Source organism: Anomaloglossus baeobatrachus, chromosome 6 (assembly GCF_048569485.1).
Source record: "Anomaloglossus baeobatrachus isolate aAnoBae1 chromosome 6, aAnoBae1.hap1, whole genome shotgun sequence".
Taxonomy (NCBI): Eukaryota; Metazoa; Chordata; class Amphibia; order Anura; family Aromobatidae; genus Anomaloglossus; species Anomaloglossus baeobatrachus.
In genome coordinates, this window is record NC_134358.1 from 168,985,439 (window position 1) to 169,057,527 (window position 72,089).

The following is a 72,089-nucleotide window of genomic DNA, read 5'->3' on the forward strand; positions in this document are numbered from 1 at the left end:
AATAAATTATTATTATTACTGCAATGCCCTGCTCATGAGGTAAGGAACATAGTTGATCAGGAGAGCTATATACTAGGCATTTGATTTTATAGTTGCCCTGCTGAACGACTACCAAACATGAGAATCCGTTATACGCCACAAGAAAACACATCTAAATAGCGAGCTCTGTTGTTTAGTATTCATTCAGCTGGATAACTGTACTTAAAGGGGTATTCCATCTCCAAGATCCTATCCCCAATATATAGTAGGTGGAATAGCAATAATATCAGCAAATACCAATATTTGGAAATGTAGAACAGTTCTCCTGATTAGACATGCCCTTACCTCATGAACAGGGCATTGCAGCTTTGGTAGAAACCGTTACGACATGGACTCTGCTGCTGTGGACCCGGGGAGAGTGGGTGCAGATTCATTGCACCCACACTCCTCACATGGAGGGTCTGCACTCCTAGAAAATGGGGGATACGTTCCCGTTTTTTCCTTACAATAAATTTGTGAAAGAGGGAATGTTTTGGGGAGTTTTCTTTCAAATAAATTTGTTTTGTCGATTTTTTTTGTTAGTACTGACAGTTTGTGATGTCAGGTATCTGACAGATGCCATGACATCACAAACTGCTGGGCTTGATGTCAGCTGACTTTACAACTAGTATCAACCCCATTTATTACCCCGTTTGCCACTGCACCAGGGCACGGGATGAGCTGGGGTGAAGCGCCAGGATTGGCGCATCTAGTGGATGAGCCACGTCTGGGGTGCCTGTGGCCTGCTATTTTTAGGCTGTGAAGGCCCAATAACTATGGACCTTCCCACCCTGAGAATACCAGACCACAGCTGTCCGCTTTACCTTGGCTGGTGATCCAATTTGGGGGGGACCCTACTTTTTTTTTGTAATTATTATTATTTATAAAATAATTATAAAAAAAGAGCCTGGGGTGACCTCCACATTGGATCCCCAACCACGGTAAAGCTGCCAGCTGTGGTTTTCAGGCTACAGCCGTCTGCTTTACCCTAGCTGGCTATCAAAAATGGGGAGACCCAACATCATTTTTTTTTAACTATTTTTTAAATAAAAAAAATTAATGGGCTTCCCTGTATTTTGATTGCCAGCCAAGGTAACGCCAGGCAGATGGGGGTGGCAACCCATAGCTGTCTGCTTTATCTGCACTGAGAATCAAAAATACCGCGGAGCGCTACGTCATTTTTTTTAAAGATTTATTTTTACAGCACTGTCATGTCAGGCAATCAAAATACAGGGAAGCCATTTTTGTTTTTAGTTATTTAATAAATAATTAAAAAAAATATATATGGGCTCCGGCTGCATTTTTTGTATTGCTAGCTAAGGGTAATCCAAGCAGCTACTGGCTGCTAACCCCACTGCTTGGTGTTACCTTCACTGGCAATGGAAAATCCAGGGAAGCATTTTTTATTTTTTTTGCCAAAAAACTACAAAAAAAATGACGTGGGCTTCGCCATATTTTTGTATGCTAGCCAGGTACAGCTGGCATGTACGGGCTGCCCGTAACCCCCAGCTGACTATTTGTACCCGGCTGGGAACTAAAAATATAGGGAAGCCCTTTTTATAATTAATTCATGAATTTTATGAAATAATTAAAAAAAAAAAAAAAAACGACGTAGGCTTCGCCCCATTTTTGTGTCCAGTCGGGTACAACTAGGCAGCTGGGGATTGGAATCCACAGCACAGGTTAGCCCGAGGTTTCTGGGCCCCTCTGCTGTGAATTGCAGTCCGCAGCCGCGCCAGAAAATGGCGCTCTCATAGAAGCGCCATCATCTGGCACTGTATCCAACTCTTCCAACAGCCCTGGAGCCGGGTGGCTTGTTGGGTAATCATGAGTTAATACTGGCTTTGTTTTACTAGCCAGTATTAAGCCAGAGATTCTTAATGTCAGGCTCCATCAGACAGCACAGCTGCTTGGGGGAAGACGCTGTGCTCTGTGCAGAAATCACTCTGTCAGAGTGACCACAGGCTCCCGGCTGTAAGCGGTGTCACGGGTTGCCATAGCAACGCTGCTCCGATCACGTGATTCCGGTGCCGCTGCGTGCTGGTAGCGGGACGTCCCCGTCACCGCTACCAAGCGCGTTGCTATGGCAACGGTGATCTCCGTGATTGACCGGCTGTGTCAGCCGGTCAGGAGCCGGCTTCTGCGGACGCTGGTAACTACGGTAAACATCGGGTAACCAAGAAGCCGTTTCCTTGGTTACCCGATGTTTACCGTGGTTACCAGCGTCTGCCGCTCTCACGCTGCCAGTGCCAGCCCCCTGCACACATAGCCAGACTACACATCGGGTTAAATTAACCCGATGTGTACTCTGGCTAGGAGTGCAGGGAGCCAGCGCTAAGCGGTGTGTGCTGGTAACCAAGGTAAATATCGGGTTGGTTAAACGATATTTACCTTAGTTACCAAGCGCAGCATCGCTTCCACGCGTGCTTCTGGCTGGTGGCTGTGGTCACTGGTTGCTGGTGAGATCTGCCTGTGTGACAGCTCACCAGAAACCCATGTAGCGACGCTCCAGCGATCCCTGCCAGGTCAGGTTGCTGGTGGGATCGCTGGAGTGTCGCTTAGTGTGACGGTACCTTAAGGGAACTGGGAAGCAGAGCGGGGAGTCGAGCTAGAGCACCGTGTAACAGAGCGATGCAATGACAGGTCCTACATGACGCGTCATAGTCATGTGACCAGTCTGTTGCCAATGAGATAACAGGCACGTGACTGGTCACATGGCTATTTTTCACGTCACGATAGGTCCTGCATCACTGCTGGCAGTGCTAGTTACAGGGAGGATTCAGCGATCATCGGATGGAATAGCAGCAGGAGACAGAGTGCAGGAGGGATTGCGGGGACCGGTAAGTGTTATGGCAATGTTTATTAACTGTATGTGTACATTTATAATGTGTTTTTATGTGTTTGTGATTGCCTCCTATTGTTTCCTATGTGGTTCGAGTTCGGTTCGTCGAACGTTTGCCGAACCGAACTCGAACAAGACCTTCGTTCGGCGAACCGAACTCGAGCCGAACCACGGCCGGTTCGCTCATCTCTAGTCTTGAGCAAAATCTGATACCAGGTCTCTTCTACACATTCTGAATGTTGATGCATACTAGATGACTCATTTGGGTATGAATGCAGCTTTCTCTTCCACTGTACCCACAAGTTTTCAATTGAGGTCTAGGGACTGTCAAGGCCAATCCAGCACCTCTTTTTCATTATCATTGAACCATTTCTTCACCAATCTCGATGTATGCCTTTAGACATTGTCCTGATGAAACTCTATATGGTATACCCATAGTACTCAAGCGTGCGGAGTAAGTAATTTTATATTTTATAAGATACTCACATATACAGTGCTGGCCAAAAGTATTGGCACCCCTGCAATTCTGTCAGATAATACTCAGTTTCTTCTTGAAAATGATTGCAATCACATATTCTTTGGTATTATTATCTTCATTTATTTTGCTTGCAATGAAAAAACACAAAAGAGAATGAAACAAAAATCAAATCATTCATCATTTCACACAAAACTCCAAAAATGGCCCAGACAAAAGTATTGGCACCCATAGCCTAATACTTGGCTGCACAACCAAGCCAAATAACTGCGACCAACCGCTTCCCCCGTAACCATCAATGAGTTTCTTACAATGCTCTGCTGAAATTTTAGACCATTCTTTTTTGGCAAACTGCTCCAGGTCCTTGAGATTTGAAGGGTGCCTTCTCCAAACTACCATTTTGAGATCTCTCCACAGGTGTTCTATGGTATTCATTTCTGGACTCATTGCTGGCCACTTTAGTAGTCTCCAGTGCTTTCTATCAAACCATTTCTAGTGCTTTTTGAAGTGTGTTTTGGGTCATTGTCCTGCTGGAAGACCCATGACCTCTGAGGAAGACCTAGCTTTCTCACACTGGGCCCTACATTATGCTGCAGAATTTGTTGGTAGTCTTCAGACTTCATAATGCCATGCACACGGCCAAGCAGTCCAGTGCCAGAGACAGCAAAGCAACCCCAAAACATCAGGGAACCTCTGCCATGTTTGACTGTAGGGACTGTGTTCTTTTCTTTGAATGCCTCTTTTTTTTTCCTGTAAACTCTATGTTGATGGTTCTTCCCAAAAAGCTCTACTTTTGTCTCATCTGACCAGAGAATATTCTTCCAAAACGTTTTAGGCTTTCTCAGGTAAGTTTTGGCAAACTCCAGCCTGGCTTTTTTATGTCTCGGGGTAAGAAGTGGTGTCTTCCTGGGTATCCTACCATACAGTCCCTTTTCATTCAGATGCCGACAAATGGTATGGATTGAAACTGTTGTACCCTCGGACTGCAGGGCAGCTTGAACTTGTTTGGATGTTAGTTGAGGGTCTTTATCCACCAGCCGCACAATCTTGCATTGAAATCTCCCATCAATTTTTCTTTTCCTTCTACATCTAGGGAGGTTAGCCACAGTGCAACGGGCTTTAAACTTCTTGATGACACTGCGCACCGTAGACACAGGAACTTTCAGGTCTTTGGAGATGGACTTGTAGCCCTGAGATTGCTCATGCTTCCTCACAATTCGTATTCTCAAGTCCTCAGACAGTTCTTTGGTCTTTTTTCTTTTTGCCATGCTCAATGTGGTACCCACAAGGACACAGGACAGAGGTTGAGTCAACTTTAATCCATGTCAACTGGCTGCAAGTGTGATTTAGTTATTGCCAACACCTGTTAGGTGCCACAGGTAAGTTACAGGTGCTGTTAAGTACACAAATTAGAGAAGCATCACATGGTTTTTCAAACAGTGCCAATACTTTTGTCCACCCCCTTTTTTAGGTTTGGTGTGGAATTATATCCAATTTGGCTTTATGAGATTTTTTTTTTTCATTGAAGACAAATTAAATGAAGATAATAATACCAAAAAATTTGTGATTGCAATCATTTTCAGGAAGAAACTGAGTATTCTCTGACAGAATTGCAGGGGTGCCAATACTTTTGGCCAGCACTGTAGCTCTGCATTGAGATCAACATTGATTCTAGTATCCAATGCCTTTAGCTGTGAAACAACCCCTTATCAGACTTCCTCCACTTTCTTGAAAGTTCCTTCAGTTTCTGGATCTGTTAATCCCTTTTGCCTTTGTTTCTTCTAAACCCATTTGCACCTATTAAAGCTTAGTCTATTAACTTTTGTCTCATCTCTCCAAATCACCTGTTTCCAATCTCCTGCTGTCCACTTTTCATACTTTTTTACAAACTAAAACCAATGCTTGTTATGATGATATTGACATTGAGGTTTATTCACCATTCCAGAATTGAATAACGTGTTTTGTGTGGTATTTGCAGGGTCGTATGTGATCTCACAATTATGAAGCCTATGAGTCACCTCTACTGTGGTGTTTATTGCACCATAAATGATAAACCTTGTGATCAGCTGACTTTTTGACTGATATTTTACCTGGACATCCACCTTTTGGCTTTTGAATGGATGGATGAACTTAATTTTGTATAATTTATTAAATTTTAAGGGGTTTACAATAACAGGGGAGAGGGTAATTGAAGTATTTAAAATGCATTCTTAAAAATATTGTTGAAATAACAAAGAAGGGGAAGAGGAAGGGAAGAAAGGGTAGGCTAAAAGTGGATGGGAAGGGGTATTGGAGGGGAAGTGGGAATGGAAGGAGTTAGGGAATATAAAGGGGGAGGAGAAAGGGAAGGAGGAAGTCGTTGAGGTAATTCATTAAGTTTCAAAGTCAAGCAAGATTATAAACTCATATTCATTTAGCACAGTATATAAACACATTCGGAAATAACATATTACATTTATATTAATTAGATAATGTCAAGGAACTAATTCAAAACAAGGTTTGGCATGTATTTCTGGGACCAAAGAGACCATCTTATTTTATATCTTTGATAGTTTTTTTCTTTTAACGCAATATTATACTCATATAAATTATGAGCTGAAACCCTGTCCGTAACTTCTGAAATAGATGGGATTCTTTCTTCTCTCCAGTTGGCTGCTAATAAATTCTTAATAACTAAGAAAATGTGACAGACAATGTATCTATACTTTTTTTCATATTCTTCTAACCCTATGGAAAGAATAACCAATTCTGGAGTAAGATTTATATCTTTTGTAGTCAATTGCTTTAAGATGTCTCTGACTTTCTTCCATAAGGGTTTAAGTAAACTGCAACCTCTCCAACATAGTGGTGAGTTTTCAGCAGAAAACTTGCACAACTTTAGAGGGGTATAGTACCATCTGGAATACACTTTATAATATGTCTCCTGAAGAGTAGCACAGGTTGCAGTTGCATAAGTTGTTTCCAGAGCTTGTTTCCATGTACTTATAGGAAATTCCTTCTGCAAATCTTTCTCCCAATTATTTAGGTTTAGCTTTTTCTCAAATTCATAATCTTCATTTAGCAAGAAATATATATTACTGGTTTTCCAAATAATTTGGTTTAATGGATTATTCAATAAATTTATTAGGGGTTTAGAAAGCTGAAATCTAGGTTTTTTGTTTGTAAGAAAATTTTCTATACGGTACCAAATTTTTTTCTCTTTATTTGGGATGTTGAATTTACTTTGTATGTTTTTGAAGGGCAAGATTTTGTTATTTTCTATTAGGTCGAGAAAATTGTTTATGTTGTATTGTTTCCATTTTATTATGTTCATTTTGGGAGTCAGAATTTGTATTGTTTCAATTGGGCAACATTTAATATCCTCCAAAGGTACATTATCTTTCATCAATGTTTTTAATACGGATTTCCATGCCCATAGTTCTGCTTTACTTGTTTGAAATTTAGTTAATGTTTTTTGTGTGTTTAAAAGTTGGGCCAAAATGATATCTGATTTGGGAATGTTTCGATTATAATGTTTTTCTATATGTACCCAACTATTTTTAAATTCGGTAATTAGACTATTTTGGGTCTGTTTAATGAGACTAGTTAAATAATAAGCGTAAATATTCGGTAAACCTAGGCCTCCATTCCTCTTATGTTTACATAAAATGTTTTGGGAAATTCTAGGTTTCTTATTTTGCCAGATGAATAGTGATAACTGAGATTGTAGTTTCTGGATCCAGTGCTTAGGAATTGTTGTTGTTAAACATCGGAATAGGTATAGAATTTTCGGCAAAATAATAGATTTATATGATATGACCTTTCCCATCCATGAAACTTCAGTCATCTTTAAATTTTTCAATTAATTTTGGATGTTGTTTAATAATGGGGTAATGTTCATAGATACAATTTTTTGGTTGGGTTTGTAATGTATATACCTAAATATTTCAATTTTTCAGTTTCCCACTTGAAGGCAAATTCCTTCTGAATACAATCTTTTAAATCAGGGTCTATGTTATAACCCAAAATTTGGGACTTAGAATAATTGATTTTATAATATGATACGGCTGAGAAATCATCCAGAATATTAATTGTATTTCTAAGTGACTCTAGTGGGTCGGTTATACTAAGAATTACATCGTCAGCATATAGTGTGATTTTATACTGTTTGTGATTTGTGGAAATACCTTTTATATTTTCTCTTACTCTAATTTTTTAAGCTAGGGATTCCATCATTAAGGCAAATAATAAAGGAGAGAGTATGCAGCCCTGTCTGGTTCCATTGCTTATAGAAAAATTACTAGAGAGGAAGTTATTGACGTAGATTTTTTCAGTGGGTTGGGAATAAATTTCTAATATTAATTTTAATATCTGACCATTAAATCCAAATTTTTTCAAGGTTGCTATCATGTAACCCCAATGGATCCTATCGAAAGCCTTCTCTGCATCCAATGAAAGGAGCAGAGAAGGCTCCTGATTTTTCTCAACCAGATCCACAAGGTTCAAAATTTTACGCGTCGCATCAGATGACTGCCTGTCTTTAATAAACCCCACCTGATCCAAGTGGATCAAATTAGGGAGAATTTTCTGAAGCCGGTTTGCAATAAGCTTAGAGATTAACTTCATATCTGTGTCAATCAAGGATATCGGCCTATAATTTGACATGTCTAGAGGATCACCTTTATTTTTTGGGATAATAGTAATATTAGCTGTAAGCATCTCTTTTGGGATATGTCCTTCTGTAGATAAGTAGTTAATTAATCTGGTCAGATATGGGGATAATATATCTCCAAATGTTTTATAATATTCATTATTTAGCCCGTCGGGACCTGGTGATTTCTCTAATTTAAGCTGTTTGATGACTAATAATACTTCTTCTTTTGTATATAGCTTATTTAAAGATTTTAAATCATTATTTGAAATTTTGGGAAGGTCAATTTTATCTAGAAAATCCTTTATTGATTTTTCAGTGGGTTGTATTAGGTTATCGTTATCTTTCAAGTTATATAAATCGTGGTAGTATCTGGCGAAGGAATTTGCAATATCTTTAGGATGTTTACAAAGGATATTGTCTTTATTTTTAATTGCTGGTATTCTACTTTTAACTCTTTGTTGCCTAATTCTTTTCATCATTAATTTTGTGGGTCTATTATTAGAATGGTAAAAATTTGTTTTGTTTATTAACGTCACTTTGTTGTGCTCTTGGGTTAGTAAAGAATTTAGTTCTATTCTCAGATTCAGAATGTGGGAGTGATTTGCATCTGATGGGTTTATTATTTGTATGTGTTCAGCTTCCCTAATTTTGTCTGAAATTTCTTTGAATTTCTTCAATTTTTGCTTTTTATCTTTACTGTTAATTTGTATCATTATCCCTCTTATGACCGCTTTATGTGCGTTCCAAAGAGAGCTAATTGAGATGTCGTTTGTGTCATTTTCCTTGAAATAATTTTTAAGGGCTTCTTCAATTACTGCAGTATGTTTTGGGTTTCTAAGCAAATACGAATTGCACCTCCATATTCTATCACTATTATCTAATTTTCCAGAACCCATCTGAAAATTTACAGGGGAATGGTCAGACCAGGTTCTTTCACCTATGCTTACAGATTTAAATTTATTTATTGTAAATAATGTAGTTAGAACCAAGTCTATTCTTGAAAAAGTCTTATGGGAGTCAGAATAATACTCTCTTGAACTCGTATTCAAGCACCTGAACATATCAAACAATTCTTCGTCTTCAAGCCAATTATCTAATGCAGGTAAAAGATATCTTGTTTTAGATGTTGAATCTAGCACGCCATTTGGTACCATATTAAAATCACCAAAAAGAATCAAATCCCCCTTCTGAACTTCTCTGACAATAGTCATCAACTTATTAAGGAAGTGTATCTGGCCTCTATTTGGTGCATATACATTAACAAATGTATATATTGTGTTGTTGATTTTGCACACTATTATGCAATACCTACCTGCATTATCAGATACCTTAGTAATAAGTTCAAAGGTTACAGAATCTCTAATTAGAATAGCCACTCCAGCCTTTTTTTTTCATTTAAGGAAGTATATTTGTGGGGAAAACGTCTATGGTTGAATGAAGGCGGTTTGGACTTTTTAAATTGTGTCTCTTGGAGACCTATAACATCCGCCTTTTATTCATTCAGGAATTTCCACACCGCAAATCTCTTCCTTGGACTGTTTAGTCCCCTGACATTATATGTCAAGAGATTAAGTGTCATTAGCAATAGTATTGAAAAAGATGGTTATTCAGAATGTTGTGTGGGGTAACCAAAGATTAGATTCGTATAAACATATAACTTGACTATTATTTTTGTTCCTGTATGGAAAGAAAAAGGTTAAACACAAGTAATACAAACAAGAAAAACATAACTGTATAACATAAGTCCCAAAGCCTTCCTGGAGGATCTTGATATGGAAATGAAATGAAACCCATTTCAAGAATCACTCCTAATGGGAGTAAAGTTCAACAGCCAATGTCTTGCTCCAACCTCTTTTATGAGTGGATATCCAAATCCAGTGATAATGAAGTGTTCTTCAAATCCAGGTGGTGGACCATAAATATTGTCCAACTAAATTGATGAGCCTAGAGAAGAAATAATAAATCAAGTTGTAACGAGTCCAAGATCCTTCAGCATCTTCTCGCCTTCTTTCGCAGAGATGATAGACAAAGTCTTTCCTTGATGATGGATTAGGATCTTTGTAGGAAATCCCCATCTATAGGATATGTTGTTCTGTCTAAGTAGTTGAGTGATACTATTGAGACTTTTCCTCTGTAGAATGGTTTCTTTAGATAAATCCGAAATTTTTTTTAAATTCTTGTAGGGTGAAGGAAGACTCTTTTAAAGTCTTAGGTATTCAAATAGTTTCTCTTTCGTTTTATAGAAATGTATCCTGAGAATGGTATCCCTCGGAGTGTCTTGTGATAAATTTTGGACTAGGTAGCCTATGAGCCCTATCTACAGTCAAATCCAATTTTGACATGTTAGGCAAGGTTGTTTTCAGTAGTTTCTGGATATATTGCAAAAGTTCGTTATTTTTGACATTTTCAGGAATGCCTCTAACCTTAAAATTATTCCTGCGATTCCTGTCTTTTTGGTCAGTTAGTTTTTGTTTCAAAATTCTGATTTCTTCTTTCATTTTCAATTGCTCTATAGCGACCACTTTGGTATCTTTATTCAATGAATCGACTTCAGTTTCTGTTTTTTTTAATTCTTGTGGACATAGAATTGAAAGTTGATCTCATTTCGTTGAACCGTTGATCTAAGTCCGACTGAATTGACATTCTGAAATTAGAAAGTGAGTCCGAAATGAAATTTTGGAGTGAGAGTATATCTTGTGGTAAAATAACATTTTCTTTTACAGCTCCTAAGTCCATCGGTGAGGTATCAGGTGGGTTATTTTCGACATCCAAGCGTGCTCTTTGTTTATCTGGACTGTTGAGTGAAGAAGAAAGTTCATTTCCAGAATCTGAATCTGAATCCATGGCCCAAGCATCCCAGTCAGCATCTCTGTTTTTTGACGCATCCTTTTCTTTTTGTCTTGAGCCTCTTTTCTTCCCTTGTTGGCGTTTGTCTTTAATTATTTTGGGAATTGCTCCAGAGCTTGGATTCCCAGGTGAAATATTTGTTGTGTTAGTTGGTGCCTCTTTGGTGTTTGTTGATGTAGTCGAAGTATTTTCCTCTTTTCCTTTTCTGTTATCTTTTTGAGACATTTTGTTTCAGGAATATTAATTTTATATAGTAGGAGATTAAGGGATTAATTATAGTTTTTAAACTTGGTGTATAACTAGTTTGCCTAATCTATTATATCTCTTTGATGTCTAGAGAGCTTTACTATCCATTACCACTGTCAGCAATCCCGCAATGATTTAGTCTCAATAACTTTTTTGTGCCAGCTTTATTTTTCTTGAACGATGTCTGGAATTATGCAGGGGAGAGTCCTCTCTCCCTTGAGTATTGAGATTAGTTGGAACACACTTAGTTTAGGCTGTCAGATGTTCAGAAGTGACTGACATGCAAGGGTTTAAATTAAAGTTGCACTGGTATTCACCTATGCAGTTTACACAGGCAATAATAATAACAATAATCATAATAATTACGTTGTACCAGCTTAATTCTTCATAGGGTATGCCTAGAATCATTCAGTAAAGGGCTCTCTTTCTGCCAAGTGTCAAAACAAGTCAGACCAGGTTTTAGTATTACGGTCAGAAGTGTCACAACTGAGGCTATAGAAGATCTCTGATATGTAAACTGCATATAAGTCTGTCAGGCTGGCTACAGTTGTTTGCACCACTGATTTCAGCCGCCGATTTATCCTGTGAATTTGGACAGATATTATCAATTATGGTCTTAATATATTTATTAGGGTCTCTTCTTATCAAGTGTAGTTCGTTTTAATCAGAACAATTTCTCCAAAAAGCTGTCAAGAATGCTTTCTGTCAGGGCAGTTATCCTGTCATAGATCAGAGTTAAACAGGGTTCATAGGCAGCACTGACAGGAATTCAACACTGGCAATTTCAGCTTTAAATAATTCTCTTGTACCAAGTCAGAATTGCCCCAAAAAGATCTTAAATTGTAGGTGGGGATGTTTCTTACTCCTTTGAGGGCAAATTTAGTCGAAGTAAATTTCCTGAATAGCTGTAACTTATGTTTTCTGAGGTGTCCCCATGACAACTAGATGGCTCCCTCACCACATAAAGGCAGTTTGCTGTCTCCTCAGAGGGATGTTATTCAGCAGTGTGAGGAGATTATCCATTAATTGTGGGATAATTTAGATTATTGATAAAAGCAGATAAAGAATATTAAATTATTTTGTGAGAAATTATCTTCTCTAGTGTTTAGTAGTAGAATAATTGTCGTGTCACAGAGGCACCTCCATGCGCCACTTACAGCTTAAGGAGACCTGGGTTACAACTATTTTGATGTGAAATCTGTCAAATTTAGTCTCTAAAGGCTCCTCATGTCTTCCTGAAGCTTTTATACTTCTTTTTTACCAGAAATGGATGAGTTTTATCTTCTTCAACGTTGCTTTTGAGGTTGGAGATACAGCAGCAATTAAAAGATACGTCCTGTGTCGTCCATCATTAGGCCACGCCCCCGGATGAACTTTATTTTGTTTTCTTACAAATGTCAAGGCACTCACATGATGCAGTTTGGCAATTTTCTTGGCTGAGAGAACGCTGTTGGTGAGCTGGATAATGCTGTTTTTCTTTTCTTGGAAAATCATCTTCATGGCTGCTCCTTGATTTGAATCTATGACCTCTAATTAGGAATCCACCAAATAGCACATTGAACTATTAGGGTTGTAATTTTTAGCATATAGGAAGAGAAAATATCATTCACCATGGGCTGATGCCAATGATTAACTTGGCTGCACCATATGTCAATTGACTGTCATCTATATCGTTCTACTGCCAAAAGGATTGATGGTCTACACTTTGTTGGACATCTTCACCCTTTCCATCATGTCTTCTATATTGTTCTTTACTCTCTAACCATGCTGCTCTTGCACAGTAGTACCATCAACACAACATTTGGCTGCTCGCTGTATTTCATAGCGCTTATCTGTATTGCTGCTGCCAGAGCTACTGTTGAATGGCCTCCTACTGCCAAGCACTTAGTTGCCCACCCTGCTTAATGCTCTACTGCTGTTCTGATTCTATCCACTGCACAACCACACCAGTTATTTATCCACTGTGTTTCATTGTTCTTGACTGTACTAATGATGGTTAGAAATGTACTGCCATGTGTTTCTATCTTCAAGAAAAAGCTCTGAAAATATGCCTAATTTTTTAAAAAGCTTGATGGCAACAAGCCAGAACTTCTTGAAATTTAAATTAGTGCCACTGTTTGCCTCCAGAAATATGAAGATACTTTTTTGGACAGCGTGATAAAAAGCCTTTTCATTGTGTAATGATTTTGTGATTACCAAAAAAGTTGCAGAACAAAAGAAAAGGATTATTTTTTCACTTCTGGTTGAGATGTCAACAGTTTTTCACAGTCAAAACTATTTTACATGAAAGTACAAAGCTCTTGGGGTAGCGTGCAGTTAAAGACAGTACCGCTCACCTGAAATAGTTGTGCAAATCTCAACTATTATAGACGCATGAATATAAAATATACAGTGTGTCCACCCATATCCTGTCCACTGCCATTAACTTGAGAACGGCGGCAGCTAAAGGCATAGAAGTGGTGTCTAGGTATAGTAAAGTAGCCATGCGCTATGCAATGAAACCATCTATAGCGCCACTTGGTGGAAAACAACGGAGTTAGCATTTTTATCTCAAAAACGGAACGAGATAGAGAAAAAAAGGGAATTACAAAGTTGTAGGGCATCATCAATTCAATACGAATCGACACCTTGCATACAGAAATACTATGATTAAAATGTGTACAACTCACAAGGCTGCGGCCGTGAAGCGATACCTCATGGAGACCTACCTACAAGTCATTGGGTATGGTGGCTGCGTGGAATGGCCTGCACGCTCACCTGACTTGTCCCCATTGGACTTCTTTCTGTGAGGTCACATCAAACAGCAGTTATATTCGACCCCTCCACCAACATTGCAGGACCTATGACGACGTATCACAGATGCCTGTGCAAACGTGTCACCTACCATATTGCCCAACGTGCAGCAAGATACAGTATGCTGTCCAGAGTCCAGATGTGCATTGCAGCTGATGGTGGCCACTTTGAGCATCAAAGTTAAATGAGCGCCATATGCGTTACCAGCATTCAATGTTTTGGGGGGGTCATGGGTTTCATATCATAGCATTTCTGTATGCAAGGTGTCGATTCGTATTGAATTGACGATGCCCTAAAATTTTTTAATTCCCTTTTTTTCTCTGTCTCGTTCCGTTTTCGAGATAAAAATGCTAACTCTATTGTTTTCCACCAGGTGGCATTATAGGTGGCTTCATTGCATAGCGCATGGCTACATTACTATACCTAGACACCACTTCTATGCCTATAGCTGCCGCCGCTATATATAGAGTATCCAATTGCAGCAGTCCCCATAGCAGATAATAGGATCAGTTGTGGAATTAAAGGGTTAACATTATGCAGATGTATATACCCATCTGTGATTAATCCTTAAAGAAGGAGCTTTCCTGCTCCAAAACATGTAGAATGAATAAATCACTTTTGATCTTCAATGAACCTTTGAAGATTTTGTTCCTGCACAGAAGTGTGCTGTTAACCCTTTCATTTCCACAACTGATCCTTATAGAGTGTTTATAGACATTAGTAGGCCTAAAAAGTCTGGTACTGCTTACCTCTAGTTACTATCTGTTCTCCCCTAGTAAGATAGGTTGAAGTCATTTGGGCATTAAAAAGGCAGTGTTTTCATTACAGAGCTGAAAATGTTTCCAAATGACTACGAGTGAAGACCACAGTGATATATACATATTTTTGAGGCAATAAGAGGCTTTTTAATCATGTGATTCTCACAAATATATCAATCAAATTTTGGAGGGAAATTTGGCGAGGAAGGCAAATCACGATTTAAAAAGATCTGCTCATCTTTACTGAGACTCCATGGACGAAAGGTTTAAGAATATTATTGATAGGTAGGGCATCTATATTGATCACTGATATATTTTTATTAATGTGAGAGATATAGCTTTATACATTTTGTGTTGTTGGATTATTATCCTTTCTTTAATAAATTAAAATAAACAATTGAGTTGGGGACATTTTCATTTTTCATTTAGCTGCATAATAATTCTGCACAGTAATACAGTACTTTCTCAATAATAAGGCACATATGGATATTCTCTGAAGAAAGACAAAACTTTACTTTACATTTTAAATATTCAGGTTTAAGGTTTATTAACCTTTTGGATTAACTGATATCCCTGTAAATGTTTAATAATAAAATTAATCATCAAAAATACTGAATGCCTGATAATTGTTCACACAATGTATATCTTTCAGTAAATAATGTTTCTGCAGATTACAAAATCCCTTTAAATATTTTTGAGGAATTTATTTTGCAATCCGTGACTACCTGCCACTCATTTATTTCTTTAGCTAATTTTATTTCTTTTTTACAGATTCTATTGAGCTGTTTGACATTTTTAAAGGTGAAAGACACCTCAGATTTATATATTATAAATACTCCTTTTTATGTCATCCATAGTATTTTTAAAAGTAGGTGTAAGAAATATAAGATTTAATTTTCCATCATTAAAACTTTTTGCATAGGAATAATTTTATTGTTTGATTAACCACTATTGATTTAACCCCTCCATAAATACATAAATATATATAATTGTACATGCTAGGGATTGCATGTGTGGCGTGTCTATACGCAGTAAATGCAGACTGTGTTACATAACCAGCATCTACCACTAACAGCACTGGTCAGAATTAAGCTTGTTCACTGCTATTAACCCCTTAGATGCCACTGCCAATTTTTTACAGCAGAATTTAAAGAGTACCTATCAACAAGAATTACCCTTGCCTTTTTATTTGAATATATCAGTGGTAAAAAAATAAACTAAATTTTAAGTCCTTAATAAATAAGTGAGAAATAAGCAAATTTTTTGCTATTACAACTATCAGTAAAAAGTCACCACCATTTCACAACATATCGGTATGGTCTCCCTGCTTAGAGCAAAAACCATTTTCAGTGCTGAGGTGTAAATGTGTGCACTGCTCCTGATGACATACTGTTACTTTATTACAAGACTTTTCCATGCCAGTCTGCAGCTTCACTCTCATCAGTGTCAAACTGGTTTTGTCATGTACCAAGCATTGGGAGCACATTCAGACCTACTGATGTCTGAAGCACAACAAAAAACATCCAACAACTACACCACAAACAAGGAACACAATAACAGTGGCGGGTCCTGGCACTAGTGAAAGTGTAGATGGACATTTCCTGCCTATACCTGGAGTTGTACCCTGCACTTCTAGCCAGACCCTATACAGCCTCCACATCTGTCACCGAGCAGGAATACCTGCAGCTCTAAAAAATCATTACTGTAGTTCTAGCTAAGGATTGGGGCTCACTAGGCCCACTGCTGCACTAATACAACAAGAGGGTAGGAGAGACAAATGGGAATACAACCAAAAATGGAGAAGATCCAACTTCAGGATGAATCCTCAACAGCTCCTTCACCAAAGGGGGCCAGCATACAAACGGCTTTGTATAATCAGCAAGGCTTGCTGGGAAACCTAGCTATTTAAACACAGGTGACCTTAACTGCAGGAGAGCTGCTGGCAGAAAAACTGGCATTAACTAGTAATATAGAGATGAGGGGTTCCAGTCAAAAAACAGTCATACTCTACAAAAAACAGGGAGCCGACCGTGACAGATTTGCTCTGATGGGGTGACAAAGCACCTCTCAGAGGAAAGATCATTATGATAGTGATAATGAAGCTGCTGAGAGGCAGGGAAAACTTTAAATATATTTATTGCTGTTGCAAGACGGTGATGATCTGGCTTCTAGTAAGTTACAGGAAAGTCCCCAGTTGTTAAATGTATGACAACACTTCCTGGTCTCTCTATTCATTAAGCAGATCTCCCAAGTTATCGTGGAATCTCTGCCTAGTGATGAGAGAGACCAGGAAGTGTTATCATAAGTGCATCTCCTGCCAACCTCATGGCAATGTATTAGAAGACCGTTACTGCACTTCACCAGTGATAAGTATATTACAATTGTCCCTCCTTGTGTGTCTAATAATGTAGCAGTATGGACATGTGGGTAGCATGCTTTCAGTCTCTCTACCTGTGTAATTGCACTAGAACATGCATAAGGATCAGTGAAAAGCTATCCAGTCCATAAAATGGCAGGGTTCTTCAATTGAAAAATCAGTACAAAAAACAAAGATTTAAAATGGTTACCAACTTTCAAAGCAGTCAACATCTATATAAAAGAAGTAAACACAAACATATCATTCTATTTTTGTTTTTTAATAAAAGTGCAATTTTGATGATTGATTCTCTTTAAATTATGCAGTTGACATTGGGCGTGCAGGCCCCAGATTCCATTGCCCTCCTGTGATAATTGGGGGTTTTGATCAGTTACAATGACAATCAGGGGTTGCTGAAAGGACCTTGGCTGCCATCTTTGTACTTTGGTCAAGCCCAGTCACAAGCTGAGCTTCTTAGAAGACCTACAGGTCATTGAATACTGAAATACTGTGGTATTTGTGAACCAAATTGGCTATCCTGGAAAAATTTAAAAGTCTACTGAATTAATGCTATTTCGTATAAATAGCCATTAAACTTCGGTCCTTGCTTAACAGAATGGACCTTGAGTTTGATATTTTTAGTGTTCACAACCTAACCCCATCAACTCTTTTTTGTTTTTCCATCAATATTGCTATATGAGGACTTGTTTTTTTTGGGGACAAATTGTACCTTTGAAAGAAATCAATAGATTTACCAAATTTGTACTAGAAAACGGTAACAAATTTCAAGTGTGGAGAAATTGCAAAAAAAGTGCAATTGCACAATTATTTTGGGGGGTATTTTATTTACTGTGTTAAGTATATGGTAAAATTGATGTGTTAGTATGATGTCGCATGTTGGTATGAGTTCGTAGATACCAAACATGTATACTTCTACTTTTATTTAGGGGGTGAAAAAATTCAGAATTTCTTCCAAAAAAAGAGTATCGTTTGTGTTGCCATATTTTGAGATCCGTAGCGTTCTAATTTTTTTTTTATCTGGCTCAATGATGGCTTATTTTTTGCATCTTGAGCTGATGTTTTTAATACCATTTTTGTGCAGATGCGATGTTTTTATAGCCTGTTATTTTTGGCACACATAAACAAAAAAAAAAAAATTGAAAAACTATGCACACCCTCAATTGTTCTGCTTATGGCTGGCAACATGTAGGTGGAGCCACAAACTGCCCAATTACTGACTTCCATTGAGGTTTGGATCAAGTCGGGGGTCAAAAACTAAACTTTAAGGTTCTAATGTACCTGGTGAACCAAACTACCAAAGGTTCTCTCATCTTTAGTTCTCCATATTCATGAGCTCTGTTTAAACGTACCCTACCACTGATTGTCAGCTTTCTGCCTTTGCACAGTGTAGACACAAAGTTGTCAATCATTTGTGTGATCAGGGTTATACAGAGCTCATCATTTAGAAGTGGCCTTGAGAGAGCATGCGTTCACACAAAATGGCGTTGTTATGGAGGGGCCGATTGAATATAAAAATAATAGGAAATCAATCATTACCCCACGTCTGCCGGGCAGGTGTTAAAGCCACTAAGAACAGGAGGACAAATTATAGCAACTTAGGAAACCACAGCGGAAATGAAGGAGATGTTGTAAGGCACACTCCTACATGTAGCGTGTCCCTGTTAACCTCACAGGGGCACTAGTAATGGTCACGTGTGTAGGAACATATCTAAACCAAAGGAAACGCAACAGATATTGGTCACGTGCGTACAGTAGCACGTCAGATTGTGAAGGCCACCCAGTTAGCGTCACTGGGTACCCAGGGCTGGCACACACACATTCACACAAGTCTGCCACTGACACTGCAGACTGGGCGTGTGCGTAGGAGGCACGTCTTGTCCGGAAGGACCCTAAACCCTCACCGTGCCGAGACACAGCTTGTACCCAGATATGAATACCTGGTAGGAGCACCTGCCCTAAATTCAAAATCAGTCCAACATACAAACCCAAGTCTGCCACAAGCACTGTAGACTACAATGGCGCTGGAACCCACTCACTCTAACAGCCGGCAGTACAGCTGATGCTGTCAGCATGTATAATGACACTCGCGCGCCGATGGGCGGAGCTGCAGACCTTTTATAGCCGCCACCCTGGACCAGACCACATGGCATGTGATAATGGCGTCGGCTGCAACCATACAGGAGCTGCCACGTCATTGCAGACGTCATGATGACTAATCAGCGGCTGCCACTTCATCGCTGATGTCCCAGATGACCAATCAGTAGCTGCCTTGTCATCAATGACATCACACACATGCTCAGTATGGCTGTATGAACACTTAGGCTCAGGATGGTGCACAACTCTAGCCACCTGATGCCTCAAGCGACGGCCAGGTGGCACTGCAGAGTTAACCGACCCCGATTGTTGGAATCAATAACCAGACTGGTTCGAGGCACCACTGAACCCTGAATTGTAAAAGGCATTGGCCAACTGGGATAGCATTTGGCTGGCACAGCTCATTTATTTGCTTTTATAAAGGATAAGCACTATACTTTTATACTCAGTGACACTGTTTTCTATTTTTAGACTATTTTCATCAAAATCCTTATCTATTTAGTGACATAATCAAAACTAGGTTCTAATATACTTGCATTAAAACTTGAATGAAATATTCCCTACTGTCTCTAACTACATTATCTAACTGCTCAAATAAATTAGATCCATAAATTTTATTTTACAAAAGGCCAATTAAGCACAAAACCATGTGTGAAAAAAGGACAAATAAGCAACTCCATAGAATAAATAGAAAGTACAGGACACTTGGAGTTAGATGCTTTATAAAAAGTTTTTTGCAAAACATATATATTTATAGCAAATCAATAATTCTAAGCAAAAAGAAGAAAAGACCAGGACAGGAAAGTCAATCTCAAAAATACAAATTATCAGAAAAACTACATATAAATCTGTAGTTGTCTGTGATGTATACACCCTATGCTAGTATAGATTTAAATCACAGACTAATATTTGCATATGTTGTAGCCATTCTGAAAAATCTTAAAGATATACATATATTTATATATATATATATATATATATACCAGAAGGTGGCCCGATTCTACGCATCGGGTATACTAGAATTTACGTATTGTGTAGTTCATGTATGATTTTTGTTATATATATATATATATATATATATATATATATAGATGTTGTTGTGTGTAGTTACCAAGTGTTTGTGTAGGGGCTGTACATGTTCTGGGTGTTGTCTGGGTGTGATGGGGGTGAGAGCGGTGTTGTTTGTGTGTTGCGTTGTTTGTGGAGCGCTGTGTGTCTGTAGCGTTGTGTGTGTGTTGCGCGGTTTGTGTGTGTGTGGTGTGTTTTGGGGGGAGGTATGTTTTGTGCAATGTGTGTGTTGTGCGGTATGTGCGTATATTTGTGTGTGCAGCGTTGTCTGTGTGTGGGTGTCTGTGTAGGGCAGTTGTTTGTGGTTCCCAGTGTGTGTGTGTGGTGTGTTGTGTGTGTGTGTGTTGGGGGGAGGTGTGCACTTCCCATCGTGCTCCATCCCCTATGCAGCGCACTCCCCATCGTGCTCCATCCCCCATGCAGCGCACTCCCCATCGTGCTCCATCCCCTATGCTGCGCACCCCCCATCGTGCTCCATCTCCCATCCTGCGCACTCCCAAACGTGCTCCATCCGCCATGCAGCGCACTCCCCATCGTGCTCCATCCCCCATGCTGCGCACTCCCAAACGTGCTCTATCTGCCATGCTGCGCACTCCCCATCGTGCTCCATCCCCCATGCTGCGCACTCCCAAACGTGCTCCATCCGCCATGCTGCGCACTCCCAAACATGCTCCATCCGCCATGCTGCGCACTCCCAAACGTGATCCATCCGCCATGCTGCGCACTCCCAAACGTGCTCCATCCGCCATGCTGCGCCAGCCTCTCTACCCACAGCATCAGCCTCTCTGCCCGCAGCATCAGCCTCTCTCCTCCCAGCATCAGCCTCTCTGCCCGCAGCATCAGCCTCTCTGTCCCCAGCATCAGCCTCTCTCATCCCAGCATCAGCCTCTCTGTCCCCAGCATCAGCCTCTCTGTCCCAAGCATCAGCCTCTTTCCCCGCAGCATCAGCCTCTCTGTCCCCAGCATCAGCCTCTCTGTCCCCAGCATCAGCCTCTTTGTCCCCAGCATCAGCCTCTCTCATCCCAGAATCAGCCTCTCTGTCCCCAGCATCAGCCTCTCTCATCCCAGCATCAGCCTCTCTGTCCCCAGCATCAGCCTCTCTGATCCCAGCATCAGCCTCTCTGTCCCCAGCATGAGCCTCTCTGTCCCCAGCATCAGCCTCTCTGTCCCCAGCATCAGCCTCTCCCTCCCAGCCTTCTCCAGGATCAGCCTCTCTCATCCCAGCATCAGCCTCTCTGTCCCCAGCATCAGCCTCTCTGTCCCCAGCATCAGCCTCTCTGTCCCCAGCATCAGCCTCTCTGTCCCCAGCATCAGCCTCTCTCATCCCAGCATCAGCCTCTCTGTCCCCAGCATCAGCCTCCCCATCCCAGCCTTCCCCAGGATCAGCTTCTCTCCTCCCAGCCTCCTCCAGCACGCCATGCTCCTCTGCCGACACTCACAGATCCGATCGCATACACTCACACACACCCGATCGCATACACTCACACACACCCGATCGCATACACTCACACACACCCGATCGCATACACTCACACACACACACATTGACGATATTGCACATACGCGCTCATACTCACAACATCCGGAGATACCACATGCTTCTGGCCATGTGATCCTCCGGCAGGTCCTGGAAGGTCACAACAGCACAGTATCGAGGCCGAGAAGCAAGCGATATCGCCGGATGCTGTGAGTGTGTGGATGCGATGTGATGTGTGTGTGAGGTGTGTGTGAGGTGTGTGTGAGAGTGAGTGTGATCTAATGTGTGTGTATGTTTGTGTATGTGCTGTTATGTGTGTGCGTGTGGATCTTCCGCCGCTGCAGGACCTTGATGTGCTGGTAACTATGCTAGCATGGTTACCAACGTATCCCGTCCCCCGCTCGCACGGGAGCCCACACCAGCATACGGCGGCAAGGCCAGCAATGTGAGGGTCAGTGTCAGCTGGGTTGGCGGCGTAAGCTGATGTGGGCTCCCATTGGGGGGGAGTACAGTACTCACCTGGGAGTCGTGACTCCGTGACCATGTCAGTTCGGGGAATGCGCGGGGGGGCGGGGCCAGAGCTAGCGTGCATTGCGTGAGGGGGGCGGGGCGTGGCTTGGCCGAGTTGCCAATGCCTTCAGGGTGCCGGGGCGAGAGGCCAATCTGTGGGGGGGCGGAGCCTGGGCGAGCGGCTGGCCAATCCGTGTGGGGGCGCAGCCTGGGCGAGCGGCCAATCCGTGTGGGGGGCGGGGCCATGGCGAGCCCAGCGGCCAATCAGCTTTGTGTCACCGTAAGGACACAATGTCACCGGAAGGACACAATTTTGGAGCATGACAGACAGACAGACAGACAGACAGAATAAGGCAATTATATATATAGATATATATAAAAATAGGGTAAGTGCCGGGACTGTCAAATCTAATGGATGCGACAATCCCGGGCGGATGCCAGCTGCTATTTTTAGGCAGGGGGGTCAAATAACCCTGGGTCTCCACAGCCTGAGAATACCAGTCTACAGCGGTTAGGCTTTATCTTGGCTGGGTGTCAAAATTGGGGGTGACCGCATGCCATTTTTTAAAATTATTTATTTCAATAATTAAAAAAAAAAGCCGAATGCAGTTTCTCTTATTTTGTTTTGATACACAGCCAAAATAAGCACTAGGTGCTTTATTTGCGCTGGTATCAATAGATGGAGGAACATACGCCAATTTTATTTATTTATTTATTTTATACCATGGTAGACCTGCAGATGGTCTGTGATTGCAACAAATCACAGATGCTATCTGGGGATGGAGTTTGACCGAAGCCAATCAGAGATTATAGTGGGTGGGGAAAGCTGTGAATATGGATGAGGGATAATCAGAGGCTCCTGAAGTACAGTCATGGGAGCAGTGACAGTCGCAAGAGCTGTTATAGCCATATTGGAGACTCGGTAAGTATGTCCTCCTATTTATTTTCTTTCATTTACAGCCCCCTACACCATTTTACAATACATACGTTTGGCCTCCCACTGAGATCATTGAGTTCAATATGTTCTCCGAACTGTTCGGTGAACACCTGTTGGCTCAGTAACCGACGAACAGAACTTTGAAAGGTTTGCTTATCTCTTTTTTTCTCTGGCTTGTTTCTCTCTCTTTGTCACTTTTTAATATCTATAGAGGGATCTGAACTTATACAGTGCCCCCTGGTTTACATCCATGGAGTGGCTACTGCTCAATAGAGTAGGCTGGCAAAGGATAGTCAGAATGTGGAGTCAGTACTAAAAGATCAATATTATACAGCAGTATGGTAATTTAACACAAGTCAAGTTCAATGAATGAAATAATAGGCTAATTCAGAACAGCGCAACAGGAGAGGAGGAGAGCAAGTATCACCTATAAGTGGCAACTACAAACAGATTTCTAAGGGTTTAAATAGTGTGTAGCCATGCCCAAGACTTAGCAGGGAGCCAATGAGAAAACTATTTTCAAGAAATTACCAAGTAGACTAAGCAGGGAGCTAATGAGACAATAATGTTCAAGAAATTACCCCGAAGCTCCCTGCCTGGACAGCACCATAAGTTTTAGAATGCTAAGCAAAACTGAATCAGTGTTGCCCTGTGTCACCCATAATAAAGGTGTGGCACTCTTTACAGTAACACCAATGTTATAGATTTAAAAAGTTGTGTTTGTGAAAATCCTATAAATTAGAGTAAAATAGTAATAATTTTATTTTATAAAATCTAAAAACTGCTTGTGCTCTACTGAAAAAAATAGCACGACTTAACCACCAATATAATCTCATCAAACTGCATCAGTGATTAGTGCTTAACATAGACATGAATATTTTATAATATCATGTCCTCAAGATTTCTGACTTATAAAAAAGATGACTGGATTTAGAATGAACAATTTATTATGTCCCAATTTTTAAATAATCTAAGAGAAAAATGTTCTTATTTATCATTACAATGATTATCCATGTTTCTTTTTGTTTCTTGTTTGTAAATCATGTCACTTTTTAATACCAAGGCCCAGTATGAACTAAAATTGATTAAAAATAGCAATCCAAATAAATCTATTCATGACAATTATAATTTAATTTGATAACTAATTTATTCAACTCGTATCAAAATAGATATGTCTCTAGAAATGATTTGTATTTTATTTTAAATATCAATATAGTCTAAAAATAAAAACAGCATTACATACTGTACTAAAGAAAAAATCTCCAGCTTGCCTCTCTCCAAGCAGGGCAAAGACAATGCACTTTGGTGCTGTAGACAGCTTTTGCAATGTATGACCCACCACCCTCAATTTTACCCTCAAACTTTGATTATTCATAATAATCAATACCCCAAGTCACTGATTTACAAGTAGACTGAGAGATGCTGACATGTGTGAGATCACTAACTCTCACATAGACAGTTAGGGATAGGCTTACACTCATCACATTATTGTAACAGTATGGAATGGAGGTAACAGGAATAAGGGCACCTGGACTGACCCTCAGGCTAGGGAAACCCTAGCTATCTCTAATCCCAGAATTACCTCTGAAGGTGAGGACATCAGGGCCGCCACCCTGGTCCTGCTCCTAACCATCCCTGATTTAGTTCCCCCACCCCAGGGGTGGACCGGGATCAAAGTGGTAGCCATACAGAAAGTAAACAGTTAACTAAAACTCAATCACACTGCACCCAAACAGAGAGGTATATGACACAAATGGTAAAGGGGGAAAACCAAGCAGGGAAGAAACACAAGACTAGGAGTAGATTCACAACAACAGCAAGCATACAGAAACACTTGCACCAACAGCTGCGAATGACTCCCTCACTCCATGGCAGGACTTGGTAGAAGGAAATTGTATCCACCACAAGGATAAGGTCGCTGATGGGCCTTTTTAAGGAAGAGGGGAGTGGCCACAAATGGCTATAGCTGAGCTCCAATAAAGCAACTTGCAGAAGGGAAAACTGACATTAACCCTTGCTGCGCCAACAAAAAGCAAAGTACATCTAATATTGGCCTCCAGAGGAGGGAGAAAGGTCAAATAATAGAGCCGCGTTGAACAAGGAAGGGAAAGATTCCGCACAATCAATCAGGGGCACACCAGTAGTATAATATATAAAAGAAAACACCTTTATTTATTGCACAAGAAAGACATCTTAAAACTTATTTAAAAACATACATGGAGACAAAAACACCCACTGAGCGGGACCGAAACCCCAATGTCATAATAGTGCAGCTAGGATACCAGGGGTAGAATCAAAGCAACACCAGATGCCCTGACAAGTCAATCCAGCCACAATAGCAAGGATGTGGATGATAATTGCTGCACCCTAAAGGTATATAAACACCCAACGTTTATAATACAAAGTATGTGCTGTATTGACCTGTTCTGTTGGGGTGTCCTATTAATCCTATTTTCTTTTCCACTGAAGTCAATTAAAAAATTAATATACATCTAGAGACATTGTTTTCTAAGAATCTAGCAATATCCAAAGATACTCAAAGGCAACACAATATTCCTATCCAAAGGACTGTTATAATTTGTTATCAAATACTGTAGATCTCAATTTTGTATCTATACGAGGTTGCCTACAACTGCCCTAAATTACTACAGTCCCCAAAAAGTCCAAAGCACACCTCTTAAATAGACACACACCATGTAGCTGCATAAATTAACCACCTATGACATACTCTTAAATAGATAAATACCTCTAAAGAAATCCCCTAAATATGGATCCCCAATGTCTCTAAACAAATTAACACCCCAGTGTCCTTAAAGAAATGCCTACCTCAAAGCAGATCCCCCTAATAAATGCAGAACCCAAGACCAAACCACTTAAACAATTACAGACCCTATTCCATAGACCCTAAAGAAATATTAGATCTTTAATCATGCAAACTAAATATGCCCACCCACCCATGAGAGACCACATGCCATTAATAGGACTGGGTTGATGCTCCTTTATAAAAGCTTCATCATATCTTTGCCCATGTATTCTTTAGATGGAGATTGGGAGCTGAAATGGAGCAATGAAGGCTATAATAGAAGTCTACCATCTTCAATGATTAGTCCTGTTTTTGTGTTGAATACAATCATAGCTAGAGAATCATCTGGAAAACAAGTGGGCAATGCCATAAAGAGGCCTTCACGAGCAAACATCCCACTGTACTTCTCACCAGGATTATAATGTGATATGGCACAATGTATGATAGTGGGATCCCTCAGTTCTTCATTCCAAGAATATTATCAGCTTGGTGTTGCATTAATTTGGTCAAGAAACTAGTGGTACAGCCAATTTTCCAAAGTGTCTCAGGAGCCATTTTTCATCATGACGGTCAACCTGCTTGAGCAGCTGTGTAGCCTAAATGTAACCACTACAGTCTTGTAGAAATCCTACCAAGTTAAAATGTATTTAATTCTGGTCTTTTTTGACTCTCAGTTGGGATTTAGTCAAAGATATGGGCGGCATGGTGGCTCAGTGGTTAGCACTACAGCCTTGCAGCGCTGGGGTCCTGGGTTCGAATCCCACCAAGGACACTATCTGCAAAGAGTTTGTTTGTTCTCCCTGAGTTTGCGTGGGTTTCCTCTGGGTTCTTCAGTTTCCTCCCACACTCCAAAGACATACTGATGATGATGGACTCTAGATTGTGAGCCCCAATGGGGACAGTGTTCCTGATATATGTAAAGCACTGCATAATATGTTAGCGCTATATAAAAATAAAGATTTTTTTTTTATTTAAGATTTATTACCTGTATTGCATCCATCAGTAGGAAAAGCGTTTTTCTGCAACCAGTTATACAGCCAGTAACAATATCATGATACATTGCAGGAGGGGATGTATTTTCTGGAAAATAGAACCATAGGACAAGATAGGTTATTTTGTTTAATGTTACAAAGAAAAATGTTAACTGAAAATTCTCACAAAAAATGTAATGTTAATTGTAGTGTCCTACAAGTTTTCTTATTATGAAAAAATAAAAGTTTAAAATAATAAATATCTGAATTTACAATGATATTTCATTCAAACTCAAAATTGTGATATGTTTTGAACTAATGATTTTTTTTTTTTCAAATAGTATGATGCCAATATTTAGATTTTGTCATAAATTGTATATGCAAAACATTTTGACTTTATTGAAAAAGATAATTCCATTTTTTGTTTGACCACTACTGTGTATGCATTATGATCCTATCCATGAACAATGGAAAAATGTTTTTTTTTAGATGCAGGCACAACACATTGACAGGACTACATCCAATAGCATCTGCTAAAGAAGCAACATGTCAATTGTTTTTGCCATTTGGGTTTTGCACTGCAAAGCTGAGTTTTTGACCAATGCTCTGCCACAAAAAGGCAGCATTTTGAACAACATAGTGTGAACAAGAAACCCAAATTCCCATAGACTTTGCTTGAATAGAAGAACACATCCATTTTGGCATTAAACAGCGCAGAAGAAAAAGCAGCAAAAAAGCAGGTAAAAAGCAGGTAAAAAGCAACGTGCGCACATACCCTAACTGGTGGAAGCTAAAACCTTTTTAAGAACACATTGCACTAACAGATTTTTAAGCTACTTAAATTATTAAGAAAGGTACACAAATTATCCCTTTTTGGAGGCATATTCCTGACTTGCTAATGGTGAAAAAGAAGAATAGGTTATTTTTTCAGATGGTATATACAAAATTTATCCCTATTTGGACAGTATCAAGAGCTTTTTTCTCTGTTAAAAGCAAAAAGTAATCGTTTTTTCCCAAGATGTCAAAAAATTATCCTATTTTGGGATTTGCAACAGGTTTGTTATTCCCAAAATGGATTAAACAATAACAGGGACTTTTTTATCAAGCAATACCTAAAAAAATCTTTTTTTAGGAAGCAGAAGTAGGTTAGCTATTTTCAAAGTGAAGAAGCAATGGCTTGATTGTCAACAAGCCATGCAAAAAAAATAGCTTTATTTTGTGAGCTGTACTATATATTTATAAAACACAGTGGGCAGCTAGTGGATGTGTTACTGACATGGTTGTGCAGTAGCAATAGCAGCACCAAAAGAAGCATGTTATAAACTATGATGATAGCAGAGAGTAGTAGAGAACGGGTAATTTTCACACCGCGCCAATGACCACTGGAGAGGAAAATCAGATCAATTTATTTCATGCTCAGGTCCGGTCTACGCGTTTCAGGAGTCTCTACTCCCTTCCTCAGGACAAACAGGCACAAGAAACATCAAATCACATCGAAGAGATTTGATGTTTCTTGTGCCTGTTTGTCCTGAGGAAGGGAGCAGAGACTTCTGAAATGCGTAGACCTGACCTGAGCATGAAATAAAGTGACATTGATCTGATTTTCCTCTCCAGTGGTCATTGGCTCGGTGTGAAAATTACCCGTTCTCTACTACTCTCTGTTATCAGCTTGTGGGTTGCTGCTGTGACCGATTTTTTTATGCGCATACAGTAGTTGTGACTTACACAACTCACCTGGTGAGTGATTAAGCTTGTGTTTACCCTGTGTGTTTTGGGGTAAGACCCTATTGCGCTTTTTTTTCCACAGCTCCACCATATCATAAACCATGATGAAGCAGGCAAGGACATTTTTGTCAGTGTTGGTACCAAAACACAGTTCTATAGTATACGTAATATGATGGCCAGGGAGAAAAAAGCCTGACAAAGCGTGGATCATCAGCAGTGGCAGCAGTGGAACTGTAAAAAAGACAAACATTGATCTAGCAGGCAGGAAGATCGTATGACAGATCTATTGGAATCATCCATCAGTAAATGACAATCAGCACTGTTCCAAAATGGCAAGTCAGATAGCACTCTGCAGATCATCCTGTTTGTGAAAAGTGAGAAGACATGCTTTGACAAATAAAATTAGTTGAAATAAGCAGATAATTTTCAAGCCACAGCCAGCACATTCTTTAAATGAGCATATTTCAGAAAAAGAGGATGAGTTTCTATGCCAAACAGCAATACAGTCAGAATGTTTCGTGGGCTGATGCTGATTGTGCGCTATATTTTTTCAAAAGGCAGTCAACTCAAAAAGTGGTACTGCAGTGGCTACACCACCAGCAACTTGACCAGGTGAGGACTTGGTTGGCACACAAGCTTATGACTGGGAATGTATGACTTTGACACAAAAATATTTGCTGCGATGACTGATAAGAAAGTAGAGGCCTGACAATTTGTAGTGTTAAATGATAATAATAATGATGGTGATGATAACTCTGATCATTTACTACTAGGGATGGGTGAGTGTGCTTGGCACTGCATGGTACTGGATCGAGCATCAGGGTGCCTGAGATGCCCAGTACTCAATTGAATATTCTGGTACATGGGCAAGATGCTCGAGTCCCCATCCCACATGTTTCTCAACTTTTATTCAGCCAGTAAACATGCAGGAATTGCCTGCTATGTTGGCTACTGGCATTACTGTGATTGGTCAACCACATAGCATCATCAGGTCTGTTTAAGACCCAGAGACACCATGCTTGACACACACTAGCCGAAAATATTGTAGGGACAGGGGAGAGATTTTGCTGGAGAAGGAATTGTGTGTTATAGCGTGACAGTACCTGGTGGTGCATTAGTAAACAAACAGTCCTTTTCAGGGGTATTAGAAAGCTATTCTATTCTTTTGTAGGGAGAGCTTCTGGAGTAAGCATATTGTACTAGATGCATGTAGGCAGGGATTCTAGCCTTACACTCTGTGCTGCTAATACCTAAAAAAAAGACTCTATTCTCTAATAATACCTCTCTTAGCTGCATTTAGTGCAGGGCAAGCTGTTAGAGTAGGCATAATGTATTAGAGGCTTGTAGGCAGGTATTGTAGCATTACAGACTTTGCTGCTGCTAGCTAAAACATATATTCTATTCTCCAATAATACCGCTTTTATTCTGCATTTAGTGTAGGTTAGCATGTGGTGTACGGATCATATACAGTGCCTACAAGTAGTATTCAACCCCCTGCAGATTTAGCAAGTTTACACATTCGGAATTAACTTGGCATTGTGACATTTGGACTGTAGATCAGCCTGGAAGTGTGAAATGCACTGCAGCAAAAAAGAATGTTATTTATTTTTTATTTTTTTTTAAATTGAGAAAAGTTTATTCAGAGGGTCATTTATTATTCAACCCCTCAAACCACCAGAATTCTGTTTGGTTCCCCTAAAATATTAAGAAGTATTTCAGGCACAAAGAACAATGAGCTTCACATGTTTGGATTAATTATTTCTTTTTCGAGCCTTTTCTGACTAATTAAGACCCTCCCCAAACTTGTGAACACCACTCATACATGGTCAACATGGGAAAGACAAAGGAGCATTCCAAGGCCATCAGAGACAAGATCGTGGAGGGTCACAAGGCTGGCAAGGGGTACAAAACCCTTTCCAAGGAGTTGGGCCTACCTGTCTCCACTGTTGGGAGCATCATTTGGAAGTGGAAGGCTTATGGAACTACTGTTAGCCTTCCACGGCCTGGACAGCCTTTGAAAGTTTCCTCCCGTGCCGAGGCCAGGTTTGTCTGAAGAGTCAAGGCTAACCCAAGGACAACAAGGAAAGAGCTCCGGGAAGATCTCATGGCAGTGGGGACATTGGTTTTAGTCAATACGATAAGTAACGTACTCCACCGCAATGGTCTCCGTTCCAGACGAGCCCGTAAGGTACCTTTACTTTCAAAGCGTCATGTCAAGGCTCATCTACAGTTTGCTTATGATCACTTGGAGGACTCTGAGACAGACTGGTTCAAGGTTCTCGGGTCTGATGAGACCAAGATCGAGATCTTTGGTGCCAACCACACACGTGACGTTTGGAGACTGGATGGCACTGCATACGACCTCAAGAATACCATCCCTACAGTCAAGCATTGTTGTGGCAGCATCATGCTGTGGGGCTGTTTCTCAGCCAAGGGGCCTGGCCATCTGGTCCGCATCCATGGGAAGATGGATAGCACGGCCTACCTGGAGATTTTGGCCAAGAACCTCCGCTCCTCCATCAAGGATCTTAAGATCACACAGCCAAGAAAACCAAGGCCTGGTTCAAGAGGGAAAAAATCAAGGTGTTGCAGAGGCCTAGTCAGTCTCCTGACCTTAACCCAATTGAAAACTTGTGGAAGGAGCTCAAGATTAAAGTCCACATGAGACACCCAAAGAACCTAGATAACTTGGAGAAGATCTGCATGGAGGAGTGGGCCAAGATAACTCCAGAGACCTGTGCCGGCCTGATCAGGTCTTATAAAAGACGATTATTAGCTGTGATTGCAAACAAGGGTTATTCCACAAAATATTAAACCTAGGGGTTGAATAATAATTGACCCACACTTTTATGTTGAAAATTTAATAAAATTTAACTGAGCAACATAACTTGTTGGTTTGTAAGATTTATGCATCTGTTAATAAATCCTGCTCTTGTTTGAAGTTTGCAGGCTCTAACTTATTTGCATCTTATCAAACCTGATAAATCTGCAGGGGGTTGACTACTACTTGTAGGCACTGTATTACGGCCTGTAGGCAGGGATTCTAGCCTTACAACAGCATGCTGCTGCTAGCTAAAAAATCTATTCTATTCTCCTATACTACCGCTCTTAGGCTATGTGCGCACTTTGCGTTGAGGTAGTTGCAGTTCTAAACGCATCCTCTGGCAGAAATTGTCTTTGTCATATTTGGTTTTGACCACAAAAACGCTATAAATACACTTGCGTTTTTACCGCATTTTGGCCACGTTTTTTCTGCGATTTACATGCTTTTTCATTGCTTAAAGTCAGATGCATTTTGAATACAAATACACTACTAAATAAAGTTTAAACATTCAAAAACTATGAAAAAAACGGAAAAAAATGATAACAAATATCATGAGTAAAATCATACACAAAATTGCTAATTTTATTAAAATTATAACTGTGTTCTAATATTTATGCATAAAATAACGTTAAATTATGGATTTTAATTAATTTTATTGTCGGACTATGTGTGTGTGTAAAGGGACATATCATGACCTTATTATAAAGTCAAAAACGCATGCGTTTATTTTGTCAAAAAAGCATGTTTTCTGCATCAAAAAAGCATGTAAAACACTGGGATTTTGATTTAGGATGCGTTTTGAAAGTTATCATTGACTCTAATGTTAGCAAAACATTGCCAAAATGGCAAAAACAATTGACATGCTGCTTCTTTAAATGCAGAGATTTTGACAAATTTTCTGCAACTGAAACGCTGCATTTGTAACAGCATTGTGTGCACAAGAAATCCGAATTTCCCATAGACTTTCCTTGAAAATCAAAACGCATGCATTTTGGCATTAAAACGCTGCAGTTCAAAACGCTGCGGAAACACATTAAAAAAAACAAAGTGCGCACATAGCCTTAGTTTGCAATTAGTGTTGGGTGAGATTCTGAAATGGGAATTGTGTATTACAGGTATATAGGCAGGGATTATAGCCTTATACAGTGAGCTGCTGCTGCTAGTAAACAAATCTATTCTATTCTCTAATAATACCGCTCTTAGTTGAATTTAGTGTAGGGTAAGCTTCTGGAGTAGGAATCCTGTTTTACAGGCCTGTAGGCAGAGATTCTAGCCTTACACAGCGTGCTGTTGCTGCTAGCTAAAATATCTATTCTATTCTCTAATAATACTGCTCTTAGTTTTCATTTAGTGTTGGGGGAGATTCTGGAATAGGGATTCTGTATAATGGGCCAGTAGGCAATCATTCTAGCCTTGCACAGTATGCTGCTGCTAGGTAAAAAAAAAATCTCTTCTATTCTCTGATAATACCATTTTTAGTTTGCAATTAGGGTCAGTTGAGATTCTGGAGTAGGGATTGTGTATTACTAGCCACTCTCTGCCCTTATTCAGATTGTTGTCTGTTGACACATCATGAGGTTTTAATATTAGAGAGTGTAGGTACTGTCCCGATTGGGTACACCTTGTTGCGGTAGGATGGCTTCACACTTTTTTGATCAAAAATAGTGTTTACTAAGTACCCTATGTTTACTTATATGCATTATGCTTCTATTTAGTTGCAGCAGGGTATATGTTCATATTATTTTCTTCTTTTTTTTTATGTCTTATGGCCAGTGTGAACATGAGCTTACAGGCTACATGTATATCAACTCATAATCACGTTCCCTTTTTTGTTTTTTTGTAGTCTCTTGTACTCAGTACAAATAGGGTGTGGCCAGCTTCTCAGTGAACTGGGCATTTCATATAGTGCTTCCCATGGCTGTGTGTCCAGTTAGGACCGAGCCACTCTCTGCCCTTATTCAGATTGATGTCTGTTGACATGTGGTGAGGTTTTAATATTCGAGAGGGTAGGTTCTGTTCCGATTGGGTACACCTTGTCGTGATGGGATGGCATTACACTTTTTTGATCAAAAATAGTGTTTACTAAGTACCTTATGTTTATTTATATGAATTATGCTTCTATTTAGTTACAGCAGGGTATAAGTTCATCATATTTTCTTCTTTGTTTTTTTATTGTGTATTACAGGCCTAAAAGCAGGGATTTTAGTTTTACACAGTGTAGTGGTGCTGGCTGAAAAATCAATTTTCTAATAATACCCCTACGAACATACATAATACATAATTTAAAAAGTTCAAGGCCTGAGAAAAGGGCATGAAAGTGGACATTCCGGTGATGGCAGTGGACGCAGACGTCATGGTCGTGAACCAGGACAAACAGAGCCTGCTGCAGGAGCACAGCAAAACACAGTTACAGTGAAGGATATAATTATTTGATCCCTTGCTGATTTTGTAAGTTTGCCCACTGACAAAGACATAAACAGTCTATAATTTTAAGGGTAGGTTATTTTTAACAGTGAGAGATAGAATATCTTCCTTTAGACTAGCCTATCACCTCACTGCCCTGATCTAATCTAGTCCCTTTCTGCCCTTCATAACAAAAAATTTACTTCCAATTCTTGTCCGCTGTACCTGTATAAATTCTGGCCGATGACGGGTTCATGCAGCTGGTTTTGAACACCCTATTAAATCGTTGGCTGGACCATATATAACAAGCTTCCCCCTCCCCCCCATTCACCTTTTGTGCCTCCCCTATTTCCTCATAGACTGTAAGCTTACGAGCAGGGCCCTCACTCCTCCTGGTATCTTAATTTTGTTATTTTGTATTGTCTCAAAATGTCTGTACATGTCCGCCTCTGAATTGTAAAGCGCTGTGGAATATTTTGGCGCTATAGAAATAAAACTTTTTTTATTATTATTATTATTATTATTATTATTATTATTATTATCATTATTATAATAATAGCCAACATAAACTCCAGAAAATCACATTGTATAAATTATATAAATTTATTTGCATTTTGCAGAAAGAAATAAGTATTTGATCTCTCTGGCAAACAAAACTTAATACTTGGTGGCACAGCATTCAGATTTTTTTGTAGTTGATGATGAAGTTTGCACACATATCAGGAAGAATTTTGGTCCACTCCTCTTTGCAAATCATCTCTAAATCATTAAAATTTTGAGGCAACTCAGAGCTTCAGCTCCCTCCATCAGTTTTCTATGGGATTAAGGTCTTGGGACTGGCTAGGCCATTCCATGACCTTAATGTGCTTCTTTTTGAGCCACTGCTTTGTTGCCTTGGCTATATGTTTTGTGTCATTGTCATGCTGGAAGACCCAGCCATGACTCATTTTTAATGTACTGATGGAGGAAGGAGGTTGTCACTAAGGATTTTATAGTACATGGCTCCATTTATTGTGCCATTGATGAGGTGAACTAGTCCTGTGCACTTAGAAGGGAAACATCCCCATGCTTGACAGTGGGGACGGTGTTCTTTGGGTAATAGGAAGTATTTCTCTTCCTCCAAACATAGCGAGTTGAGTTAAGGCCAAAGAGCTCAATTTTTGTCTCATCTGACCACAGCACCTTCTCCCAATCACTCTCAAACTCATTCAGGTGTTCATTGGCCAACTTCAGATGAGCTTGCACATCTGCGTTCTTGAGCAGTGGAACTTTGTGGGCACTGCAGGATTTTAAGCCATTAAGGCATAATGTATTACCAATGGTTTTCTTGGTGACAGTGGTCCTAGCTGCCTTGAGATCATTAACAAGTTCCCCCATGTAGTTTTAGGCTGATCTCTCCCTTTCCTCATGAACCTGGATACCCAATGAGCTGAAATTTTGCATGATGCCACATAATAATGTCTATTGACACTCATTTTGTATTTCTTCCATTTTCTTACTATTGCACTAACAGTTGTCTTCTCACCCAGCGTCTTACTTATGGTTTTGTAGCTCATTCGAGCCTTGTGCAGATCTATGATTTTGTCCATGACATCCTTAGAAACCTCTTTGGTTTTGCCCATGTTGGAGAAGTTAGTCTGACTGTTTAATTGAGTTTGTGGACAGGAGTCTTTTATACAGATGACAATTTAAGACAGCTGTCTTTAATGCCGATAATGAGCTGATTGGGAGCTTCTAAGGGGTGTGTAAGAGCCAGAACTCTTAATGGTTGATAGGGGATCAAATACTTATTTATCTCGGCCAAATGCAAATAAATTTATATAATTTATACAATGTGATTTTCTGGAATTTATTTTCGATATTCTATCTCTCACTGTTAAAATTAACTTACTCTTAAAATTATAGACTGTTTATGTCTTTGTCAGTGGGCAAACTTAAAAAATTATCATGGGATCAAATAATTATTTCCTTCACTGTATCATCTAGACCTAGCTTCCTGTCTCATTTTGCAGGGGTGCATGGGACACCACTGTTGAAGCCAGAACAGCGTGAACAAGTTGTGGACTGGGTGGCAGATAACGCATCTAGTCTGTCTTCCACATGGTTCAGTCTGACTAATGAAAAGTCAGGACCACATTATCCTCACCCTGATCCTCCTTTCTACCACAGTGGTGAGTATAAGGAGGCAAATGAACATAAACTTCGACACTTTGAGGAGCTCTTTACCTTTCCATTTGTGGCTTCTTCTCGCTTTCCATTGTACACTTTTCAAGAAACACATGAAGAAATCATGTGCAGTGATTGACAAATATTTGAGCAGCCATGGTTAGAAGAAAGTGAATGGGGGAATTGGAAGTGCTGTGTCAAGAAGTGAATTAGGATGTGTCACAGTTGCCAAAAAGTCATTAGGTTTACAAGTCAGGAGGAGGATCAGAGTGTGGAAGATGAGGTGGTAGATAATGAAGTCACTGACTCAAACTTCCACGGTGCTATGCAGAGCACGGACAGAATCTCAGAGGGGAGGAATCCACATAACCACAACAGGTAGCAAGAGGCAGTGGGGGATTAAGAAGGAGAAAATGCACAACTGTTCCCCAGAGCACCCACTCATGGCCAGATTCCAGGCAAAGGGTTAAGTGTTCACTATATTGGAGCTTTTTTTTACAGAATATGCAAAAGATAAAAAAATGGTCATTTGCAAGGTGTGCCATACCAAGCTTAGTAGGGGCCAGACGGCTACCAGCCTGACCACCACCAGCATGCTCAGGCACATGTCATCTACACATCCCACAAGGTGGGCTGAATGCCTGGGTCCACAATCATTGGCTGCTGGTTACTCCACTGCATCTTTTCCTGTGCTATGGGCTGGTCAATTCCCTGTCCAAGATGCAGCAATGGATGCCACCAACCTGAACTGGTCTTTTCCCATTGAGCAACCAAGTCAAATTTGTTTTCCCACACAGCATGCAGCAGTCTCTACCACAGGCATTCAAACACAAGCAGAAATATGCAGCCACCCACTCCCCGGCCCATACATTAAACAAGGCCACACTTCCAGACTGCTTATCCTGGAAATGTTGCTGTTTAGGCTTGTGAACAGTGAGGCTTTCTGCAACCTGATGGTGGTGGCTATCCCTTTGTACTCGGTCCCCAGCCATAAATATTTCTGCCAGTTTATTGTCCCCACCTTACACATGCAGATGTCCGATAACATCACCCATGCCCTCATCTACACAGTTACTAGGAAGGTACACTTAGCCACAGACACATGCTTGTGGCCAGGGAAGCTACATTCCCTTGATGGCACACTGGGTAAGTCTCATGGAGGCAGAAACCAAGTTACAGCCTGGGATAGCATACGTGCTACCAACACCTAGGATTGTGGGCCTTAGTTGCATCATAGTTTCATCCAACTCCTACTCCAGTTCCTGCACCCCCTCCTCTTCCTCCATCTCCAAATTGTCGTCCCTATCAGTCACAAGCTGAAAGCACTGCAGCACTGCCTCGGTGATGTGGCAACAGGATCTTTTGAATAGAGATGAACGATCTTGATCTGAAAAAATAACGAAAAAATTTAAAACCGGGATCAGTTTGGGATCAGAAATTCGAACATTTGACCAAAATATTGGCAATATTCAGTTTGGATAGGTACATGTTTGTGGATTTTCTAAAACTTTAATATTACTTTGGCTACTGTAGTGGTTCTGTATCTGGTGGGACATGTTTGATGAAGGGAGCAGGTGACAAGAGGTGAGAAAAGTGACTTTTTTTACTTTATGTCTGGATGTTCTCTGCAGCTAATCAGGACACAAAAAACATCCACAACGTTCAGACACAAGGATGTAACGACCATCCCTGCTAGATTCCGAGGGGGGCACTCTTCCTCTCAAGTGCACCAGTCCGGTTCCAGCGTGGCTCCCACACGTTCCCCCGCTCCTAACTTCTGGCGGCAGCATCCTTCCCCTCACCTGCCCTGTGGCTCTGCTCCTGATTCAAGTCCTGCTGTGGTTCCCTCTCACTCCCGGATCGTGCGCTCTGCTCCAGAGTCTGCTGCGTCTTCTTTCTGCTTCCAGGCCACACGCAGATCTGCAGTAAGTGATCTTAGGCTGAGCGCAAGGCCACGCCCCCTTTCTTAAAGTGGTAGCGTCCCATTACCTGGAAGTGACCTCAGAGGTCACCTGTTGCCTAAAGGGTATTTAAGTTCAACAACAGACAAGGTGGGTCTTCTAAATATGAATGGACTTTTTTAATACTACGTGACAATAAAGGAAGAAATTATTTTACGTTGGATGTGGCAATATTTTTTCTTTCTATTCAAGGTATTTAAGTTCGCTTTCCCTGACAGAAGGTGCCCGAGCAACGATACTTTGTGTTGCTAGTATCCAGGCCCCTGTGTGCTATTGTATTGTATTATTGCACCTGCTACCTATTCCTAACCTTTGTTTCGTCCTAGTGCCATTCCTGCTGTGGATGCCCCACCTGTGCCATACCCATGCCATACCTCCTGTGGACACCACACCTGTGCCATACCCGTGCCAAACCTGCTGTGGACGCCACACAGGAAGTTTCTCTTTTGCCCTTGATGAAGTCACCCATGAGGTGACGATATGCATCGGGCCGACTCCTTTCCCTCCCCCCACTTGCAGGCTTCTATGATCTTATCCTTACATGCTGGTATACTGATTGAGATCTGGGTCTCATTATCTGGAGGTCTTTCCATCTTTAGCAGGTCTTTATGCTTGGGTCTGTTGTTCAATTGCTCAACTCCTATCGATAACAAATTTATCCCGATCTTGTTAACCCTGTTTGATATACACTATGCCATCCTTGCAGGTTGCGCTCTGCATGTAAAACTATTAAGGACTAATCCTCCGTAATTACAATTGTTTTTCTTTGATCCTTTTCATTTTGTTTTGTATGTGGATTGGATTACAGGTGAGAGCACTCATTAGTCTACAGTGTTGTATTATCAGGGACTACTTTCCTACAATTCTTTTTCCTGTGACCTCTGTTCATTATCTGTGTATGCCTGCTGTATCTGATTACAGGTGGGAGAGCACTTATCATTTTATATTGCTGCATTGGTGGGGATATTGTATTGTACAGATTTCATCTAATGAGGGTTTTTTTGGACCTTGTTTGTACTTATTAGCCGTTGTGCGTTTTTAAATTGTTTTTAATTGTGCTGTTCACTTTCCACATGTTAAATTTTTATTAATAAAATTTTTATTCTTCATGGTGATCCTCCTTGTCTGGCACATTCTTTCTCCTTTTTATTGGATGCCACACCTGTGCCACACTGGTGCCCCACAAGTGGGTCATACCTGCTGTGACGACGCATTAGTACCATCCCTGTTGTGCCTCATCAGTAGAGATGAGAGAACCTCTAGAGGCTCGAGTTCGAGGCCGCGTTCGAGTTCAGTTCAGTGAGCCGTTCAACGAACCTCTCGAACCCCATTGAAACCAATGGGAGGCAAACACATAAAAATACATTATAAATGTACACATACAGTTAATAAACATTGCCATAACACTTACCTGTCCCCACGATGCGTCCTGCACTCTGTCTCCCGCCGCTTTTCCTTCCGATAATCGCTGCGTCCTCCCGGTAACCAGCACCAGCATAACGTAACGTCAAAATAGCCATGTGACCAGTCACATGTCTATTATCTCATTGGCTACAGACTGGTTACATGGCTTTGACGTCATGCTAGGACCTGTCAGTGCATGTCTCCAGTACGCGATGATCGTTTGTGTATCTCCGTGTACCGGTGACATGCTCTGGCACACGGTTGACTTCCCATTCTGCTTCCCCGTTCCGTTATTCACAGGCTGCCACAGCCGGTCAATAACGGAGATCACCGTTGCTATAGCAATGCGCCTGTCAGCGGTGACGTCACCGCTTACAGGCAGCAGCTTCTGGTCACTCACGGAGTGAAAAGAATGCACGGGAACAGTAGCGTCTTCCTCCCATGCAGTGCTGTCTGATGTAGCAGAGCTGCATGGTTTTTTTTAGCCCTTTATTGGAGATTCTTAATGGCCGGGTCAAACTTGCCTGACATTAAGAATCTCTGACTTACTACTAGCTAGTAAAACAAAGCTAGTATTAACTCATAATTACCCGCCAAGCCACCCGGCTACAGGGCTGTTGGAAGAGTTGGATACAGCGCCAGACAATGGCACTTCTATGAAAGCGACATTTTCTGGGGCGGCTGCGGATTCCAATTCGCAGCAGAGGGGCCCAGAATGCTCGGGCTAACCTGTGCTGCGGATTCCAATCCCCAGCTGCCTAGTTGTACCTGGCTGGACACAAAAATGGGGCGAAGCCCACGTCATTTGTTTTTTTTTATTATTTCATGAAATTCATGAAATAATTAAAAAAGGGCTTCCCTATTTTTTTGTTCCCAGACAGGTACAAATAGGCAGCTGGGGGTTGGCGGCAGCCCGTACCTGCCTGCTGTACCTGGCTAGCATGCAAAAATATGGCGAAGCTCATGTCATTTTTTTGGTGGGCAAAAAACTCCTGCATACAGTCCTGGATGGAATATGTTGAGCCTTGTAGTTCTGTAGCTGCTGTCTGCTCTCCTCCATACAGACAGACAGCAGCTGCAGAACTACAAGGCTCAGCATACTCCATCCAGGACTGTATGCTGGAGTTTTTTGCCCCCCCCCAAAAAATGATGTGGGCTTTGCCATGTTTTTGTATGCTAGCCAGGTACAGCAGGCAGCTACGGGCTGCCGCCAACCCCCAGCTGCCTATTTGTACCCGGCTGGGAACCACAAAAACCACCCATTTTTTTTAATTATTTCACTTATTACATGAAATAATTAAAAAACAAATGACGTTAGCTTTGTCATATGTTTGTGTCCAGCCAGGTACAACTAGGCAGCTGGGGATTGGAATTCACAGCACAAGTTGGCCTGAGCTTTCTGGGCCCCTCTGCTGCAAATTGCAGTCCGCAGTCGCCCCAGAAAATGGCGCTTTCATAGAAGCGCCATCTTCTGGCGCTGTATCCAACTCTTTCAGCTACCCTGGTGACAGGTGGATCACTGGGTAATAATGGGGTTGGGGCTAGCTGTATATTATCGACTGGCCCTAAGCCCGAAATTCATGGTGTCCCGCCAATATTAGACATGGCCACCATGAATTTCTAGTACCGATAAAAAAAACCACGACACACAAAAAAATATTTTTATTATAAATAAAACACAACACAATTAGTGACTCCATCTTTATTGAAATAAAGAACCCCCCTCCGCAGTAATCCTGGGTCAAGGGTCCCGCACCGTCCAATCCGGATCCAATATCATCTGATCGGTTTGCTGGAAGGCAAAGTGATCAGATGATGTGTCAGGTTCAAGGGCCTGAATCACATGACACAGCAGCTGATTGTATAAACGGCTTTTAGACAATCAGCTGATGCATCAGTGCAAAAAAAAAAAAAATACACACGTCAGTGCAGACTCCTGTCCAACGGCATCAGCTGATAGTTTAGCCGGCCAGCCGGTAAAAAGCTGGCCTCACTCGACTTATAGTGTCAGCTGATTCCGTCAGGTGACCGCATCAGCTGATCATCGCCAGGTCTGAGAAAGAGAGAGAAAGAAGAGAGAGACAGCAAAAGAGAGAAAGAAAAGAGAGAAAGAGAGAAAGAAGAAAGAGAGAAAGAAAAGAGAGAAAGAGAGAAAGAAGAGAGAAAGAAGAGAGAGAGAGAAGGAAGCGAGAGAGAAAGAGAGAAAGAAGAGACAGAGAAAGAGAGAAAGAAGAGAGAGAAGGAGAGAAAAAAAGAGAGAGAGAAAGAGAGAAAGAAGAGAGAGAAGGAAGAGAGAGAAAGAAGAGAGAGAAAGAAGAGAGAAATAAAGAGAGAAAGAAAAGAGAGAGAAACAGAGAAAGAAGAGAGAGAGAAAGAGAGAAAGAAGAGAGAGAGAAAAAGAGAAAGAAGAGAGAGAGAAAAAGAGAAAGAAGAGAGAGAGAAAGAGAGAAAGGAGAGAGAGAAAGAGAGAAAGAAGAGAGAGAGAAAAAGAGAAAGAAGAGAGAGAGAAAGAGAGAAAGAAGAGAGAAAGAAGAGAGAGAGAAAGAAGAGAGAGAAGGAATAGAGAGAGAAAGAGAGAAAGAAGAGAGAGAAAAAGACGAGAGAGAGAAAGAGGAGAAAGAAGAGAAAGAAGAGAAAGAAAGGAGAGAGAGAAAGGAGAGAAAGGAGAGAGAGAAAGGAGAGAGAGAGAGAGAGAGCGAGCTCACAGCTGAGGTCCGGCTCCTCCCCTCCCCATTAAGTGCATAATTAAATTATAATTATAAATATATTATAAATATATTATAAATATAATTTAAATTAAAAAAAAGAAAATGATCAGATGATGTGTCACGTTCAAGGGCCTGAATCACATGACACAGCAGATGATTGTATAAACGGCTTTTATACAATCAGCTGATGCATCAGTGCACAAAAAAAAAAACCTACACACTCAGTGCAGGCTCCTGTCCGATGGCATCAGCTGATAGTTAAGCCGGCCGGGCGGTAAAAAGCTGGCCTCACCACTCGACTTATAGTATCAGCTGATTCCGTCAGGTGACCGAATCAGCTGATCATCGCCAGGTCTGAGAAAGAGAGAGAGAAAGAAGAGAGAGAAAGAAGAGAGAGAGAGAAAGAGAGAAAGAAGAGAGATAGCGAAAGAGAGAAAGAAGAGAGAGAAAGAGAGAAAGAAGAGAGAGAAAGAAGAGAGAGAAAGAGAGAAAGAAGAGAGAGAAAGAGAGAAAGAAGAGAGAGAGAAAGAGAGAAAGAAGAGAGAGAGAGAAAAATAGAAAGAAGAGAGAGAAAGAAGAGAGCAAGAAAGAGAGAAAGAAGAGAGAGTGAGAAAGAGAGAAAGAAGAGAGAGAGAGAAAGAGAGAAAGAAGAGAGAGAGAAAGAATAAAGAGAGAGAGAAAGAGAGAAAGAAGAGAGGGAGAGAAAGAGAGAAAGAAGAGAGAGAGAAAGAGAGAAAGAAGAGAGAGAGAAAGAAGAGAGAGAGAAAGAGAAAAAGAAGAGAGAGAAAGAGAGAAAGAAGAGAGAGAGAAAGAGAGAAAGGAGAGAGAGAAAGAGAGAAAGAAGATAGAGAAAGAGAAAGAAGAGAGAGAGAAAGAGAGAAAGAAGAGAGAGAAAGAGAGAAAGAAAAGAGAGAGAAAGAGAGAAAGAAGAGAGAAAGAAGAGAGAGAGAAATAGAGAGAGAAATAGAGAAAGAAGAGATAGAGAGAAAGAGAGAAATAAGAGCGAGAGAAAGAGAGAAAGAAGAGAGAGAGAAAGAGAGAATGAAGAGAGAGAGAAATAGAGAAAGAAGAGAGAGAGAAAGAGAGAAAGAAGAGAGAGAGAGAGAAAGAGGAGAAAGAAGAGAAAGAAAGGAGAGAGAGAAAGGAGAGAGAGAGAGAGAAAGAGAGAGAGAAAGAGAGAGCTCACAGCTGATATCCGGCTAATCCCATCAGTGCATAATTAAATTATGATTATAAATATATTATAAATATAATTAAAATTTAAAAATAAATAAATAAAATCTTTACTGGGACTAGAACTCATGCTTCATAGGCGAGAACTCTATCCACTCAGCTACTGCCTCTTATGATAAAGATGGGCAGAATTTGGTCTTATAGAGTGCATTTCACCACTATCACCTGGACAAGCAAAAAATGACCATGGGCATTACATGTCACTAACTGGGCAATGGTGGCTGCGGCGGCAAGTGGGCAAAGGGCTGCTCCACAAGTCTTGTCATTTCCAGGCTTGCAATGCCAACCTCTGTATGTACCATTTCTGCTACTGCTTCTGCCTCCTTCACCTCCTCCAGGGCCTCCACCTGTGCCCTAAACCTCTCCCTTAATTTAACACACATTTCAGCAGTGCAGAGAGAATTCCACCACCTCTATACAGTGCTGCCAGGGTTCATCACAATCAGGCAGTGTTGAAATTAAAATCCATGGGAGAACTCAGTCACAAAGCTGAAGAATTGTGGACAGCTATCCAGGCCAAGTTTGAGCAATGGCTGTCTCCATTGAACATAGAGCCAGGGGAGGCTCTGTGCAATAACAGTGCAAACGTGGTGGCGGCTCTACACCGGGGCAACATCCCACATGTGCCTTGCATGGCTCATGTCCTCAACCTGGTTGTACAGCAGTTTGTAGGCCACTATTCCTGCCTAAAGGAGTTGTTGCATAAGCCACTGTTGGTGTGTGCTCACTTTCACCGTTTGCACATCACGGCTCATTGACTTGCATCACTAAAGAGGTCTATCTCCCCAAGTTTTCATAATCAACCACAGTAAAGCTGGCAGGTGGCGGCAAGAATTATCACAGTGGGAAGCGCCATGGTTATTAGCCCCTACTAACTTAAAAATACTAGCCTACAGTCACCGCAGAATTGGTGCATCCATAAGATGCACTAATTCTGGTGCATTACTTGGCTGTTCCCAATTTCGCTGGTGCAGTGGCAATCAGGGAAATATATGGGGTTGTCAAAAATCACAGCTGCCATCAAGTCCTAGGTTAGTAATAGGGAGGGATCTATGAGACCCCCCCATTACTAACCTGTAAGAAAAAAGGAATAGTGATGGGCAGACACTCAGATACCTTGGATTGGCGAGTCCAACTGGGTTAAAAAAATGGTTCGGGCCCGGAATCGATCCCAGGTATCTGGCCAGACGCCGGTCCCCATATAAGTCTGGCATTATACTTTCCAAGTCTCCCGGGTGGCTCTAACGGTACTTCCAGGGCCACTCATTAACCTCAAGCATATTCACTATCTCCCCCACCCACCGTCAGTCCCCACGTCTCTGATTGGTTGCACTTAAAAGATAACAGCTCACAGCTGCCACTAAGCCTTAAGGGGAATTTACATGCTACAATATCATTAATGTTTTATCATCGGGGTCACGTTGTTAGTGACGCACATCCGGCGTCATTAATGATATTGCAGCGAGTGACACGTACCTGCGACATTAAGCGACCTCAAAAATGGTGAAAATCATTCACCATGTAGAAGTCGTCGCAAACTGAAAAATCGGTAAGGGTTCTTTTTCGTTGTGGTTTGTCACTCCTGCGGCAGCACACATTGCTATGTGTGACACCGCAGGAGCGAGGAACGTCTCCTTACCTGCCGCCGGCCACAATGCGGAAGGAAGAGGTGGGCGGGATGTTTACATCACGCTCAGCTCCGCCCCTCTGCTTTGATTGGCCGGCCGCTTGGTCACGTCGCTGTGATGCCGAACGTCCCTCCCCCTTGAGGGAGGAATTGTTCGGCAGTCACAGTGACGCTGCTGACCAGGTAAGTACCTGTGACGCTGCTGTAGCAATAATGTTCGCTACGGCAGCGATCACAAACAATCGCATGCGCGACAGGGGCGGTTACTTACACGCTCGATATCGCTAGAAATTGATAGCGATATCGCTACCGTGTAAAGCCCCCTTTAGAGTAGTAATTGGGAGGCATCAATGAGACCTTCCCATTACTAATCTGTAAGTAAAAAGAAATAAACAGGAACACAAAAAAAAAAAAATCTTTATTTGAAATAAAATACAAAAAACGCACCCTCTTTCATCCCTTTAGTTACCCCCAAAACACCCAGGCCTGATTTAATCCACATGCGGTCCAACGATGATTTCAGCTGTGCTATATCTGAAGTGACGGCACATGGCCCCAAAACATGACTGTCCGCTGAAAGCTTTTATAAACTATTTATTTAAATAATTTAAAAAAAAAAGAAAAAAAGCTGCATGGGGAACCTTTTATTTTGATACACAGCTAAGATAAGTACATGGCTGGGGGCTTTCGGTGTAGTTTTTTTTCCATGAGATGCAAATTTGGTGCTGAAATGTCTGCACCAGCTTTCTGCATCATATTTGCATCTCCTGACAGACACGATTCACACCATAACGGCATCAAAACTGTTTTTGTGCATTTTCTGCCAAGAGATTTTTTTGCTGCAAGGGGACATTTCGGGCTTGAATATGGTGTATAAATGTCAGCACCAATCTACATCACCTGATGTAAGGTCACGGAGTTTAATGAGGACATCTGAGGTCAGTTTACCTGCAGTCACAGGTGGGAACCAGGGAAACCTCCAACTGTGACCACAGGGAAACTGAGTGATGTCACCTCTCACAGCCTCTGCCTGAAGCCACAGTGGGCAATCTTGTTTTCTAATATGCCCACACACTGTAATTTCAGTATGAAGCAGAGCCTGGATCGTCATAAAGCCTCATGTGGAGTACATCGGAACTAGGTGTTTTGGGTTAATAAATTGGAGGAAGAGGGTGTTCTTTTGTATTTTTTTTCAAATAAAGTATTTTTTCGCTGTTTGTGTTTGTTTTTTTTACTTACTATGTTTTTCCAAGAATAAGACACTGTCTTATACTTTTTTTTTGCCCCCCCCCCCAAAAAAAAAGCACTAGGGTTTTTTTTTTTGGAGGAGGTCTTATTCTTGGAGAAACACGGTTGGGGGGTAGGTTTACCCCCAAAAAAAGCAGACCCCCCCACTTCCCAGGAGACTCATTGTTACGGTTGCTGTGGCACTGGAGACTATATTCGGATTTCTTGCTACTGCACATGTGCGAGCACTGGAGACTATGTTTGAATTTCTTGCTACTGCACATGTGCAAGCGCTGGAGACTAAGGGGCACTTTGCACACTGCGACATCGCAGGTGCGATGTCGGTGGGGTCAAATTGAAAATGACGCACTTCCGGCATCGCATGCGACATCGCAGTGTGTAAAGGCTGGATGATACGATTAACGAGCGCAAAAGCGTCGTAATCGTATCATCGGTACAGCGTCGGTGTAATCCATAATTACGCTGACGCAATGGTCCGATGTTGTTCCTCGCTCCTGCGGCAGCACACATCGCTGTGTGTGAAGTCGCAGGAGCGAGGAACATCTCCTACCGGCCTCACTGCGGCTTCCGTAGGATATGCGGAAGGAAGGAGGTGGGCAGGATGTTTACATCCTGCTCATCTCCGCCCCTCCGCTCTGATTGGCCGCCTGCCGTGTGACGTCGCAGTGACGCCGCACGACCCGCCCCCTTAACAAGGAGGCGGGTCGCCGGCCACAGGGACGTCGCACGGCAGGTGAGTGTGTGTGTGAAGCTGGCGTAGCGATAACTTTCGCTACGCCAGCTATCACCACATATCGCTGCTGCGACGGGGGCGGGGACTATCGCACTCGGCATCGCAGCATCGGCCTGCGATGTCGTAGTGTGCAAACCCCGCCTAAGTCCTATCTTGGAGCCATTGCACATGTGTGGGTGACATCATCGCTGACACGAGGTCACATGTCTCTGACACCTTCTAAGCTGATTGGCCACTGGTCATGTGCTTGTGACATGTGGTCACATGTCTCTGACACCTTTCTATGCCGATTGGTCGCTGGTAATGTGCTTGTGACGCTTTGCTCGGTGATAGGCCAGCGTGACGTCATTGCTGTCATTCTGGCAGCGGATTGGCTCTGGTGTCCTCCATCTTAGATGAGGCACAGAGTCTATATAAGACCCTGACGCATGCCGCCCAGCGCTCAGTCCTCTTGGTTCATGCATGAGAGTAGACGCTCTGTGCACATCCCTCTAGGCATCTCTCTCTGTCTATGTTAGGTGAGCGCTACCGGCAGGGTAGCGTTCTTATACCTTACAGCTTCAGCTGCGGTTTGTATCCTCACCTCTTAGTGGAGCGGACATAGGCATGTGCCTGAGGCACATGGTCCGGCTGGGCCTTGTGATTCTACTCGTAGGTGGACGTTGCCGCTAGGGTAACATTCCTTATACTGCGTCTGGCAGTTGTTCGTATCCTCGCACACTAGGGGAGCGAACATAGGTAGGAGCTTTGTGCGGCTTATGCTGCTGTCCGTCTCTTTTGCACCACTAGTGGAGCGGACCTAGGCAGGTGCCATATCTAGTGGTTCATGTCCTCGCCTACTAGTGGAGCAAATGCAGGTAGGAGCTTTGTGCGGCTTACGCTGCTGTCCGTCTCCTGGCACCGCTAGAGGAACGGACCTAGGTAGGTGCCATTTCACACTCATTGCTTTTGTCTCTGTGACCATTAACAGAGACCATACCACACACCCTCCAAGTAAGGGAGGAATTGCTTTATTTTCTAATTATATTCCTCTGTGAGTTTAACAGAGGTATTGCACTCTGCACTTGTGCTATTACTATTTACAGTGGAACACTTATATACCCCTTATCCTATGCCATAGTCTGCAGCAGAGTCTTTGCACGGTGGACCCTGACTGTCTGATATTGCTTTGGGTTTTATTATCAGACAGCCCCCTGTAACACTCATACTTACCAGACCCGGATGTCTCCCTGGCTCCCAGGTCCTCCCTGTGATCTCTGGTGGGTGCTGCACGCCGTACTCCCCTGCTTCTGAGTGACACACACAGCACATCACTGACACACTCACACACAGCAGATCACTGACACACTCGCACACAGCAGATCACTGACACACAGCAGATCACTGACATACTCACACACAGCAGGTCGTAGGCACACACACACACACACAGACTCATTAATCACATCCAGCGTTAAAGAATGCTTACAGCCGCAGGGAATGATGGGAAGAAGTCACGTGTGTCTGCAGGTCCTGTAAGCTAACATTTAGGCAGGTCCTTGTGCTCCACTGCATAGCCTCTCAGGATTCTGCCAGCGAGAAGAAATCAGTGTCGCTGGATGTGGTGAGTATGTGTGCGATCTGATGTGTGTGTAATCTGATGTTTGTGTGTGTGATCTGATTATGTGTGTGATCTGATTATGTGTGTGATCCGATATTTGTGTGTGAGATCTGATTGTGTGTGTGTGTGAGATCTGATTGTGTGTGTGAGATCGGGTGTGTGTGGCTGTGCGATCACTGCAGGGCCTCCCACTCGGCATCTGGGGAGTATGATTCCCGGGTGTCCACTGTCTATAATGAAGTGTCTTGCAGTATCTTTAAATGAGTTGAGCGCGGTTCGTGGTTCTCCAGTTCGCTGTTCGAGTGATTTTGGAGGCTGTTCTAGATAGAACTAAAACTTGAGCTTTTTGCTAAAGCTCGATAGTTCTAGTTACTAGAGATGAGCGAACCGGTCCCGGTTCGGCTCGAGGCCGGTTCGCCGAACGGGGGTCCCGTTCGAGTTCGGTTCGTCGAACGTTCGACGAACCGAACTCGAACGTATAGGCTAGAATGGGAGGCAATCACAAACACATAAAAATGCATTATAAATGTACACAAACAGTTAATAAACATTGCCATAACACTTACCGGTCCTCGCGATCCCTTCTGCACTCTGTCTCCTGCCGCTATTCCATCCGATGATCGCTGAATCCTCCCGGTGACCTGCACTGCCAGCAGAGAAGCAGGACCTATCGTGACGTCAAAATAGCCATGTGACCAGTCACGTGGCTATTATCTCATTGGCTACAGACTGGTCACATGACTATGACACGTCATGTAGGACCTGCGAGTGCATCTCTCCGGTACACGGTGCACATATGTGTATCGCCGTGTACCGGCGACATGCTCTAGCACACGGTCGACTCCCCGTTCCGTTAGGGACCGGCTGACACAGCCGGTCATTAACGGAGATCACCGTTGCCATAGCAACGCAGTTAGCGGTGACGTCACCGCTAACCGCGGCTCCGGGAGCACCGTTGCTATGGTAACGCGTCTGTCAGCGTTACTGCTAGCAGCCAGCAGTGATCACTCACGGAGTGAAGGCTGCACGCTGCTTCCCGATTGTAGTGAGCATTGTAGTTAGGATGGAGGTTCCCCAGCCCCAAGTGATGCCCCTCACTACAATCGTCACTACTACTACACTAGAAAGAAAGAAGACAGAAGAGCAGGATCGTGGAGGGCTGACAGGGGTAATAAAGATGGAGTCTCTAATGTGTCTGTGTATTTATTTCTATTAAAGTATTTTTTCTCTGTGTGGTGTCTTTTTTTAACCCTTTATTGGAGATTCTTAATGGCCGGGTCAAACGTGCCTGACATTAAGAATCTCTGGCTTAATACTGGCTGGTAAAACAAAGCCAGTATTAACTCATGATTACCCAACAAGCCACCCGGCTCCAGGGCTGTTGGAAGAGTTGGATACAGCGCCAGATGATGGCGCTTCTATGAGAGCGCCATTTTCTGGGACGGCTGCGGACTGAAATCCGCAGCAGAGGCGCCCACAAACCTCGGGCTAACCTGTGCTGCGGATTCCAATCCCCAGCTGCCTAGTTGTACCCGGCTGGACACAAAAATAGGGCGAAGCCCACGTCATTTGTTTTTTAATTATTTCATGAAATAAATGAAATAATTAAAAAAAACGGGCTTCCCTATATTTTTGGTTCCCAGCCGGGTACAAATAGGCAACTGGGGGTTGGAGGCAGCCCGTGGCTGCCAGCTGTACCTGGCTAGCATACAAAAATATGGCGAAGCCCACGTCATTTTTTGGTGGGCAAAAAACTTCTGCATACAGTCCTGGATGGAGTATGCTGAGCCTTGTAGTTCTGCAGCTGCTGTCTGCTCTTCTCCATACAGACAGACAGCAGCTGCAGAACTACAAGGCTCAGCATACTCCATCCAGGACTGTATGCAGAAGTTTTTTGCCCCCTGAAAAAATTATGTGGCTTCGCCATATTTTTGTATGCTAGCCAGGTACAGCAGGCAGGTACGGCTGCCCCCAACCCCCAGTTGCCTATTTGTACCCGGCTGGGAACCAAAAATAAAGGGAAGCCCTTTTTTTATTATTTCACGAATTTCATGAAATAATTAGAAAACAAATGACGTAGGCTTTGCCCCATTTTTGTGTCCAGCCAGGTACAACTAGGCAGCTGGGATTGGAATCCGCACCACCGGTTGGCCTGAGCTTTCTGGGCCCCACTGCTGCGAATTGCAGTCTGCAGCCACCTCAGAAAATGGCATTTTCATAGAAGCGCCATCTTCTGGCGCTGTATCCAACTCTTCCAGCACCTGCCTGCTATACCTGGCTAGCATACAAAAATATGGCGAAGCTCACGTCCTTTTTTTGTAGCTTTTTGGCAAAAAAAAAAAAAAATGCTTCCCTGGATTTTCCATTGCCAGTGAAGGTAACACCAAGCAGTGGGGGTTAGCAGCCAGTAGCTGCTTGGATTACCCTTAGCTAGCAATACAAAAAATGCAGTGGGAGCTAACATATATTTTTTTTAATTATTTATTTAAATAACTAAAAACAAAATGGGCTTCCCTGTATTTTGATTGCTGGACATCACAGTGCTGTAAAAATAAATCTTTAAAAAAATGACGTAGCGCTCCGCGGTATTTTTGATTCTCAGCGCAGATAAAGCAGACAGCTATGGGTTGCCACCCCCATCTGCCTGCCGTTACCTTGGTTGGCAATCAAAATACAGGGAAGCCCATTAATTTTTTCTATTTAAAAAATAGTTAAAAAAAAAAAATTACGTTGGGTCCCCCCATTTTTGATAGCCAGCTAGGGTAAAGCAGACGGCTGTAGCCTGAAAACCACAGCTGGCAGCTTTACCGTGGTTGGGGATCCAATGTGGAGGTCCCCTCAGGCTCTTTTTTATAATTATTTTATAAATATTAATAATTACACAATAAAAGTAGGGGACCCCCCAAATTGGATCACCAGCCAAGGTAAAGCGGACAGCTGTGGTCTGGTATTCTCAGGGTGGGAAGGTCCATAGTTATTGGGCCTTCACAGCCTAAAAATAGCAGGCCGCAGGCACCCCAGACGTGGCGCATCCACTAGATGCGCCAATCCTGGCGCTTCACCCCAGCTCATCCCGTGCCCTGGTGCAGTGGCAAACGGGGTAATAAATCGGGTTGATACTAGCTGTAAAGTCACCTGAGATCAAGCCCAGCAGTTTGTGATGTCATGGCGTCTATTAGATACCCAACATCATAAACTGTCAGTACTAACAAAAACAAAAAATCGACAAAAGAAATTTATTTGAAAAAACAGTCCCCAAAACATTTCCTCTTTCACCAATTTATTGTAAGAAAAAAAATAAAGGGGTCCCACGACGACTCTGGACCGTCTAGAATATGGGGGGGAGACACTCAGGGAACGTATCCCCCATTTTCTAGGAGTGCGGACCCTTCATGTGAGGAGTGTGGGTACAATGAATCTGCACTCACTCTCCCCGGGTCCACAGCAGCAGAGTCCATGTCGTAATGGTTGCTACCAAAGCTGCAATGCCCTGCTCATGAGGTAAGGGCATGCCTAATCAGGAGAACTACTGTAGAGGAAGCTCTGCTCACTGGTATATAGGTGCTCAGAGGTAATAATAGATAAAATTAGTGAGTAACCTCGGCACTCTATATCTCCCAGACTAAGTCAGTAAGTCACAACGGATAGTAATGCAAAATCACTCTTTATTGGTCCGTATTAAGAAAATTTTTTTTTCATAAGCATATATGTTTTTGTCCAAAACAAGTTACAAATGACGTTTCGGCCTGAGCCTTCGTCAGATTGGACTTATCTGCATGTAATCATGAAAAATGACAATAATCAGTATCACATAAGAGTGAGAGAACAATAACATAAACTCGAACAATGTAGAGGTACAATTGGGATGCAGCAAAAAAATTGCAACACAGCAAGAAATGAAACACATGATACAAATGTCATAATACAGTACAAGGACAATATAGTAATGACAAATATGGGGTCAGAGTAGACTTAGACAGCTCTGGTACGAAAGAGATGTCAATCATAAAGTAACATGTGCAGTAGGTGTAGAGCTACACTATGCATGGCAGAGCTAATGGGTAGACCGACCATAGAAAAAGTAGAGAAAAAGTGGAGAAAAAGTGGAGAATAAGTGGAACATAAGAGGAGAAAAAGTGGAGAAAAAGTGGAGAAAAAAGTGGAGAAAAAGTGGAGAAAAAGTGGAGAAAAAGTGGAGAAAAAGTGGAGAAAAAGTGGAGATTAAGAGGAGAAAAAGTGGAGAAAAAAGTGGAGAAAAAGTGGAGAAAAAGTGGAGCATAAGTGGAGAAAAAGTGGAGAAAAAGTGGAGAAAAAGTGGAGCATAAGAGGAGAAAAAGTGGAGAAAAAAGTGGAGAAAAAGTGGAGAAAAAGTGGAGCATAAGAGGAGAAAAAGTGGAGAAAAAGTGGAGAAAAAGTGGAGCATAAGAGGAGAAAAAGTGGAGAAAAAGTGGAGAAAAAGTGGAGCATAAGAGGAGAAAAAGTGGAGATTAAGAGGAGAAAAAGTGGAGAAAAACTGGAGCATAAGAGGAGAAAAAGTGGAGAAAAAGTGGAGAAAAAGTGGAGAAAAAGTGGAGAAAAAGTGGAGCATAAGAGGAGAAAAAGTGGAGATTAAGAGGAGAAAAAGTGGAGAAAAAGTGGAGAAAATTTTGGAGAAAAAGTGGAGAAAAAGTGGAGCATAAGAGGAGAAAAAGTGGAGAAAAAAGTGGAGAAAAAGTGGAGAAAAAGTGGAGAAAAAGTGGAGAAAAAGTGGAGATTAAGAGGAGAAAAAGTGGAGCATAAGAGGAGAAAAAGTGGAGAAAAAAGTGGAGAAAAAGTGGAGAAAGTGGAGAAAAAAATGGAGAAAAAGTGGAGAATAAGAGGAGAAAAAGTGGAGAAAAAGTGGAGAAAAAGTGGAGAATAAGAGGAGAAAAAGTGGAGAATAAGTGGAGAAAAAAATGGAGAAAAAGTGGAGAAAAAGTGGAGAAAAAGTGGAGCATAAGAGGAGAAAAAGTGGAGAAAAAGTGGAGAAAAAGTGGAGAAAAAGTGGAGCATAAGAGGAGAAAAAGTGGAGAAAAAAGTGGAGAAAAAGTGGAGAAAAAGTGGAGCATAAGAGGAGAAAAAGTGGAGAAAAAGTGGAGAAAAAGTGGAGCATAAGAGGAGAAAAAGTGGAGAAAAAGTGGAGAAAAAGTGGAGAAAAAGTGGAGCATAAGAGGAGAAAAAGTGGAGAAAAAGTGGAGAAAAAAGTGGAGAAAAAGTGGAGAAAAAGTGGAGAAAAAGTGGAGAAAAAGTGGAGATTAAGAGGAGAAAAAGTGGAGAAAAAGTGGAGAAAAAGTGGAGCATAAGAGAAGAAAAAGTGGAGAAAAAAGTGGAGAAAACGTGGAGAAAACGTGGAGAAAAAGTGGAGAAAAAGTGGAGAAAAAGTGGAGCATAAGAGGAGAAAAAGTGGAGAAAAAGTGGAGAAAAAAGTGGAGAAAAAGTGGAGAAAAAGTGGAGAAAAAGTGGAGAAAAAGTGGAGAAAAAGTGGAGATTAAGAGGAGAAAAAGTGGAGAAAAAGTGGAGAAAAAGTGGAGCATAAGAGGAGAAAAAGTGGAGAAAAAAGTGAAGAAAACGTGGAGAAAACGTGGAGAAAAAGTGGAGAAAAAGTGGAGAAAAAGTGGAGCATAAGAGGAGAAAAAGTGGAGAAAAAAGTGGAGAAAACGTGGAGAAAAAGTGGAGAAAAAGTGGAGAAAAAGTGGAGCATAAGAGGAGAAAAAGTGGAGATTAAGAGGAGAAAAAGTGGAGAAAAAGTGGAGAAAAAGTGGAGAAAAAGTGGAGAAAAAGTGGAGCATAAGAGGAGAAAAAGTGGAGAAAAAAGTGGAGAAAAAGTGGAGAAAAAGTGGAGATTAAGAGGAGAAAAAGTGGAGCATAAGAGGAGAAAAAGTGGAGAAAAAAGTGGAGAAAAAGTGGAGAAAGTGGAGAAAAAAATGGAGAAAAAGTGGAGAAAAAGTGGAGAAAAAGTGGAGAATAAGAGGAGAAAAAGTGGAGAAAAAGTGGAGAAAAAGTGGAGAATAAGAGGAGAAAAAGTGGAGAATAAGTGGAGAAAAAAATGGAGAAAAAGTGGAGAAAAAGTGGAGAAAAAGTGGAGCATAAGAGGAGAAAAAGTGGAGAAAAAGTGGAGAAAAAGTGGAGAAAAAGTGGAGCATAAGAGGAGAAAAAATGGAGAAAAAAGTGGAGAAAAAGTGGAGAAAAAGTGGAGCATAAGAGGAGAAAAAGTGGAGAAAAAGTGGAGAAAAAGTGGAGCATAAGAGGAGAAAAAGTGGAGAAAAAGTGGAGAAAAAGTGGAGAAAAAGTGGAGCATAAGAGGAGAAAAAGTGGAGAAAAAGTGGAGAAAAAAGTGGAGAAAAAGTGGAGAAAAAGTGGAGAAAAAGTGGAGAAAAAGTGGAGATTAAGAGGAGAAAAAGTGGAGAAAAAGTGGAGAAAAAGTGGAGCATAAGAGGAGAAAAAGTGGAGAAAAAAGTGGAGAAAACGTGGAGAAAACGTGGAGAAAAAGTGGAGAAAAAGTGGAGAAAAAGTGGAGCATAAGAGGAGAAAAAGTGGAGAAAAAAGTGGAGAAAAAGTGGAGAAAAAGTGGAGAAAAAGTGGAGATTAAGAGGAGAAAAAGTGGAGCATAAGAGGAGAAAAAGTGGAGAAAAAAGTGGAGAAAAAGTGGAGAAAGTGGAGAAAAAAATGGAGAAAAAGTGGAGAAAAAGTGGAGAAAAAGTGGAGAATAAGAGGAGAAAAAGTGGAGAAAAAGTGGAGAAAAAGTGGAGAATAAGAGGAGAAAAAGTGGAGAATAAGTGGAGAAAAAAATGGAGAAAAAGTGGAGAAAAAGTGGAGAAAAAGTGGAGCATAAGAGGAGAAAAAGTGGAGAAAAAGTGGAGAAAAAGTGGAGCATAAGAGGAGAAAAAGTGGAGAAAAAAGTGGAGAAAAAGTGGAGAAAAAGTGGAGCATAAGAGGAGAAAAAGTGGAGAAAAAGTGGAGAAAAAGTGGAGCATAAGAGGAGAAAAAGTGGAGAAAAAGTGGAGAAAAAGTGGAGCATAAGAGGAGAAAAAGTGGAGAAAAAGTGGAGAAAAAAGTGGAGAAAAAGTGGAGAAAAAGTGGAGAAAAAGTGGAGAAAAAGTGGAGAAAAAGTGGAGATTAAGAGGAGAAAAAGTGGAGAAAAAGTGGAGAAAAAGTGGAGCATAAGAGGAGAAAAAGTGGAGAAAAAAGTGGAGAAAACGTGGAGAAAACGTGGAGAAAAAGTGGAGAAAAAGTGGAGAAAAAGTGGAGCATAAGAGGAGAAAAAGTGGAGAAAAAGTGGAGAAAAAAGTGGAGAAAAAGTGGAGAAAAAGTGGAGAAAAAGTGGAGAAAAAGTGGAGATTAAGAGGAGAAAAAGTGGAGAAAAAGTGGAGAAAAAGTGGAGCATAAGAGGAGAAAAAGTGGAGAAAAAAGTGGAGAAAACGTGGAGAAAACGTGGAGAAAAAGTGGAGAAAAAGTGGAGAAAAAGTGGAGAAAAAGTGGAGCATAAGAGGAGAAAAAGTGGAGAAAAAAGTGGAGAAAACGTGGAGAAAAAGTGGAGAAAAAGTGGAGAAAAAGTGGAGCATAAGAGGAGAAAAAGTGGAGATTAAGAGGAGAAAAAGTGGAGAAAAAGTGGAGAAAAAGTGGAGAAAAAGTGGAGCATAAGAGGAGAAAAAGTGGAGAAAAAAGTGGAGAAAAAGTGGAGAAAAAGTGGAGAAAAAGTGGAGATTAAGAGGAGAAAAAGTGGAGCATAAGAGGAGAAAAAGTGGAGAAAAAAGTGGAGAAAAAGTGGAGAAAGTGGAGAAAAAAATGGAGAAAAAGTGGAGAAAAAGTGGAGAAAAAGTGGAGCATAAGAGGAGAAAAAGTGGAGAAAAAGTGGAGAAAAAGTGGAGAAAAAGTGGAGCATAAGAGGAGAAAAAGTGGAGAAAAAAGTGGAGAAAAAGTGGAGAAAAAGTGGAGCATAAGAGGAGAAAAAGTGGAGAAAAAGTGGAGAAAAAGTGGAGCATAAGAGGAGAAAAAGTGGAGAAAAAGTGGAGAAAAAGTGGAGAAAAAGTGGAGCATAAGAGGAGAAAAAGTGGAGAAAAAGTGGAGAAAAAAGTGGAGAAAAAGTGGATAAAAAGTGGAGAAAAAGTGGAGAAAAAGTGGAGAAAAAGTGGAGCATAAGAGGAGAAAAAGTGGAGAAAAAAGTGGAGAAAACGTGGAGAAAACGTGGAGAAAAAGTGGAGCATAAGAGGAGAAAAAGTGGAGATTAAGAGGAGAAAAAGTGGAGAAAAAGTGGAGAAAATTTTGGAGAAAAAGTGGAGAAAAAGTGGAGCATAAGAGGAGAAAAAGTGGAGAAAAAAGTGGAGAAAAAGTGGAGAAAAAGTGGAGAAAAAGTGGAGAAAAAGTGGAGAAAAAGTGGAGCATAAGAGGAGAAAAAGTGGAGAAAAAAGTGGAGAAAAAGTGGAGAAAGTGGAGAAAAAAATGGAGAAAAAGTGGAGAATAAGAGGAGAAAAAGTGGAGAAAAAGTGGAGAAAAAGTGGAGAATAAGAGGAGAAAAAGTGGAGAATAAGTGGAGAAAAAAATGGAGAAAAAGTGGAGAAAAAGTGGAGAAAAAGTGGAGCATAAGAGGAGAAAAAGTGGAGAAAAAGTGGAGAAAAAGTGGAGAAAAAGTGGAGCATAAGAGGAGAAAAAGTGGAGAAAAAAGTGGAGAAAAAGTGGAGAAAAAGTGGAGCATAAGAGGAGAAAAAGTGGAGAAAAAGTGGAGAAAAAGTGGAGCATAAGAGGAGAAAAAGTGGAGAAAAAGTGGAGAAAAAGTGGAGAAAAAGTGGAGCATAAGAGGAGAAAAAGTGGAGAAAAAGTGGAGAAAAAAGTGGAGAAAAAGTGGAGAAAAAGTGGAGAAAAAGTGGAGAAAAAGTGGAGATTAAGAGGAGAAAAAGTGGAGAAAAAGTGGAGAAAAAGTGGAGCATAAGAGAAGAAAAAGTGGAGAAAAAAGTGGAGAAAACGTGGAGAAAACGTGGAGAAAAAGTGGAGAAAAAGTGGAGAAAAAGTGGAGCATAAGAGGAGAAAAAGTGGAGAAAAAGTGGAGAAAAAAGTGGAGAAAAAGTGGAGAAAAAGTGGAGAAAAAGTGGAGAAAAAGTGGAGAAAAAGTGGAGATTAAGAGGAGAAAAAGTGGAGAAAAAGTGGAGAAAAAGTGGAGCATAAGAGGAGAAAAAGTGGAGAAAAAAGTGAAGAAAACGTGGAGAAAACGTGGAGAAAAAGTGGAGAAAAAGTGGAGAAAAAGTGGAGCATAAGAGGAGAAAAAGTGGAGAAAAAAGTGGAGAAAACGTGGAGAAAAAGTGGAGAAAAAGTGGAGAAAAAGTGGAGCATAAGAGGAGAAAAAGTGGAGATTAAGAGGAGAAAAAGTGGAGAAAAAGTGGAGAAAAAGTGGAGAAAAAGTGGAGAAAAAGTGGAGCATAAGAGGAGAAAAAGTGGAGAAAAAAGTGGAGAAAAAGTGGAGAAAAAGTGGAGATTAAGAGGAGAAAAAGTGGAGCATAAGAGGAGAAAAAGTGGAGAAAAAAGTGGAGAAAAAGTGGAGAAAGTGGAGAAAAAAATGGAGAAAAAGTGGAGAAAAAGTGGAGAAAAAGTGGAGAATAAGAGGAGAAAAAGTGGAGAAAAAGTGGAGAAAAAGTGGAGAATAAGAGGAGAAAAAGTGGAGAATAAGTGGAGAAAAAAATGGAGAAAAAGTGGAGAAAAAGTGGAGAAAAAGTGGAGCATAAGAGGAGAAAAAGTGGAGAAAAAGTGGAGAAAAAGTGGAGAAAAAGTGAAGCATAAGAGGAGAAAAAGTGGAGAAAAAAGTGGAGAAAAAGTGGAGAAAAAGTGGAGCATAAGAGGAGAAAAAGTGGAGAAAAAGTGGAGAAAAAGTGGAGCATAAGAGGAGAAAAAGTGGAGAAAAAGTGGAGAAAAAGTGGAGAAAAAGTGGAGCATAAGAGGAGAAAAAGTGGAGAAAAAGTGGAGAAAAAAGTGGAGAAAAAGTGGAGAAAAAGTGGAGAAAAAGTGGAGAAAAAGTGGAGATTAAGAGGAGAAAAAGTGGAGAAAAAGTGGAGAAAAAGTGGAGCATAAGAGGAGAAAAAGTGGAGAAAAAAGTGGAGAAAACGTGGAGAAAACGTGGAGAAAAAGTGGAGAAAAAGTGGAGAAAAAGTGGAGCATAAGAGGAGAAAAAGTGGAGAAAAAAGTGGAGAAAAAGTGGAGAAAAAGTGGAGAAAAAGTGGAGATTAAGAGGAGAAAAAGTGGAGCATAAGAGGAGAAAAAGTGGAGAAAAAAGTGGAGAAAAAGTGGAGAAAGTGGAGAAAAAAATGGAGAAAAAGTGGAGAAAAAGTGGAGAAAAAGTGGAGAATAAGAGGAGAAAAAGTGGAGAAAAAGTGGAGAAAAAGTGGAGAATAAGAGGAGAAAAAGTGGAGAATAAGTGGAGAAAAAAATGGAGAAAAAGTGGAGAAAAAGTGGAGAAAAAGTGGAGCATAAGAGGAGAAAAAGTGGAGAAAAAGTGGAGAAAAAGTGGAGCATAAGAGGAGAAAAAGTGGAGAAAAAGTGGAGAAAAAGTGGAGCATAAGAGGAGAAAAAGTGGAGAAAAAGTGGAGAAAAAGTGGAGCATAAGAGGAGAAAAAGTGGAGAAAAAGTGGAGAAAAAAGTGGAGAAAAAGTGGAGAAAAAGTGGAGAAAAAGTGGAGAAAAAGTGGAGAAAAAGTGGAGATTAAGAGGAGAAAAAGTGGAGAAAAAGTGGAGAAAAAGTGGAGCATAAGAGGAGAAAAAGTGGAGAAAAAAGTGGAGAAAACGTGGAGAAAACGTGGAGAAAAAGTGGAGAAAAAGTGGAGAAAAAGTGGAGCATAAGAGGAGAAAAAGTGGAGAAAAAGTGGAGAAAAAAGTGGAGAAAAAGTGGAGAAAAAGTGGAGAAAAAGTGGAGAAAAAGTGGAGATTAAGAGGAGAAAAAGTGGAGAAAAAGTGGAGAAAAAGTGGAGCATAAGAGGAGAAAAAGTGGAGAAAAAAGTGGAGAAAACGTGGAGAAAACGTGGAGAAAAAGTGGAGAAAAAGTGGAGAAAAAGTGGAGAAAAAGTGGAGCATAAGAGGAGAAAAAGTGGAGAAAAAAGTGGAGAAAACGTGGAGAAAAAGTGGAGAAAAAGTGGAGAAAAAGTGGAGCATAAGAGGAGAAAAAGTGGAGATTAAGAGGAGAAAAAGTGGAGAAAAAGTGGAGAAAAAGTGGAGAAAAAGTGGAGCATAAGAGGAGAAAAAGTGGAGAAAAAAGTGGAGAAAAAGTGGAGAAAAAGTGGAGAAAAAGTGGAGATTAAGAGGAGAAAAAGTGGAGCATAAGAGGAGAAAAAGTGGAGAAAAAAGTGGAGAAAAAGTGGAGAAAGTGGAGAAAAAAATGGAGAAAAAGTGGAGAAAAAGTGGAGAAAAAGTGGAGCATAAGAGGAGAAAAAGTGGAGAAAAAGTGGAGAAAAAGTGGAGAAAAAGTGGAGCATAAGAGGAGAAAAAGTGGAGAAAAAAGTGGAGAAAAAGTGGAGAAAAAGTGGAGCATAAGAGGAGAAAAAGTGGAGAAAAAGTGGAGAAAAAGTGGAGAAAAAGTGGAGAATAAGAGGAGAAAAAGTGGAGAAAAAGTGGAGAAAAAGTGGAGAATAAGAGGAGAAAAAGTGGAGAATAAGTGGAGAAAAAAATGGAGAAAAAGTGGAGAAAAAGTGGAGAAAAAGTGGAGCATAAGAGGAGAAAAAGTGGAGAAAAAGTGGAGAAAAAGTGGAGCATAAGAGGAGAAAAAGTGGAGAAAAAGTGGAGAAAAAGTGGAGCATAAGAGGAGAAAAAGTGGAGAAAAAGTGGAGAAAAAGTGGAGCATAAGAGGAGAAAAAGTGGAGAAAAAGTGGAGAAAAAAGTGGAGAAAAAGTGGAGAAAAAGTGGAGAAAAAGTGGAGAAAAAGTGGAGAAAAAGTGGAGATTAAGAGGAGAAAAAGTGGAGAAAAAGTGGAGAAAAAGTGGAGCATAAGAGGAGAAAAAGTGGAGAAAAAAGTGGAGAAAACGTGGAGAAAACGTGGAGAAAAAGTGGAGAAAAAGTGGAGAAAAAGTGGAGCATAAGAGGAGAAAAAGTGGAGAAAAAGTGGAGAAAAAAGTGGAGAAAAAGTGGAGAAAAAGTGGAGAAAAAGTGGAGAAAAAGTGGAGATTAAGAGGAGAAAAAGTGGAGAAAAAGTGGAGAAAAAGTGGAGCATAAGAGGAGAAAAAGTGGAGAAAAAAGTGGAGAAAACGTGGAGAAAACGTGGAGAAAAAGTGGAGAAAAAGTGGAGAAAAAGTGGAGAAAAAGTGGAGCATAAGAGGAGAAAAAGTGGAGAAAAAAGTGGAGAAAACGTGGAGAAAAAGTGGAGAAAAAGTGGAGAAAAAGTGGAGCATAAGAGGAGAAAAAGTGGAGATTAAGAGGAGAAAAAGTGGAGAAAAAGTGGAGAAAAAGTGGAGAAAAAGTGGAGCATAAGAGGAGAAAAAGTGGAGAAAAAAGTGGAGAAAAAGTGGAGAAAAAGTGGAGAAAAAGTGGAGATTAAGAGGAGAAAAAGTGGAGCATAAGAGGAGAAAAAGTGGAGAAAAAAGTGGAGAAAAAGTGGAGAAAGTGGAGAAAAAAATGGAGAAAAAGTGGAGAAAAAGTGGAGAAAAAGTGGAGCATAAGAGGAGAAAAAGTGGAGAAAAAGTGGAGAAAAAGTGGAGAAAAAGTGGAGCATAAGAGGAGAAAAAGTGGAGAAAAAAGTGGAGAAAAAGTGGAGAAAAAGTGGAGCATAAGAGGAGAAAAAGTGGAGAAAAAGTGGAGAAAAAGTGGAGCATAAGAGGAGAAAAAGTGGAGAAAAAGTGGAGAAAAAGTGGAGAAAAAGTGGAGCATAAGAGGAGAAAAAGTGGAGAAAAAGTGGAGAAAAAAGTGGAGAAAAAGTGGATAAAAAGTGGAGAAAAAGTGGAGAAAAAGTGGAGAAAAAGTGGAGCATAAGAGGAGAAAAAGTGGAGAAAAAAGTGGAGAAAACGTGGAGAAAACGTGGAGAAAAAGTGGAGAAAAAGTGGAGAAAAAGTGGAGAAAAAGTGGAGCATAAGAGGAGAAAAAGTGGAGAAAAAAGTGGAGAAAAAGTGGAGAAAAAGTGGAGCATAAGAGGAGAAAAAGTGGAGAAAAAGTGGAGCATAAGAGGAGAAAAAGTGGAGAAAAAGTGGAGAAAAAGTGGAGAAAAAGTGGAGCATAAGAGGAGAAAAAGTGGAGAAAAAGTGGAGAAAAAAGTGGAGAAAAAGTGGAGAAAAAGTGGAGAAAAAGTGGAGAAAAAGTGGAGAAAAAGTGGAGATTAAGAGGAGAAAAAGTGGAGAAAAAGTGGAGAAAAAGTGGAGCATAAGAGGAGAAAAAGTGGAGAAAAAAGTGGAGAAAACGTGGAGAAAACGTGGAGAAAAAGTGGAGAAAAAGTGGAGAAAAAGTGGAGAAAAAGTTGAGCATAAGAGGAGAAAAAGTGGAGAAAAAAGTGGAGAAAACGTGGAGAAAAAGTGGAGAAAAAGTGGAGAAAAAGTGGAGCATAAGAGGAGAAAAAGTGGAGATTAAGAGGAGAAAAAGTGGAGAAAAAGTGGAGAAAAAGTGGAGAAAAAGTGGAGAAAAAGTGGAGAAAAAGTGGAGCATAAGAGGAGAAAAAGTGGAGAAAAAAGTGGAGAAAAAGTGGAGAAAAAGTGGAGAAAAAGTGGAGATTAAGAGGAGAAAAAGTGGAGCATAAGAGGAGAAAAAGTGGAGAAAAAAGTGGAGAAAAAGTGGAGAAAGTGGAGAAAAAAATGGAGAAAAAGTGGAGAAAAAGTGGAGAAAAAGTGGAAAATAAGAGGAGAAAAAGTGGAGAAAAAGTGGAGAAAAAGTGGAGAATAAGAGGAGAAAAAGTGGAGAATAAGTGGAGAAAAAAATGGAGAAAAAGTGGAGAAAAAGTGGAGAGAAAGTGGAGAAAAAAATGGAGAAAAAGTGGAACACCCTTTGGTACCTTTCATGTGGCACTAAGGGGTGCTTAGCTTTGTATTTAGCCAAAAAAATGAAAAAAAAATGACATAGGGTTCCCCCTAGTTTTGTAGCCAGCTAGGGTAAAGCAGACGGCTGCAGCCTGCAGACCACAGCTGGCAACCTCACCTCGGCTGGTAATCCAAAACTGAGGGCACCCCACGCTGTTATTTTAAATTAAATAAATAATTAAAAAAAAAAACACGTAGGGGTCCCCCAAAATTGGATCACCAGCCAAGGTAAAGCAGACAGCTGGGGCCTGATATTCTCAGACTAGGGAGGTCCATGGTTATTGGAATCTCCCCAGCCTAAAAATAGCAGGCCGCAGCCGCCCCAGAAGTGGCGCATCCATTAGATGCGCCAATCCTGGTGCTTCGCCCCAGCTCATCCCGCGCCCTGGTGCGGTGGCAAACGGGGTAATATTTGGGGTTAATACCAGATGTGTAATGTCACCTGGCATCAAGCCCTGGGGTTGGTGAGGTCAGGCGTCTATCAGATACCCGACATCACCAACCCAGTCAGTAATAAAAAAAAAATACACGACAAACACATTTTTATTTGAAAAAACACTCTCCAAAACATTCCCTCTTTAACCAATTTATTAGATTGAAAAACAAATCCAGGTCTGGTGTAATCCAAGGGGTTGCCATGACGATGCACACTGTCCCAGTCAATGAAGAGCAGGATGTTCCCCATTGGCTGGGAGAGCAGTGCAGTGACCTGAGCTAACATCAATGGGTCAGCCCAGGTCACCGCAGGGGGGTGACAAGTGCTGCTGTCAGTGAGGTACATTACCTGCGCTGATCTCCAGCACACTGACAGCCCCTGTCACTGAGGTCAATGACCGGCGCCTTCACATCAAGTATCGCGAGAGGTCCGTGACGTCACCGCCAGTGTCAGTCTCGGGTCGGAAGCGATAGGTGATGTGACAAGCGGCGGCCATGGAGGACAGTGACAGCGCTGAGCTGAGGTCGGGATGGCGGGACTTCATCACCGCAGGTAAGCCGAGCGAGCGAGCGAGCGAGCGGGGCGGGCGGGGGGGGGGTGGATGTGTGTGTGTGTGTGTGTTTGTGTATGTGTATGTATGTGTACATGCCGCGGGCAGGAGGGGGTGGAGCGAGCTGAGCGGGAAAGTGTGGGCTTCCTGCACGTAACTAAGATAAACATCGGGTTACTAACCAAAGCGCTTTGCTTGGATACCCGATGTTTATCTTGGTTACCAGCTTGTGGCAGGCTGCCAGCGATGGCTCCTGCTCACTGTAGCTGTAAAAAGCCCTGCTTTTTGCTGCTAGAACCGTTCTCGAACGTATCTAGAACTATCGAGCTTTTAGCAAAAAGCTCGAGTTCTAGTTCGATCTCGAACAGCCCAAAAATCACTCGAGCCTAGAACTGGAGAACCACGAACCACGAACCGCGCTCAACTCTACTAGTTACGTTCGAGAACGGTTCTAGCAGCAAAAAGCCAAGCTAATTACTAGCTGGCTTTCCGCTGTAATAGTGTAAGTCACTCTGTGACTCACAATATTATGAAATTTCAGCGTATAGTGTGCAGGAACAGCGCGTTCAGATCACTGCTGCTGGTATATAGGCGATCGCCATTTTTTTTTTCTTTTCTTCCTTCCCTCCCTAAGCGTGCGTGTAGTGGGGCGGGCCAGCATGTCAGCTAATCTTAGACACACACACACAGCTATGTGGACTTTTAGCCAGAGAAGCAACGGCATGTGTGATGGGATGTCCATGTCAAATGACCCTGCATTACAAAAACGGATATCTGCCCGTCTGGACGCCATTATCTGCCTTCTGCGTCTGGGTGTTAGTCACCGCAGGTGCAGCTCCTGTCTCCGATGCTGCTGTGTACACTCTACACACAGCGCTATACAGAATAGGGATAGAAGTTTCTTTTAGCCCGTGTAAGGGCTAATTACAGCAGGCTCAGAGCCATAGGTGACAGTCAGGTCCATGGAAACCGTTGTTTAACAGCTACAGATAAGAGCGTCTGTGTAGCTAAGGTCAGGGAGTTCCTTGCTGCATTTCACCATTAGGAGGGATAGAAAGTGAGGCATCCTTTATTCTACACTGACCCACAACCCGGCCACTGTACCCTCTTGCGCTTTGCACACTCAAGCTCATTGTTACTAAGCCATTATACTAGCAAACACTGAGGAAACTTAGTGGCATCCTTAAAGTGGCTGCTAAACTTCCATTAGTGTCCCACTAGTGCAAATCTATTTGCAGCACCTCTGCATTGCACACTCAAGCTCATTGTTACAAAGCCATTAGAATACCAAACACTGAGGAAACTTAGTGGCATCCTAAAAGTGGCTGTTGGACTTCCATTAGTGTCCCACTAGTGCAAATCTATTTGCAGCACCTCTGCATTGCACACTCAAGCTCATTGTTACAAAGCCATTAGAATACCAAACACTGAGGAAACTTAGTGGCATCCTAAAAGTGGCTGTTGGACTTCATTAGTGTCCCACTGGTGCAAATCTATTTGCAGCACCTCTGCATTGCACTCTCAAGCTCATTGTTACAAAGCCATTAGAATACCAAACACTGAGGAAACTTAGTGGCATCCTAAAAGTAGCTATTCTAGTGCAAATCTATTTGCTGCACCTCTGCATTGAACACTCAAGCTCATTGTTACAAAACCATTATAATTCCAAACACTGAGGAAACTTAGTGGCATCCTAAAAGTGGCTGTTGAACTTCATTAGTGTCCCACTGGTGCAAATCTATTTGCAGCATCTCTGCATTGCACACTCAAACTCATTTTTACTTAGCTATTATACTAGCAAACTGTGCTGCCATTTTAAGGGCCATAGTTTTATTGTACGGGATAGTTATTGTTGTTTATTCTGCTGTCAATAAAGGTAGACCACTGCTGCAATCTACACCACCTCTCGATTTTTACTACCACATTTTAAGTGGACATTCTTGTCGCTAGCAAAATGAGTGGCAAAATGACAGATGCTGGTGGAAAGGGGAACAGGCTTGTTGGAAAAGGAAAAAAAGGTGGTGTCCGTGGGGAAGGTGGGAATGCTCCATTAACATCTGCTGAAGATAGGACATCTTCCAGCAAAAGTAAGATGTCTACTACTTTCCGTGGACAATCGGATGTGCTCCCTTTTTTACGAACACGAACAACTGGAACAAAGGTAGATGTTGCCCAAAAAAAGAAAATGCTTGAATGGATCTCAAATGGTCCAACAAGTGCCCTCTCCTCCACCTCAACTACCGCATCCAAACAACACCAGTCCTCTGAGTTGTCATCCCAATCACACTTGCTTTCTCCCAGCTCTCAAGTCTCCATCCGCCCTGCACAGTATGGTGGAACAGAGATGGCTGAGTCTGCAGAGCTGTTCAGTCACACTATAGCCTGGGAATCAGAGGTCTGCTCCCAAGCTACAGTGAGTACAGACCAGGAAATGGTCTGCAGTGATGCCCAGAGCCTTTGTGAAACAGATTCAGGCCGTGATGACCAAGTTTCTGAGCATAATGTTGACCCTTATTCACAAACTGAAACACCTGTTGTTATAGACAATGAGCAACATACTGATGACGATGAGACACAGATACCAGATTGGGATGACATATTAAATATTTGTTCAGGGCAGGAAGAGGCTCGGTCTGATGGTGAGGGGAGTGCAAACACAAGGCTTGATGAGGAAGTTCTAGATCGCACCTACTGTCAACCCACAGTCAGGCACTCGAGGAGGTCAACAGAGGCGGTGGAGGAGGATGCTACTGACAACGAAGTTACCTTGCGCCTTCCTGGACAGAGTCGGAGTACTAGTAGCACATCTACAACTGCATCCTCAGCCACCACTCTGCCTCTGAGCACTAGTCGGGGTGGCTCTGCAGGTCGCATGCCCCCTAAGCCTTGCCTAGCCTGGTCCTTTTTTGACATAGCAAAAGATTGCCCAAATCATGTGATCTGTAAAATTTGTCATGATTCTGTTAGTAGAGGGCAAAACCTCTGCAGTTTGACAACTTCTTCCATGAATCGTCACATGAATAAATATCATATGTCCCAGTGGGAAGCTCACCGTGCTGCAAAGCGGCCTAGCGGAGCGGACCATCCACCGCCTGCCCCTTCCAGTGCATCCGCGCGCTCTTCATCTTCTAGGACTGTGGGGACAGCTGTAACACCTGGTTTTCCACGCACAACTTCCACCACTGTAACCGCAACAGTCAGTTTGCTTGGTAGGTCATCAGTTGGTTTGGAAGGGGAAACAATTGCGTGTGTACAGCTCTCTCAGACATCGATAGCACCAACGTTGGATGAAGGCAACATCATGTCTACGCCTGCACTTTCCTCACAAACCTGCTTTTTTCCAGGGACACCCTACTCACCACCATCGCCACACAACAGCCAGATCTCTGTCCCTCAGATGTGGACAAATTAAAGGCCCTTTCCTGCGACCCATGACAACGCTAAGAGGTTGACTTTGTAAGCTCTTGGTTACCCAAATGCTGCCTTTCCGCCTGGTGGACACAAAGGATTTTAGAGACCTTATGTCTGTCGCTGTGCCCCAGTACCAGATGCCCAGTCGCCACTACTTCTCTAAGAAAGGTGTGCCTGCGCTACACCAGCATGTCGCACACAACATCACCGCTTCCTTGAGAAACTCTGTGTGTGAACGGGTGCATTTAACCACAGATACTTGGACCAGTAAGCATGGACAGGGACGTTACATGTCGCTGACTGGGCACTGGGTAACTATGGTGATAGATGGTGAAGGGTCTGCTGCATAAGTCTTGCCGTCCCCACGACTTGTGTGTCAATCCTCTGTCTGTCCAAGTTCCCCCAGTGCTTCTGCCTCCTCAACCTCGTCTGGGTCCTCCACCTCCGCCCCAAGCCTGCCTGGTTAGGCCACCAGTGTTGCAACTGTGCAAAAAGGATCACGCACCCCTCATTACTATGCTGGCAGCAGAGCACAACGGCATCAAGCGGTCTTTGTCTTGAAATGTCTTGGAACTAAGAGTCACACAGCGGCTGAGTTGTGGGCAGCTCTGGAGGCTGAGTTTGGTAAATGGTTGTCTCCACTCAACCTGCAACCTGGTAAGGCCGTGTGCGACAATGCTGCAAACCTGGGTGCGGCCGTTCACCTGGGCAAGGTGACACACGTGCCTTGTATGGCTCATGTGTTGAACCTTGTTATCCAGCAATTTTTAACACACTATCCCGGCCTAGATGGCCTTCTGAACAGGGCATGAAAACTGTCTGCTCACTTCCGCCGTTCAACCGCTGCAGCTGAGCGACTTGCATTGCTCCAGAAGTCTTTTGGCCTGCCGGTTCATCGCCTGAAATGTGATGTGCCGACACGCTGGAATTCGACTCTCCACATGTTACAGTGACTGTGGCAGCACCGCCGAGCCCTGGTGCAATACGTCATGACGTATAGCCTGGGCCAACGAGATGCAGAGGTGGGGCAAATCACCCTGATGGAGTGGTCTCAGATCAAGGACCTATGCACCCTTCTGCACAGTTTAGACATGGCGAAGAATATGTTTGACGCTGACAATGCAATTATCAGCATGACAATTCCAGTCATTTACATGCTGGAGCACACGCTAAACACTATTCGGACTCAGGGGGTGGGACAACAGGAAGGGGAGGAACTACAGGAGGATTCATATGCGCAAGAGACCACAACATCACCAAGGTCCAGATGTTCATCATCACCAACGCGGCAGGCATGGGACCATGGGGGACAGGGATCAACAAGGGCGCATGGTTGCAGGCGAAATGTTGAGGAAGGTGCAGGAGAACATGAAGAAATGGAGGACGAACTGTCCATGGACATGGAAGACTCAGCGGATGAGAGAGACCTTGGTCAAATTTCACTTGAAAGAGGTTGGGGGGAGATGTTAGAGGAAGAAAGAACGGTTAGCACCTCTATGCCACAAACACAGCGTGGACTTGGTCCGCATGGCTTCGCCAGACACATGAGCGACTTCTTGCTGCACTACCTCCAACATGACCCTCGTATTGTCAAAATTAGAAGTGATGATGAGTACTGGCTTGCCACACTATTAGATCCCCAGTACAAGTCCAAATTTTGTGACATAATTCCAGCCATAGAAAGGGACGCACGTATGCAGGAGTATCAGCAAAAGCTGTTACTCGATCTTATCTCGGCTTTTCCACAAAACACCCGTGGTGCACGGAGTAAATCTCCGAGTTGTAACTCCACAAACATGTACGGTCTCGTCATCTTCAACAGTCTAACCGTACCAGTAGCACCGTATCTGGTGCTGGTAACAGCAATTTTATTGAATCTTTTCATAATTTTTTTAAACCATCCTTTGCAAGGCCACCAGAGACAACAAGTCTGACACATAGTTAACGGCTGGAGAGGATGATACAGGAGTATCTCCAAATGAACATGGATGCCATGACTTAGCAACTGGAGCCTTGCTGATTTTGGGCTTCAAATCTTGAAAAATGGCCAGAGCTCTCCACTTACGCCTTGGAGATTTTGTCGTGTCCAGCTGCCAACGTTGTCTCTGAATGTGTCTTCAGTGCTGCTGGGTGTGTGCTGACAGATAAGCGCACACGTCTGTCCAGTGACAATGTGGACAGACTAACGTTCATCGAAATGAACAAGTCATGGATCCACAAGGAATTTACTACCCCGGTGTCATCCTGGGGAGAGTAAATGCTTGTGTATTTTGAATGTGCTTGATGAAAATCTACCTGTGAAGTGTACAAATAGTGCTCAAGTGCTGCCACTGAAGGAGTGGGTGTCTGTGTGGCCCAATTTTTAGAAAAAAAGGGAGACTCCGCTTGGAGTAACCCTTGCTTGCAGTGTTTTCAAAAAGGAGCCAAGATGAACAAGTCATGGTTCAGCAAAGACTTTGCTACCTACCCCGGTGCAATCCTGGGGATGGTTAAGGATGGCGTATTTTTGAATGTGCTTGATGCAAATCTACCTGTGAAGTGTACAACTGGAGCACAAGTGCTGCCACTGAAGGGGCCCAATTTTTGGAAAAAAGGGAGATTCCGCTTGGAGCAACCCTTGTTTGCAGTGTTTTTAAAAAGGAGCCAAGATGAACAAGTCATGGTTCAGCAAAGGCTTTGCTACCTACCCCGGTGCAATCCTGGGGATGGGTAAGATGGCGTATTTTTGAATGTACTTGATGCAAATCTACCTGTGAAGTGTACAACTGGGGCACAAGTGCTGCCACTGAAGGGGTGGGTGTCTGTGTAGCCCAATTTTTGGAAACAAAATGGAGACTCCGCTTGTAGTAACCTTTGCTTGCAGTGTTTTTAAAAAGGAGCCAAGATGAACAGATCTGGGATCAGTAAAGACTTTGCTACCTACCCTGGTGTCATCCTGGGGACAGTTAAGGATGGCGTATTTTTGAATGTGCTTGATGCAAATCTACCTGTGAAGTGTACAACTGGGGCACAAGTGCTGCCACTTGGAGTAACCCTTGCTTGCAGTGTTTTTAACCCCTTCACGACCTTGGACGGATCTATCCGTCATAGATCGTGTCCCGTTAAGCCCCGCCCCCTGCCGCGGGCAGGCGGCGTGGATCGGCACACATATCAGCTGTTTTCAACAGCTGACATGTGTGCCTGCTAGCCGCGGGTGGAATCGCTTCCACCCGCGGCCATTAACCCCTTAAATCTTGCTGCCAAAGTCTGGCAGCAAGATTTAAATGCACGCGGCCATGTTTGTTACTCACCGCCGCCCCCACCGGAAGTCACGTGTGTTATCACGTGACTATCGGTGGTTGCCATCGTAGCACAGGGTCATGTGATGACGCCTGCTGCTATGATCTTTCACTTTCATTTTCCCTCGGCCGAGAGCAGAGGGAAAACCAAAGTGAGTGAATCTGCTGATTACAGCGGTATTTCTGTGATCAGCAGATAGCGATCAGCGATCGGATTGCTGATTGCTATAGCCCCCTAGGGGGACTAGTAAAATAAAAAAAAAAGTAAAAAAAAAAGTTTTAAAAAATAAAAAAAAAAACAAAAAACCTAAAAGTTCAAATCACCCCCCTTTCCCCCCATTGAAAATTAAAGGGTTAAAAAATAAATAAATATACACATATTTGGTATCGCCGCGTTCAGAAATGCCCGATCTATCAAAATATAAAATCAATTATTCTGATTGGTAAACGGCGTAGTGGCAAAAAAATTCCAAACGCCAAAATTACGTTTTTTGGTCGCCGCAAGTTTTGCGCAAAATGCAATAACAGGCGATCAAAACGTAGCATCTGCGCAAAAATGGTACCATTATAAACGTCAGCTCGAGACGCAAAAAATAAGCCATCACTGAGCCATTGATCCCAAAAAATAAGAACTCTACGTGTTTCGGAAAATGGCGCAAAACGTGCGCCACTTTTATTGGACAAACTTGTGAATTTTTTTTAACCCCTTAGATACAAGTAAACCTATACATGTTTGGTGTCTACAAACTCGCACCGACCTGAGGCATCACACCCAGACATCAGTTTTACCATATAGTGAACACCGTGAATAAAATATCCCAAAAACTATTGTACGATCCCACTTTTTTTGCAATTTTTCCGCACTTGGAATTTTTTTGCCGTTTTCCAGTACACTATATGGTAAAACTTATGATTTCATTTAAAAGTACAACTCGTCCCGCAAAAAACAAGCCCTCATATGGCAAGATTGACGGAATAATAAAAAAGTTACAGCTCTTGGAAGAAAAGGAGCAAAAAACAAAAACGCAAAAACGGAAAGTGCCCGGGGGCTGAAGGGGGTTAAAAAGGAGCCAAGATGAACAGATCTGGGATCAGTAAAGACTTTGCTACCTACCCCGATGTCATCCTGGGGACAGTTAAGGATGGCGTATTTTTGAATGTGCTTGATGCAAATCTACCTGTGAAGTGTATAACTGGGGCACAAGTGCTGCCACTGAAGGGTTGGGTGTCTGTGTGGCCCAATTTTTGGAAAAAAAGGGAGACTCCGCTTGGAGTCACCTTGCGGTGTTTTAGATGATTTTAGAAGGGCATGCCATGCCTATATCTGTGTCTCGTCCTCTTTTTCCTCGTAACGCTGTTTTGTTTTCGCATGAGAATTTGTTCTTGTCACTTTCCCATGTGTTTTTGTTGTGTTGTGAGTTGTTTATCACCTTTTGGACACCTTTGAGGGTTTTTTCTAGGTGTTTTTATGTGTTTGTGATTGCCTCCCATTGTTTCCTATGTGGTTTGAGCGGTTCGCCGAACCGGTTTGCCGAACCGAACTCGAACGAGACCTCCGTTCGACGAACCGAACTCGAGCTGAACCACGACCGGTTCGCTCATCTCTAATCTTTAACTTTTTTAGCTGCACGGACACTTCATTATTGAACCGCAACTAGGGCTTATTTAGGGGGGGAGGGCTCATATTTAAGCCTTGCTCCGAAAATGTTGAAAATCCCTGCTAGGGCTTATTTTTGGGGGAGGTCTTATTTTTGGATAAACATGGTAGCTACATATTAGTAATGGAAGGTCTCATATATGCCTCCCATTACTTATTTAGGTATTAGCTTTGAGCTGTCATTAACCCCTTATATTACCCTGAGTGCACTTTGGCAATCGGGTACAGCCAGGTAAAGTGCTGGGATTGTCGCATCTAAATCATGTAACAATTTTGGGTGGCTACAGGCTGC